Below are 72,089 nucleotides of genomic sequence, written 5' to 3' on the forward strand. Positions count from 1 at the left end.
ATTAAGAACACCTTCCTAATATTGAGTTGCACCCCTTTTTGCCCTCAGAACGGCTTCAATTCGTCGGGGCATGGATAAGGTGTTCCATGGGGATGCTGGGGCCATGTTGACCCTACTGCTTCCCCACAGATGTGTCCAGTTGGCTGGATGTCCTTTGGGTGTTGGACCAGTCTTGATACACACGGGGAAAATGTTGAGAGTGAAAAACCCAGCAGCGTTGCAGTTCTTGACACTCAAACCAATCTTTTGTGTTGCCCATTCACCCTCTGAATGGCACACACACACAATCCATTTTCTCAATTGTCTCAAGGCTTTGAAAAAAATTCTTCTTTAACCTCTATGGGCTAGGTGGGACGCTAGCGTGCCACCCGTGGTGCACTCCATCAACAGCAGGTGCATTTCAAGAGCGGCAAATTTGAATCCAAATAAATGTCAAAATTCAAATTTTTCAAAAATACAACTATTTTACACCATTTGAAAGATAAACATCTCCTTAATCTAACCACGTTTTACGATTTCAAAAAGGTTTTACGGCGAAAGCATAAATTTAGAGTATGTTAGGACAGTACATTTACAAGAGTTGTGTGTAATGTTTTGTCAAGTCAAAGACAGGGTCACCAAAACCATAAAACCAGCTAAAATGATGCACTAACCTTTTACAATCTCCATCAGATGACACTCCTAGGACATTATGTTAGACAATGCATGCATTTTTAGTTCTATCAAGTTCATATTTATATCCAAAAACAGCGTTTTACTATGGCATTGATGTTGAGGAAATCGTTTCCCTCCAATAACCGGCAGTCAAGTCAGCGTCACAAATTAAATAATTAAAATTAGAAAACATTGGTAAAATATTATATTGTCATTTAAAGAATTATAGATTTACATCTCTTGAACGCAATCAACTTGCCAGATTTAAAAATAACCTTACTGGGAAATCACACTTTGCAATAATCTGAGCACTGCGCCCAGAAAAATACGCGTTGCGATACAGACTAGACGTCATGTTGGGGAGATCTAAAATCGAAAATACTATGTAAATAATCCATTACCTTTGATTCTCTTCATCAGATGTCACTTCCAGGTATCACAGGTCCATAACGAATGTAGTTTTGTTCAAAAAAACTCATCATTTATGTCCAAAAATCTCCGTCTTGTTAGCACATGATCTAAGCCAGCCGGACTTCTCGTCATGAACGAGGGGAAAAAATATATTTCCGTTCGTTCAAACATGTCAAACGTTGTATAGCATAAATCATTAGGGCCTTTTTTAACCAGAACATGAATAATATTCAAGGTGGACGAATGCATACTCTTTTATAACGTATTGGAACGAGGGTACCCAACATGAACTCGCGCGCCAGGTGTCTAATGGGACATCATCGTTCCATGGCTCTTGTTCGGTCAGATCTCCCTCCAGAAGACTCAAAACACTTTGTAAAGGCTGGTGACATCTAGTGGAAGCAATAGGAAGTGCCAAAATATTCCTCAGCCCCTGTGTTTTTCAATGGGATAGGTTTAAAGTCAATACAACACATCAGGTATCCACTTCCTGTCAGAAAATGTCTCAGGGTTTTGCCTGCCAAATGAGTACTGTTATACTCACAGACACCATTCAAACAGTTTTAGAAACTTTAGAGTGTTTTCTATCCATATATAATAAGTATATGCATATTCTAGTTACTGGGTAGGATTAGTAACCAGATTAAATCGGGTAAAAAATTTTTATCCAGACGTGCAAATGCTGCCCCCTAGCCCTAACAGGTTAACCCATCTCTTCTCTTTCATCTACAATGATTGAAGTGGATGTAACAAGTGACATCAATAAAGGATCAAAGCTTTAACCTGGTAAGTCTGTCATGGAAAGATTTGTCCACTCGGTGTATGTCATGGAAAGTTTTGTCCACTCAGTGTATGACAGGATTGGATGTTTATATATATTTTTTAATGATTTTAGTCATTTAGCAGACGCTCTTATTCAGAGTGACTTACAGGAGAAATTACGGTTAAGTGCCTTGCTTAACCTCTCTAGGGTAGGGGGCAGTATTTTCACATCCGGATAAAAAACGTACCCGATTTAATCTGGTTATTCCTACTGCACAGAAACTAGAATATGTATATAATTGTTTGATTTGGATAGAAAACACCCTAAAGTTTCTAAAACTGTTTGAATGGTGTCTGTGAGTATTACAGAACTCATATGGCAGGCAAAAACCTGAGAAGATTCTGTACAGGAAGTGCCCTCTCTGACCATTTCTTGGCCTTCTACACTCTCTTTATTGAAAACAAAGGATCTCTGCTGTAACGTGACACTTCCTAAGGCTCCCATAGGCTCTCAGAAGGTTGAATGATGACTTTGCAGTCTCTGGCTGAAAAACGGTAGACTTAGGTTAAGTATATAGGATATATTCTAAGCCAACAGGACAGGAATATATGACATCTGTGGTGATCATGAAGAGTATGGAGATACATTTAAGTAGCTATGGAATCATCTCAGGGATTACTATTATAAGACATGTGGATTTTTCTAAAATACATGAGAGCCTTGTGTCAAAAGGGTGGGCCAGGAGGAGAGCAAGATAGAGAGCAGAAGGTAAGAATCCCATAATAAGTCAGGATTGAGAGAAGATAGAAGTGATACAGAATTGTTAGATAACAGTTACTGAGTGGAGAGCAGCATAGGTAAGTTATAGGCAGGTATAGATGAAAACTGAATTGTAGAAGTGAGAACTTAACCTGGGGTCCACTTAGACGTGAGGCCTGATTAACCTCTTACATCTAGACGTTCCGCTAGCGGAACACCTGCTCCAATATCCAATGATAGGCGTGGCGCGAATTACAAATTCCTCAAAAATACAAAAACTTCAATTTTTCAAACATATGACTATTTCACAGAATTTTAAAGACAAGACTCTCCTTTATCTAACCACACTATCCGATTTCAAAAAGGCTTTACAGCGAAAGCAAAAAATTAGATTATGTCAGCAGAGTACCAAGCCAGAAATAATCAGACACCCATTTTTCAAGCTAGCATATAATGTCACAAAAACCCAGAAGACAGCTAAATGCAGCACTAACCTTTGATGATCTTCATCAGATGACACACCTAGGACATTATGTTATACAATACATGCATGTTTTGTTCAATCAAGTTCATATTTATATAAAAAAAACTGCTTTTTACATTAGCATGTGACGTTCAGAACTAGCATACCCCCCGCAAACTTCCGGAGGAATTTGCTAACAATTTACTAAATTACTCACGATAAACGTTCACAAAAAGCATAACAATTATTTTAAGAATTATAGATACAGAACTCCTCTATGCACTCGCTATGTCCGATTTTAAAATAGCTTTTCGGTGAAAGCACATTTTGCAATATTCTGAGTAGATAGCTCGCCATCACGGGCTAGCTATTTAGACACCCACCAAGTTTGGCCCTCACCAAACTCAGATTTACTATAAGAAAAATTGGATTACCATTGCTGTTCTTCATCAGAATGCACTCCCAGGACTTCTACTTCAATAACAAATGTTGGTTTGGTTCCAAATAATCCATAGTTATATCCAAATAGCGGCATTTTGTTCGTGCGTTCAAGACACTATCCGAAGAGTTACGAAGGGTGACGTGCCCGGTGCTTTTCGTGACAAAAATTTTAAAAATATTCCATTACCGTACTTCGAAGCATGTCAAACGCTGTTTAAAATAAATTTTTATGCGATTTTTCTCGTAAAAAAGCGATAATATTCCAACTGGGAGTCGTTGTTTTCGTTCAAAGACTGAAAATAAAAACATGGGGTCTTCTCTGCACGCGCCCCCAGTCTCATTGTTCTCAGATCGACCACTATCCAAATGCGCTACTGTTTTTCAGCCATGGCCTGCAAAGTCATCATTCACCGTTCCGCCACCTTCTGAGAGCCTATGGGAGCTGTAGGAAGTGTCACGTTACAGCAGAGATCCTCCGTTTTCAATAAAGAGAGTGTAGAAGGCCAAGAAATGGTCAGAGAGGGCACTTCCTGTAAGGAATCTTCTCAGGTTTTGGCCTGCCAAATGAGTTCTGTTATACTCACAGACACCATTCAAACAGTTTTAGAAACTTTGGAGTGTTTTCTATCCAAAGCTAATAATTATATGCATATTCTAGTTTCTGGGCAGGAGTAATAATCAGATTAAATCGGGTACTTTTTTTTATCCGGCCGTGAAAATACTGCCCACCATCCATAACAAGTTAACAAGCGATGACCACTCCACTACCATTGTCAACTACCTCCTCACATGAACTGGAAGCCACGTCTCATGTGGCCCACTCATCCACTGGCACATTGAATGTTTCCTCTCCAAGCACTGTGAGGGAACCCCTGTCAATTTTCTCTCATTACTTTATGTAGAGTCAATCACAAAGACATTATTACACATCTATGATTTTACTCCTTGCTTGGACTAACTCATTCTTAGCTCTTTTGTCTCACTGTGTAGTGTGTTGTGTTATTGTCTTCCCAGTCAAATCCTGTCCTGCACTGGTCAAGCCTCTGAACACCTCAACTCATGCCTCATACCCTCATTCAATCACTGCTGTGATCCCTTCCCAAAACTGGTGTAAGTAGCCCTCTCATTCCTATTCCCCATAATATTGTACTATAAGTGTCTTTATTAAATGCTTTAGGTTAAAATAATTACTCTTTGACGATTTTAGAAACACATTTTGACGTCTCTGTGGGTCTCCCATCCTCCTCAACAACAGAAATGTCTAATAACGTCTAATACAATTCATCATTAATAATTCTGCAAGTTTTCTGTGTTCATTAGCCTGATTCTACTCACTGTGGTAGTGTGGAAGTGTTCAGCTGTATTATTTGGCCTGTGGTCCTGTTGTCCCCAGTCCCATCGGTGAAGATAATGTCTTAATTGAGCTTCTTGTCTGTGACTGAGATACGTAATCTGCACATTTACTAAAACGTCAGCTCTCATCTCTCCCAATGTTCTCAATGTCAAACCATGAAGGCCGGGTATTTTTTTTTCATGATTGCAACCCAGGTCATTTTAGTCGGCTGGCCCTCGCTACATATTCGTCGCCAGACCCACTGGCTCCAGGTCATCTATAAGTCTTTACTAGGTAAAGCTCCGCCTTATCTCAGCTCACTGGTCACGATAACAACACCCACCCGTAGCATGAGCTCCAGCAGGTACATCTCACTGGTCATCCCCAAAGCCAACACCTCCTTTGGCCGCCTTTCCTTCCAGTTCTCTGCTGCCAATGACTGGAACGAATTGCAAAAATCGCTGAAGCCGGAGACTTATATTTCCCTCACTAACTTTAAACATCAGCGATCTGAGCAGCTAACCAATCGCTGCAGCTGTACATAGGCCATGTGTAAATAGCCCACCCAATCTACCTACCTTATCCCCATATTGTTTTTATTTACTTTGCTGCTTTTTTGCACACCAGTATCACTACTTACACACCATCATCTGCTCATCATCATCTGCTCATCTTTCACTCCAGTGTTAATCTGCTAAATTGTGATTACTTTGCTACTACGGCCTATTTATTGCCATACCTCCTCACGCCATTTGCACACACTGTATATAGACTTTCTTTTTTCTTTTGTGTTGACTGTACGCTTGTTTATTCCATGTAACTCTGTGGTGTTGTTTCTGTCGCACTGCTTTGCTTTATTCTTGGCCAGGTCGCAGTTGTAAATGAGAACTTGTTCTCAACTGGCCTACCTGGTTAAATAAAGGTGAAATAATAAAAATAAAAAGATGCTATATCATAATGAATCAGATTACATGGAGAAGGGGGACCTGATCCTAGATGATAATGAATCAGATTACATGGAGAGGGGGGACCTGATCCTAGATTATAATGAATCAGATTACATGGAGAGGGGGACCTGATCCTAGATCATAATGAATCAGATTACATGGAGAGGGGGACCTGATCCTAGATTATAATGAATCAGATTACATGGAGAGGGGGGGACCTGATCCTAGATCATAATGAATCAGATTACATGGAGAGGGGGACCTGATCCTAGATTATAATGAATCAGATTACATGGAGAGGGGGACCTGATCCTAGATCATAATTAATGATCAGTTGGTGAGGGTAGACTTGGAGGCTGCTTACCTGACATGAAGTCTTTTATTTTTCATGTCCTATCCCCTACCTTCCCTATCCCCCCTCCTCTCCCCTACCTTCCCTATACCCCCTCCTCTCCCCTACCTTCCCTATACCCCCTCCTCTCCACTACCTTCCCTATACCCCCTCCTCTCCCCTACCTTCCCTATACCCCCCTCCTCTCCCCTACCTTCCCTATACCCCCCTCCCCTACCTTCCCTATACCCCCCCTCCTCTCCTTTACCTTCCCTATACCCCCCTCCTCTCCCCTACCTTCCCTATAACCCCCTCCTCTCCCCTACCTTCCCTATACCCCCCTCCTCTCCCCTACCTTCCCTATACCCCCCCCCCCATTATGTTGGACCATCATGTTTATTTGTTTGAATCTTGTCTTTGTTTGTGATCAGGTTAGAAGAGAATGACTCCTCAACCCAAGAGGCCCTGGAGCAGCTGTGATCAGGTTAGAAGAGAATGACTCCTCAACCCAAGAGGCCCTGGAGCAGCTGTGATCAGGTTAGAAGAGAATGACTCCTCAACCCAAGAGGCCCTGGAGCAGCTGTGATCAGGTTAGAAGAGAATGACTCCTCAACCCAAGAGGCCCTGGAGCAGCTGTGAGAGAGCAGCAGTGTGGAAGCATTTGGGGAAATTTAAAGAAGGTTTCCTGGAAAAGAGGATTGACTGTTACGTAAAGGGTCAGAGCCACTGATTGGACAAAATATTAAGGATACCTTCCTAATATTGAGGTACGCCTGGTCAGTTTGTCATGGAAAGAAAGGTGTCCTTAATGTTTTGTGTTAATTACATAATAATGATACATTTATGGATTGTTTTATGTAGCCTATTGTTTTCTATTTATTCAACCTGCCATCTACCCACCTGGGGATTGAGGGTTATGAGAGAACCCCCACATTACAAGCTTCTATTTATTCAACCTGCCATCTACCCACCTGGGGACTGAGGGTTATGAGAGAACCCCCACATCACTAGCTTCTCTTTATTCAACCTGCCATCTACCCACCTGGGGACTGAGGGTTATGAGAGAACCCCCACATCACTAGCTTGCATGTTTTGCAGTCTTGTAAAGATAAGGAGGGGACGACTGGAAGGCAGGTTGGCATTTATTGTTATGAATCTTGCCCTGGAGGCAGGTTGGCATTTATTGTCATGAATCTTGCCCTGGAGGCAGGTTAGCATTTATTGTCATGAATCTTGCCCTGGAGGCAGGTTGGCATTTATTGTCATGAATCTTGCCCTGGAGGCAGGTTAGCATTTATTGTCATGAATCTTGCCCTGGAGGCAGTTCAGCAAAGTATTCCCTAGCTGGCACAGGCACAAAGTAATACAATCAGATTTTAATCCTAACCTCAACCCTAACCACACTGCTAATCCTTCCCTTAAATTAAGACCATAAAACAACATTATTTTCAACAGCCATTTCTGACTTTGCAGCTGACATATCTAGAAGAAAAATCTCACAGTTCTGCCTCCAGGTCAAGATTCATGCCAAACGTCAACATGAGACAGGGAGAAGCAATGTAAAAATCAATAACGAAATTGTTTTCACAATTAACATGCTTTTTCTTGTTTCAAGTATGTTTTATTATGAAAAGTACAATATAACCATGTATACTTGTACAACTATGAAGCGTATGTCCACATATAATTGTACAATTGGTTTTTCCAACATAAAAGACAAGAAATGATCACATTGGTATTTTAACGGTGTTATTGTAAGAGTTTAAATGTTTAAACAGAGGATACATCTAAAACAGGATAAAACAAGTGCAGTATGTTGTGAGAATGTTACTTTAACGTCGACTCATAACGTCACACTATAACTTCATGGGAGTCTTGTGGAAAGACTGCATGTTGTTTTGGGTGGATTGAGTGACGTCTTCATCAACATTTTGCAGAATATTCCGGTAGTATTTTCACCTCTTGTTGGCTGCAGACATTCATAAGGAGTTCCAGTAGTTTATTTGCCATTTGCAGGTATTAAAAGTAATACATACACTGTAATTCCTTGTTGGATCTCTCTCACATACAGGACAGTACATACCAGAGGAGGCTGCTGAGGGCAGGACGGCTCATAATAATGTCTGGAACAGAGTGAATGAAATGGAACACATGGAAACCACGTGTTTGATACCATTCCACTTATTCCACTCCAGCCATTACAAGCCTGTCCTCCCTAAATAAGGTCCCACCAACCTCCAGTGGTACAAACACAAACAGTAAAATATATCATAAAAAATGCAAAGTGGTAAAAGATCAGAAAAGGAACCCAAAAGGTTCAGTCATGTTGTAATAGTCTGATGACAACAGTTTAGGTTGATGATTTAACAGGCAGATAGAACTGGGATAGAAGCTGTTCTAGAACCTGTGGTCCAGAAACTGATTTAACAGGCAGATAGAACTGGGATAGAAGCTGTTCTAGAACCTGTGGTCCAGAAACTGATTTAACAGGCAGATAGAACTGGGATAGAAGCTGTTCTAGAACCTGTGGTCCAGAAACTGATTTAACAGGCAGATAGAACTGGGATAGAAGCTGTTCTAGAACCTGTGGTCCAGAAACTGATTTAACAGGCAGATAGAACTGGGATAGAAGCTGTTCTAGAACCTGTGGTCCAGAAACTGATTTAACAGGCAGATAGAACTGGGATAGAAGCTGTTCTAGAACCTGTGGTCCAGAAACTGATTTAACAGGCAGATAGAACTGGGATAGAAGCTGTTCTAGAACCTGTGGTCCAGAAACTGATTTAACAGGCAGATAGAACTGGGATAGAAGCTGTTCTAGAACCTGTGGTCCAGAAACTGATTTAACAGGCAGATAGAACTGGGATAGAAGCTGTTCTAGAACCTGTGGTCCAGAAACTGATTTAACAGGCAGATAGAACTGGGATAGAAGCTGTTCTAGAACCTGTGGTCCAGAAACTGATTTAACAGGCAGATAGAACTGGGATAGAAGCTGTTCTAGAACCTGTGGTCCAGAAACTGATTTAACAGGCAGATAGAACTGGGATAGAAGCTGTTCTAGAACCTGTGGTCCAGAACCTGATTTAACAGGCAGATAGAACTGGGATAGAAGCTGTTCTAGAACCTGTGGTCCAGAAACTGATTTAAGACGTGTGAGTGTCCAGTGTGTGTTTGTCAATTGTGTGTGTTTCAGTGTTTATGTGTGTCAGTGTGTGTGTGTTCAGTGTGTTTGTGTGTGTGTATCCAGTGTGTTTGTGTGTGTGTGTGTGTGTGTGTGTGTGTATCCAGTGTGTTTGTGTGTGTGTATCCAGTGTGTGTGTGTGTGTGTGTGTTCAGTGTGTTTGTGTGTGTGTATCCAGTGTTTGTGTGTGTGTGTATCCAGTGTGTTTGTGTGTGTGTGTATCCAGTGTGTTTGTGTGTGTGTGTATCCAGTGTGTTTGTGTGTGTGTGTATCCAGTGTGTGTGTGTGTGTGTGTATCCAGTGTGTGTGTGTGTGTGTATCCAGTGTGTGTGTGTGTGTGTGTGTGTGTGTATCCAGTGTGTTTGTGTGTGTGTATCCAGTGTGTGTGTCAAGCGTGTGTGTCCAGTGTGTGTGTGTGTGTCCAGTGAGTGTGTGTGTGTCCAGTGAGTGTGTGTGTCCAGTGTGTGTGTGTTTATCCAGTGTGTGTGTGTTTATCCAGTGGGTCCAGTGTGTGTGTGTGTGTGTGTGTGTCCAGTGTGTTTGTGTGTGTCCAGTGTGTGTGTGTGTCCAGTGTGTTTCCAGTGCGTTTGTATGTCCGTTTGAGTGTGTGTATGTCATTCCAGTGTTTGTGTTTGTCCAGTTTAAGTGGGCAGTGTGTGTGTGTGTGTGTGTCCAGTGAGTGTGTGTGTGTATGTGTGTCCAGTGAGTGTGTGTGTGTATGTGTGTCCAGTGAGTGTGTGTGTGTGTGTGTGTGTGTGTGTGTGTGTGTGTGTCCAGTGTGTATGTGTGTGTGTGTGTCCAGTGTGTATGTGTGTCCAGTGTGTATGTGTGTGTGTGTGTCCAGTGTGTGTGTGTTGAGTGTGTGTGTCCAGTGTGTATTTATGTGAGTGTCCAGTGTGTGTGTGTTGAGTGTGTGTGTCCAGTGTGTATTTATGTGAGTGTCCAGTGTGTGTGTGTCCAGTGTGTGTCCAGTGTGTGTGTGTGTGTCCAGTGTGTGTGTGTGTGTGTGTGTGTGTGTGTGTGTGTGTGTGTGTGTGTGTGTGTGTGTGTGTGTGTGTGTGTGTCCAGTTATTATTTCAGGGACACTGAGTCGCCAACATAATGAACTCTAAATCCTGGATAGAGGGGCTCAGTGAATGTGGAGGTGAATGTGATCAGGTGGGTCAGTGTGTCAGAGGAGGCTCTATAGAAGGACAGAGTGCCGGCTGACCAGTCCAGATACACTCCTACTCTGTGGGGGCTGGAGGAGGGGACGTCTATGGTAGTGAGATGATTATTATGCCTGACAGAGTATCTGTTGTCAGAGCAGAACAGACTCCAGGACTTGTCATTGTATCCAAGACAACAGTCCTTACCCCTTCCTCTCCTGCTGATTCCTTTATATGTCACTCCTATACCAGCCCCCATTATCCCACTCCACTCTACCTCCCAGTAACAGCGCCCAGTCAGACCCTCTCTACACAACACCTGTTCACAGTCCTCAAATCTCTCTGGGTGATCAGGATACGGCTGCTCCTCTATCCTACATGTCACCTTTCTGTTCTCCTCAGACAGAGAGAGGAGTCTGTTTACTGTGTTTAGGTCCAGTGTGAGATCACAGACATCTGATGGATGAAACCAGACACAATATTAGAAATCATCATCATTCACATTAGAATGTTAACTCACTTTTCACTAATTCATTTAATGTAGATGTTTCTAGGTATCAAAAGGAGAAGTTAAGGTAACTTGAGACTTGTTGAATGATCATATGTTATACTGTATGGTAATATAATACACACTTATTCACAATAACACGAACATGCCACACACACACACACACACACACACACACCACACACACACACACACACACACACACACACACACACACACACACACACACACACACACACACACACACACACACACACACACACACACACATTGTCATATCAACTCTTTGTAAACGTTGGTGTCCCTGATTTCTGCTTCTGTAGAATTACAGCTGATATTTAATATGACCAAGTCAGTAATGATGGTGGTCTTTGACTTAACTTGAATTAAGACTTATTCTTAGTCATATTCTTCACAGCAGTCAACACTCACATTTTCTAAGTCCAGGTTTCATTCTGTTCTCTCCACCATGTTCCACACTGTAGCGGTAAGCAGAAGAACAGACAGTCATTGAGGGATACACGTGAACACACACACACACACACACACACACAGTCAGCATATAACTTTGTCCACGACACACACACTCACACAGAGTGGAGAGACACAAACACTGGACACACACACACACACACACACACACACAAAACACACACACACACACAACACACAGGACACTCACACAGAGTGGAGAGACACAAACACTGGACACACACACACACACACAGGACACACACACACACACAGGACACACACAGGACACACACACACACACAGGACACGCACACACACACAGGACACACACAGGACACACACACACACACAGGACACGCACACACACACAGGACACGCACACACACACAGGACACGCACACACACACACACAGGACACACACACAGGACACGCACACACACACACAGGAAACACACACACACACAGGACACACACACACACACACACACAGGACACACACACAGGACACACACACAGGACACACGACACACACACAGGACACACACACACACACACACAGGACACACACACACACACACACACACACAGGACACACAGGACACACACACACAGGACACACAGGACATGCACACACACACACAGGACACACAGGACATGCACACACACACACAGGACACACACACACACAGGACACACACACACACACACAGGACACACACACACACGACACACACACAGGACACGCACACAGGACACGCGCGCACACACACACACACACACACACACACACACACACACACACAGGACACACACACAGGACACACACACAGGACACACACACACACAGGACACACACACACACAGGACACACACACACACACACAGGACACACACACACACAGGACACACACACACACACAGGACACACACACACACACAGGACACACACACACACACGACACACACACACACAGGACACTCACACAGAGTGGAGAGACACAAACACAGGACATACACACACACACACACACAGGACATACACACACACACACACACAGGACATACACACACACACACACACACAGGACATACACACACACACAGGACATACACACACACACAGGACATACACACACACACAGGACATACACACACACACAGGACATACACACACACACAGGACATACACACACACACAGGACATACACACACACACAGGACATACACACACACACAGGACATACACACACACACAGGACATACACACACACAGGACAAACACACACACACACACACACACACACACACACAGGACAAACACACACACAGTCAGCATATAACTTTGTCCAAGTGGTGGTCAGAATGTTTGTCTTAACTAGCCTGAAAAGTCCAACATGTCTGATATGAACATTGACATAAACCCTGTACATACTTGAGTTTCCCCAGTCTGCAGTGTGGATCCTCCAGTCCAGCAGAGAGCAGTCTGACTCCTGAGTCTCCTGGGTGATTGTAGCTCAGGTCCAGCTCTCTCAGGTGTGAGGGGTTTGACCTCAGAGCTGAGACCAGAGAAGCACAGCCTTCCTCTGTGACTAGACAGCCTGACAGCCTGCAAAGAGTCAAATCATATTAAAACCACACTGCTATTCTCTGGTGGTGAAAATAGTGGCAGTATATTTCTTCAACATATTCAGATGCATCAGTGTCCTGAAACCTGCCATATCTATTCAGAAATTAATGTATCATATTTTAAATTACAAATTATCAACGTTTTGCCTGCAGATAGAAACATGTATAGTACAAATATTTGAGTAGACTGACCAGACCAGTTTAAAAGCAGTATCAGTCAAAAGACAGACAGTGAGGTATCAGATTTAGATTGTATTGAGTATACAGTCCACACCATATCTATTTTGACAGTGAAGATAACATTTTAAATGTGGCTCTGTACTCCAACATTTTGGATTTCAGATCAAATGTTTCATATGAGGTGACAGTATATAATCCTCCTGTGAATGATAGTTTTTGCCTGCCTCACTAATGATGCCTTTTGCCGTTTCCCTGCCTGTACTGTTGCCTTTTTGGACCCCCTGTGTATGACCTTCTGCCTGCCCCTGGACCCAGCTACCTGCCTCCTCCTGTGGTCCTTTACAATAAACACCTGCTGAGCCCTGCGCTTGAAACCAGCTCTCTGTCTCCCATCGTGTTCATTACAGATGGTGACTGGAGTCATTTTATTTACAAGTGAGTAGATAACATGTTTCTAAACACTACTAAAAGCATCCTGATGATGCCATGATTAAGAAAAATCATGAATGAATCATGAATAATAGTGAGAAAGTTACAGAGACTACAACAAAACATGCTAACCTCTCACCATTACCAATAACAGAGGCTACAACAAAACATGCTAACCTCTCACCATTACCAATAACAGAGGATACAACAAAACATGCTAACCTCTCTCCATTACCAATAACAGAGGATACAACAAAACATGCTAACCTCTCACCATTACCAATAACAGAGGATACAACAAAACATGCTAACCTCTCACCATTACCAATAACAGAGGCTACAACAAAACATGCTAACCTCTCACCATTACCAATAACAGAGGATACAACAAAACATGCTAACCTCTCACCATTACCAATAACAGAGGCTACAACAAAACATGCTAACCTCTCACCATTACCAATAACAGAGGATACAACAAAACATGCTAACCTCTCACCATTACCAATAACAGAGGATACAACAAAACATGCTAACCTCTCACCATTACCAATAACAGAGGCTACAACAAAACATGCTAACCTCTCACCATTACCAATAACAGAGGATACAACAAAACATGCTAACCTCTCACCATTACCAATAACAGAGGCTACAACAAAACATGCTAACCTCTCACCATTACCAATAACAGAGGCTACAACAAAACATGCTAACCCCTCACCATTACCAATAACAGAGGCTACAACAAAACATGCTAACCTCTCACCATTACCAATAACAGAGGCTACAACAAAACATGCTAACCTCTCACCATTACCAATAACAGAGACTACAACAAAACATGCTAACCTCTCACCATTACCAATAACAGAGGCTACAACAAAACATGCTAACCTCTCACCATTACCAATAACAGAGGCTACAACAAAACATGCTAACCTCTCACCATTACCAATAACAGAGGCTACAACAAAACATGCTAACCTCTCACCATTACCAATAACAGAGGCTACAACAAAACATGCTAACATCTCACCATTACCAATAACAGAGGCTACAACAAAACATGCTAACCTCTCACCATTACCAATAACAGAGACTACAACAAAACATGCTAACCTCTCACCATTACCAATAACAGAGGCTACAACAAAACATGCTAACCTCTCACCATTACCAATAACAGAGGCTACAACAAAACATGCTAACCTCTCACCATTACCAATAACAGAGGCTACAACAAAACATGCTAACCTCTCACCATTACCAATAACAGAGGATACAACAAAACATGCTAACCTCTCACCATTACCAATAACAGAGGATACAACAATACATGCTAACCTCTCACCATTACCAACAACAGAGGCTACAACAAAACATGCTAACCTCTCACCATTACCAATAACAGAGACTACAACAAAACATGCTAACCTCTCACCATTACCAATAACAGAGGCTACAACAAAACATGCTAACCTCTCACCATTACCACTAACAGAGGATACAACAAAACATGCTAACCTCTCACTATTACCAATGTATTTATTTATAATCACCTCACATTGTGCTTACTCACTACTTGGTAGATATTCCCTCAGCGAAGTATGGCAGTTCCATGCAGGTTTCCTCACCAAGTCCAAGGCAGCACAGCTACCCATGCAGACAGTACTCCTTAGTAACCGATATCCCCATGGCAACACGAACTCGTTAAGCTTCCCAAGCAATTATCTCCCGGTGTCACACGATGCTAGGCTAACCTCTAGGCTGGCTAATACCTACACGACGAGACGGTAGCTTCAGTCTTTACTAAGTTTTAACTAAATTATAACAACTCTTTTATTAAATAAAACATGTATTTCCCTTCATGTCTTAGTAGCTATGGGTTTTGTTGTAGTTCTGTCGTCTTCTTTTATAATTTTTCTTCACCAACCGTCCTGAGGTAAAACGTCCATCCTTTCATCAATGTCTTTTTCCCTCCCGTTAACCAGGTCAACTCCCATTGGCCACAACTTAACAAGCGACCTTATTGGTCAAAACGTAAACTTCAAAGTAAAACAAACTATTCACTTATACATTAAATAAATATTACTTCAAAAAGCATAATGCATTAACAACATTACAGTTTAGGAGCAATTCAGTCATCTTTTAAATATAATACCAATTAATTATAACAAATAAACTCAATACTTGGTTCAAACAAGGGTATTACACAAACATACAGTCAATAATACAATAGAAAAATAAGTCTATATACAATGTGAGCAAATGAGGTGAGATAAGGGAGGTAAAGGCAAAAAAAGGCCATGGTGGCAAAGTAAATACAATATAGCAAGTAAAACACTGGAATGGTAGATATGCAGTGGAAGAAAGTGCAAAGTAGAAATAATGGGGTGCAAAGGAGCTAAATAAATAAATAAATACAGTAGGGGAAGAAGTAGTTGGGCTAAGTTATAGATGGGCTATGTACAGGTGCAGTAATCTGTGAGCTGCTCTGACAGCTGGTGCTTAAAGCTAGTGAGGGAGATAAGTGTTTCCAGTTTTAGAGATTTTTGTAGTTCGTTCCAGTCATTGGCAGCAGAGAACTGGAAGAAGAGGCGGCCGAAGGAGGAATTGGCTTTGGGGGTGACCAGAGAGATATACCTGCTGGAGAGCGTGCTACAGGTGTGTGCTGCTATGGTGACCAGTGAGCGGAGATAAGGGGGGACTTTACCTAGCAGGGTCTTGTAGATGACCTGGAGCCAGTGGGTTTAGCGAGGAGTATGAAGCGAGGGCCAACCAACGAGAGCGTACAGGTCGCAGTGGTGGGAAGTATATGGGGCTTTGGTGACAAAACGGATGGCACTGTGATAGACTGCATCCAATTTATTGAGTAGGGTATTGGAGGCTATTTTGTAAATGACATCGCCGAAGTCGAGTATCGGTAGGATGGTCAGTTTTATAAGGGTATGTTTGGCAACATGAGTGAAGGATGCTATGTTGCGAAATAGGAAGCCAATTCTAGATTTAACTTTGGATTGGAGATGCTTATAGTGAGTCTGGAAGGAGAGTTTACAGTCTAACCAGACACCTAGGTATTTGTAGTTGTCCACATATTCTAAGTCAGAACCGTCCAGAGTAGTGATGCTGGACAGGCGGGCAGGTGCAGGCAGCGATCGGTTGAAGAGCATGCATTTAGTTTTACTTGTATTTAAGAGCAGTTGGAGGCCACGGAAGGAGAGTTGTATGGCATTGAAGCTCGTCTGGAGGTTAGTTAACACAGTGTCCAAAGAAGGGCCAGAAGTATACAGAATAATACCAATAACAGAGGGGGTCTGATCTTTGTGCCTCTGTAACTTTCTCATTCATCATCATTAACGATTCATTCATGATTATTCATAATCATGGTAGCATCCACATGAATGTAGAAGTGTTCAGAAACATCTTCTATTCTTACTGACAATACAAGTGAAGTGACTCCAAAATGACAGGACATTATTCACCATTCAGTTTCTATTAGGAAAAACATCATCCAAAACACAACCAAAACAAACTGCAAAATGAATTCAACAAGTTAGTAGAATCACAGGCTTGATGTAATCACTGCAGGCATGGAATATGGGACAAAATACTAAACTTCTGACTACTTTAATACAATATAAGTGAATTTGTCCAAATAATTAAGACTTCTTCAAATGGGAGAACTACGTACAGAAAGTGCTTTAATTTGTAAATGGTAAAACAGCTATGTATGAAAATACCCTCAAATAAAAGGTGACATTCTGTAAGGTCACCTAATATGAAACAACTCAAATCCAAAATGCTGGATCATAGCACCACATTTAAAACTGTAAGTTTCACTGTCCAAACACATATGGTGTGGACTATGTGTGTCTGGTAAACACATGTGGATCTGGTGAACAGTTATCACTTGTTGACCAACTACAGGAATACTGACCTCAGAGTCTCCAGTCTGCAGTGGGGATTCCCCAGTCCAGCAGAGACCAGCTTCACTCCTGAATCCTTCAGGTCATTGTTACTCAGGTCCAGCTCTCTCAGGTGTGAGGGGTTTGACCTCGGAGCGGAGGCCAGAGAAGCACAGCCTTCCTCTGTGACTAGACAGCCTGACAGCCTGCAAAGAGTCAAATCATATTAAAATCACACTGCTATTCTTTGGTGGTGAAAATAGTGGCAGTATATTTCTTCAACATATTCAGATACATCAGTGTCCTGAAACCTTCCATATCTATTCGTAAATTAATGTATCATCATTAAAAATGACAAATGATCAAAGTATTGCCTGCAGATAGAAACATGTATAGTACAAATATTTGAGTAGACTGACCAGACCAGTTTAAAAGCAGTATCAGTCAAAAGACAGACAGTGAGGTATCAGATTTAGATTGTATTGAGTATACAGTCCACACCATATCTATTTTGACAGTGAAGCTAACATTTTAAATGTGGCTCTATACTCCAACATTTTGGATTTCAGATCAAATGTTTCATATGAGGTTACAGTATATAATGTCACCTTTTATTTGAGGGTATTTTAATACATACAGTTGAAGTCAGAAGTTTACATATACCTTAGCCAAATGCATTTAAACTCAATTTTTACAATTCCTGACATTTAATCCTAGTAAAAATCCCCTGTCTTAGGTCAGTTAGGATCACCACTTTATTTTAAGAATGTGAAATGTCAGAATAATAGTAGAGAAAATGATTAATTTCAGCTTTTATTTCTTTCATCACATTCCCAGTGGGTCAGAAGTTTACATACACTCAATTAGTATTTGGTAGCATTGCCTTTAAATGGTTTAACTTGGGTTAAACGTTTCGGGTAGCCTTCCACAAGCTTCCCACAATAAGTTGGGTGAATTTTGGCCCATTCCTCCTGAAAGAGCTGGTGTAACTGAGTCAGGTTTGTAGGCCTCTTGCTCGCACACGCTTTTTCAGTTCTGCCCACAAATGTTCTATAGGATTGAGGTCAAGGTTTTGTGATGGCCACTCCAATACCTTGACTTTGTTGTCCTTAATCCATTTTGCCACAACTTTGGAAGTATGCTTGGGGTCATTTTCCATTTGGAAGACCCATTTGTGACCAAGCTTTAACTTCCTGACTGATGTCTTGAGATGTTGCTTCAATATATCCACGTAATTTTCCGCCCTCATGATGCCATCTATTTTGTGAAGTGCACCAGTCCCTCCTGCAGCAAAACACCCCCACAACATGATGCTGCCACCCCCGGGCTTCACGGTTGGGATGGTGTTCTTCGGCTTGCAAGCCTCCCCCTTTTTCCTCCAAACATAACGATGGTCATTATGGCCAAACAGTTCTTGTATTGTTTCATCTGACCAGAGGACATTTCTTCAAAAAGTATGATCTTTGTCCCCATGTGCAGTTGCAAACTGTAGTCTGGCTTTTTTTATGGTGGTTTTGGAGCAGTGGCTTCGTCCTTGCAGAGCGGCCTTTCAGATTATGTCGATATAGGACTCGTTTTACTGTGGATATAGATACTTTTGTACCTGTTTCCTCCAACATCTTCACAAGGTCCTTTGCTGTTGTTCTGGGATTGATTTGCACCAAAGTAAGTTCATCTCTAGGAGACAGAACGCGTCTCCTTCCTGAGCGGAATGGCGGCTGTGTGGTCCCATGGTGTTTAGACTTGCGTACTATTGATTGAACAGATGAACGCGTTACATTCAGGCGTTTGGAAATTGTTCCCAAGGATGAACCATACTTGTGGAGGTCTACAATTTTTTTTCTGAGATCTTGGCTGATTTCTTTTCATTTTCCCATGATGTCAAGCAAAGAGGCACTGAGTTTGAAGGTAGGCCTTGAAATACATCCAAATGATGTCAATTAGCCTACCAGATGCTTCTAAAGCCATAACATGATTTTCTGGAATTTTCCATGCTGTTTAAAGGCACAGTCAACTTAGTGTATGTAAACTTCTGACCCACTGGAATTGTGATACAGTGAATTATAAGTGAAATAATCTGTCTGTAAACAATTGTTTCAAAAATTACTTGTGTCATGCACAAAGTAGATGTCCTAACCGACTTGCCAAAACTATATAGTTTGTTAACAAGAAATTTGTGGAGAGGTTCAAAAACACGTTTTAATGACTCCAACCTAAGTGTATGTTAACTTCCGACTTCAACTGTATGTGATTGACGATTAAAAATTAAATTCTGATGATGCCATGATTAAGAAAAATCATGAATAAATCATGAATCAGAATGAGTGAGAAAGTTACAGAGGCTACAACAAAACATGCTAACCTCTCACCATTACCAATAACAGAGGCTACAACAAAACATGCTAACCTCTCACCATTACCAATAACAGAGGCTACAACAAAACATGCTAACCTCTCACCATTACCAATAACAGAGGCTTCAACAAAACATGCTAACCTCTCACCATTACCAATAACAGAGGCTACAACAAAACATGCTAACCTCTCACCATTACCAATAACAGAGGCTACAACAAAACATGCTAACCTCTCACCATTACCAATAACAGAGGATACAACAAAACATGCTAACCTCTCACCATTACCAATAACAGAGGATACAACAAAACATGCTAACCTCTCACCATTACCAATAACAGAGGCTACAACAAAACATGCTAACCTCTCACCATTACCAATAACAGAGGCTACAACAAAACATGCTAACCTCTCACCATTACCAATAACAGAGGCTACAACAAAACATGCTAACCTCTCACCATTACCAATTGCAGAGGCTACAACAAAACATGCTAACCTCTCACCATTACAAATAGCAGAGGCTACAACAAAACATGCTAACCTCTCACCATTACCAATAACAGAGACTACAACAAAACATGCTAACCTCTCACCATTACCAATAACAGAGGCTACAACAAAACATGCTAACCTCTCACCATTACCAATAACAGAGGCTACAACAAAACATGCTAACCTCTCACCATTACCAATAACAGAGGCTACAACAAAACATGCTAACCTCTCACCATTACCAATAACAGAGGCTACAACAAAACATGCTAACCTCTCACCATTACCAATAACAGAGGCTACAACAAAACATGCTAACCTCTCACCATTACCACTAACAGAGGATACAACAAAACATGCTAACCTCTCACTATTACCAATGTATTTATTTATAATCACCTCACATTGTGCTTACTCACTACTTGGTAGATATTCCCTCAGCGAAGTATGGCAGTTCCATGCAGGTTTCCTCACCAAGTCCAAGGCAGCACAGCTACCCATGCAGACAGTACTCCTTAGTAACCGATATCCCCATGGCAACACGAACTCGTTAAGCTTCCCAAGCAATTATCTCCCGGTGTCACACGATGCTAGGCTAACCTCTAGGCTGGCTAATACCTACACGACGAGACGGTAGCTTCAGTCTTTACTAAGTTTTAACTAAATTATAACAACTCTTTTATTAAATAAAACATGTATTTCCCTTCATGTCTTAGTAGCTATGGGTTTTGTTGTAGTTCTGTCGTCTTCTTTTATAATTTTTCTTCACCAACCGTCCTGAGGTAAAACGTCCATCCTTTCATCAATGTCTTTTTCCCTCCCGTTAACCAGGTCAACTCCCATTGGCCACAACTTAACAAGCGACCTTATTGGTCAAAACTTAAACTTCAAAGTAAAACAAACTATTCACTTATACATTAAATAAATATTACTTCAAAAAGCATAATGCATTAACAACATTACAGTTTAGGAGCAATTCAGTCATCTTTTAAATATAATACCAATTAATTATAACAAATAAACTCAATACTTGGTTCAAACAAGGGTATTACACAAACATACAGTCAATAATACAATAGAAAAATAAGTCTATATACAATGTGAGCAAATGAGGTGAGATAAGGGAGGTAAAGGCAAAAAAAGGCCATGGTGGCAAAGTAAATACAATATAGCAAGTAAAACACTGGAATGGTAGATATGCAGTGGAAGAAAGTGCAAAGTAGAAATAATGGGGTGCAAAGGAGCTAAATAAATAAATAAATACAGTAGGGGAAGAAGTAGTTGGGCTAAGTTATAGATGGGCTATGTACAGGTGCAGTAATCTGTGAGCTGCTCTGACAGCTGGTGCTTAAAGCTAGTGAGGGAGATAAGTGTTTCCAGTTTTAGAGATTTTTGTAGTTCGTTCCAGTCATTGGCAGCAGAGAACTGGAAGAAGAGGCGGCCGAAGGAGGAATTGGCTTTGGGGGTGACCAGAGAGATATACCTGCTGGAGAGCGTGCTACAGGTGTGTGCTGCTATGGTGACCAGTGAGCGGAGATAAGGGGGGACTTTACCTAGCAGGGTCTTGTAGATGACCTGGAGCCAGTGGGTTTAGCGAGGAGTATGAAGCGAGGGCCAACCAACGAGAGCGTACAGGTCGCAGTGGTGGGAAGTATATGGGGCTTTGGTGACAAAACGGATGGCACTGTGATAGACTGCATCCAATTTATTGAGTAGGGTATTGGAGGCTATTTTGTAAATGACATCGCCGAAGTCGAGTATCGGTAGGATGGTCAGTTTTATAAGGGTATGTTTGGCAGCATGAGTGAAGGATGCTTTGTTGCGAAATAGGAAGCCAATTCTAGATTTAACTTTGGATTGGAGATGCTTATAGTGAGTCTGGAAGGAGAGTTTACAGTCTAACCAGACACCTAGGTATTTGTAGTTGTCCACATATTCTAAGTCAGAACCGTCCAGAGTAGTGATGCTGGACAGGCGGGCAGGTGCAGGCAGCGATCGGTTGAAGAGCATGCATTTAGTTTTACTTGTATTTAAGAGCAGTTGGAGGCCACGGAAGGAGAGTTGTATGGCATTGAAGCTCGTCTGGAGGTTAGTTAACACAGTGTCCAAAGAAGGGCCAGAAGTATACAGAATAATACCAATAACAGAGGGGGTCTGATCTTTGTGCCTCTGTAAATTTCTCATTCATCATCATTAATGATTCATTCATGATTATTCATAATCATGGTAGCATCCACATGAATGTAGAAGTGTTCAGAAACATATTCTATTCTTACTGACAATACAAGTGAAGTGACTCCAAAATGACAGGACATTATTCACCATTCAGTTTCTATTAGGAAAAACATCATCCAAAACACAACCAAAACAAACTGCAAATGAATTCAACAAGTTAGTAGAATCACAAGCTTGATGTAATCACTGCAGGCATGGAATATGGGACCAAATACTAAACTCATGACTACTTTAATACAATATAAGTGAATTTGTCCGAATATGTACAACTTTTTCAAATGGGAGAACTAAATACATAAAGTGCTTTCCTTTCTTAACAGTAACACAGCTATGTATGAAAATACCCTCAAATAAAAGGTGACATTCTGTACTGTCACCTAATATGAAACATTATATCTCAAATCCAATATGCTGGAGCATAGCACCACATTTAAAACTGTAAGCTTCACTGTCCAAACACATATGGTGTGGACTATGTGTGTCTGGTAAACACATGTGGATCTGGTGAACAGTTATCACTTGTTGACCAACTACAGGAATACTGACCTCAGAGTCTCCAGTTTACAGTGGGGATTCCCCAGTCCAGCAGAGAGCAGCTCCACTCCTGAATCCTTCAGGTCATTGTTACTCAGGTCCAGCTCTCTCAGGTGTGAGGGGTTTGACCTCAGAGCTGAGACCAGAGAAGCACAGCCTTCCTCTGTGACTAGACAGCCTGACAGCCTGCAAAGTGTCAAATCATATTAAAATCACACTGATATTCTTTGGTGGTGAAAATATATATTTGTTCAACATGTTCAGATAAATCAGTGTCCTGAAACCTGCCATATATATTTATAAATGAATGAATGTATCATTATAAGAAATGACAAATTATGGAAGTATTGCTTGTAGAGAGAAACATGTATTGTACAAATATTTGGGTTGACTGACCAGACCTGTTTAAAAGCAGTATCAGTCAAAAGACAGACAGTGAGGTATCAGATTTAGATTGTATTGAGTATACAGTCCACACTATATATAATACTGACCTCAGAGTCTCCAGTCTGCAGTGTGGATCCTCCAGTCCAGCAGAGAGCAGCTTCACTCCTGAATCCTTCAGGTCATTGTTACTCAGGTCCAGCTCTCTCAGGTGTGAGGGGTTTGAACTGAGAACTGAGGCCAACACTTCACAGGATGGGTCTGTGAGTTTACAGCCAGCTAGTCTGCAAACACAGAAGAAATACAATGACAGACAGGTTGTATTAAAAAGTTATTCTCAGCTTTCCTAGCTTACACCGTTATGGTGCACGAATAATGTACAGGCTGTGCATTCATGGCTCAATGCTACAACTTTACTGATCAGTTTGTTTTGTAGTTTAAGAGTTTTCAGCTGATAGAAAGTTTAGTCAGCCAATGAAAATACTGTTGTTCCTACATTCAGTAAAGTTTGGTCTGAGGGATAGTCACATGAGTACTTACAGAGACAGTCAGCCAATGAAAATACTGTTATAACTACAATTTATTTTGGTGTGCGATATTTACAGTAATACTTACAGAGCTTTCCTGCAGCCTCTCACAGCTGGGAGCAGTCTCCTACGACCCTCCTCTGATGTCTTGTATTCCTTCAGGTTAAACACATCCAGAACCTCCTCTGATATCTGCAGCATGTAGGCCAGTGCTGAACACTGAGCATGTGTGAGGTTTTTGGATCTCTTTTCTGACCTCAAGTACACTTCGATGACCTTCTGTACTGAATGGTCTTTCATCTCTATCAGACAGTGGAAGAGATTGATGCACCTCTCAGGGGACATGTTCTTCCTCTGCATCACCTTAAGGGATCGGATTGTTTTCTGGACGCTCTCTGGACTGCTTTCTGTCTGTGTCACCAGACCTCGTAGGAGTTTCTGATTGGACACTAGTGACATGCCATGAAGGAAGCGGACAAAAAGGTCCAGGTGTCCATTCTTACTCTCCAAGGCTTTATCCACGGTACTCTTCAGCAGCTCATGCAAGGTTAGCTCTTCAGACACACCTCTAGACTTTCGCTTGAGGAAAGGCTTCAGTGCATCCATGTTCCTGGCTGTGTAACAATGGTACATGTAGACAGCTGAGAGAAACTCCTGAATGCTGAGATGAACAAAGCAGTACACCACTCTCTGAAATATCACAGACTCTTCTTTAAAGATTTGTGTGCACACTCCTGAGTACACTGAGGCTTCTTTGACATCAAGGCCACACTCTTTCAGGTCTTCTTCATAGAACATGAGATTACCCTTCTCCAGATTTTCAAACGCCAGCTTCCCCAGCTTCAGAAGAATTTCCTTATCTGACTCCATGAGCTCCTCTTGATCCATCTCATCTCTTCCATGATATTTCTGGTTCTTCAGGCTGGTCTGAATGAGCAGGAAGTGTATGGACATCTCAGTCAGAGTCGTGGGCATCTCTCTCCTCTTGTCTGTACTCAACATGTGTTCAAGGACTATTGCAGAAATCCAACAGAACACCGGCATGTGGCACATGATGTGGAGGCTCCTTGATGTCTTTATGTGTGAGATGATTCTGCTGGCCAGGTCATCATCACTGAATCTCTTCCTGAAGTACTCCTCCTTCTGTGGGTCATTGAACCCTCGTACCTCTGTCACCTGGTCAATACACTCAGGGGGGATCTGATTGGCTGCTGCAGGTCGGGAGGTTATCCATAGGAGAGCAGAGGGAAGCAGATTCCCCTTGATGAGGTTTGTCAGCAGAACATCAACAGATGATGTCTGGGTGACATCAGACACCTTTTCATTGTGCTGGAAATCCAATGGAAGTCTGCTTTCATCCAAACCATCAAAGATGAATATAGCTTTACAGGCAGTGAGTTTCTTTGCATTGCCTATGTCTAGTTCTGTGTGGAAGTCATTTAAAAGTCTGAGAAGACTGTACTGGAGATCTTTGATCAAGTTCAGCTCCCGGAAAGGAAGCACAAATATGATCTCCACATCTTGGTTTGCCTTCCCTTCAGCCCAGTCTAGGATGAACTTCTGCACAGAGACTGTTTTTCCGATGCCAGCGATACCCTTCGTCAGCACAGTTCTGATGCTTCTCTCTTGGCCAGGTAAGGGTTTAAAGATGTCATTGCAGTGGATTGCTGTGTCATGTGAGGTTGGTGTCCTGGATGCTGTCTCTAGCTGCCACACCTCATGTTCATTGTTAACACCTTCACTCTCTCCTTCTGTGATGTAGAGCTCTGTGTAAATCCTGTTGAGGGGAGTTTGGTTCCCTGCTGTTTCCATGCCTTCTATCACACATTCATACCTCCTTTTCAGACTGTCTTTATGGTTTACTATAGCTCTCTGCAGACTGTCTTTATGGTTTACTATAGCTCTCTGCAGGCTGTCATCCACTACAAGGGAGGAGTAAAATGGATGTGTATCAGACACAGTCATTGACAGGATGAAATGTGGGCCTCCACAACTACAGTAACTTATATTATCTCATATTATTGTAGTTAACTACATTTAAATCATATTGAGGTATTGACTTAGCACAGGTCTGCAAGTGGTCTTACTGTTTTCAGAGCCTCTTGCATCATTGGGTTCCCCCAGGTGCTGTAGTACAGGACGTGTTCTGGATCTCTTTCTACACTGAGGACAGTCATAGTCTCCTGAAGGAGCAGGTTTCTCCCAGTATCTGGTGATGCACTGTCTGCAGAACCTGTGTCCACAGGTGATAGAGACTGGATCCCTCAGAACCTGCTGGCACACTGCACACCTGGACTGATCCTCTGGCAGAGTAGACCATCCACTACAGAGATAAAGGAGAGAGAGATACTGATCCTTTAACAGAGTAGACCATCCACTACAGAGATAAAGGAGAGAGAGAGATACTGATCCTCTAACAGAGTAGACCATCCACTACAGAGATAAAGGAGAGATACTGATCCTCTAACAGAGTAGACCATCCACTACAGAGATAAAGGAGAGATACTGATCCTCTAACAGAGTAGACCATCCACTACAGAGATATAAGAGGGTGCAGTAATTACTCTAATAAACTCAGTTACAACAAATTACAAATTACAACAACATATCTATATGACATCTTGAAGATTCTCAAAATGTGGTGACGTACCTTCGGTCAAAGGTGATTGATCTTCCACCACTGGAATTAACAGGACGATCCATGGAGAAGTCACTGTTCATAGACAGACAGCTGGGATCAGTATACTGTGTTCATAGACAGACAGCTGGGAACAGTATACTGTGTTCATAGACAGACAGCTGGGAACAGAATACTGTGTTCATAGACAGACAGCTGGGAACAGTATACTGTGTTCATAGACAGACAGCTGGGATCAGTATACTGTGTTCATAGACAGACAGCTGGGATCAGTATACTGTGTTCATAGACAGACAGCTGGGAACAGTATACTGTGTTCATAGACAGACAGCTGGGATCAGTATACTGTGTTCATAGACAGACAGCTGGGAACAGTATACTGTGTTCATAGACAGACAGCTGGGAACAGTATACTGTGTTCATAGACAGACAGCTGGGAACAGTATACTGTGTTCATAGACAGACAGACAGCTGGGAACAGTATACTGTGTTCATAGACAGACAGCTGGGAACAGTATACTGTGTTCATAGACAGACAGCTGGGAACAGTATACTGTGTTCATAGACAGACAGACAGCTGGGATCAGTATACTGTGTTCATAGACAGACAGCTGGGAACAGTATACTGTGTTCATAGACAGACAGCTGGGAACAGTATACTGTGTTCATAGACAGACAGCTGGGATCAGTATACTGTGTTCATAGACAGACAGCTGGGATCAGTATACTGTGTTCATAGACAGACAGACAGCTGGGATCAGTATACTGTGTTCATAGACAGACAGCTGGGAACAGTATACTGTGTTCATAGACAGACAGCTGGGAACAGTATACTGTGTTCATAGACAGACAGCTGGGAACAGTATACTGTGTTCATAGACAGACAGCTGGGAACAGTATACTGTGTTCATAGACAGACAGCTGGGAACAGTATACTGTGCTGTCTGAGTGTGGTAGTAGCCTCTGGAATGAATAACATGTCCACAACGCCATTACTAGAATTTTGTGCCTGAGACCTACCACAAAACCCCATTCAAAGGCACTTAAATATATTGACTTGCCCATTCACCCTCTGAATGGCACACATACACAATCCATGTCTCAATTGTCTCAAGGCTTAAAAATACTTCTTTAACCTCCCCTTCATCGACACAGATTGAAGTGGATTTAACAAGTGGCATCAATAAGGGATCATTGCTTTCACCTGGATTCACCTTGTCAATCTATGTCATGGAAAAAGCAGGTGTTCATAATGTTTTGTACACTCACTGTATAAAAAATATATGACATAAACAACAAATGATAAGCAGATGCTTTACAGTAAATACTCAGATACACTAAATACATCTGGTTTCAGATCTTGAAGGTTCTCCTCTTCAATAGAAATATCATCAATTCTGACCAGTAACTTACCTGGGGTCAAAGGTCCCTGGTCCATCACTAAAATGTATTGGACGATCCATAGAGGAGTCACTCTTCATGGACAGATGACTGGGTACTGGAGAGACTGATCTCTGGAGACACTGAGTTTGGTTGGAGATTCTGAAAAACAAAATGAATCACCATGTAACTGCATTTCAAAATGAATCAAAATTATATATCAATAGATTACATACATTACATAAAGCATTAAAATATATGGCATTACATAAAGCAAAATACATACACTGAGTGTACAAAACATTAAGAACACCCTCCTAATACTAAGTGCCCCCCCCATCTTTTTGCCCTACAATTAGCCTCAACTTGTCAAGGCATTGACTCGTCAAGGTGTAGAAAACGTTCCACAGAGATGCTGGCCCATGTTGACTCCTATGACTCCCACAGTTGTGTCAAGTGGGCTGGATGTCCTTTGGGTGGTGGACCATTCTTGAGACACATGGGAAACTGTTAAGCGTAAAAAACCCAGCAGCGTTGCAGTTCTTAACACAAATCTGTGCTCCTGGCACTGATTGGTGTGGATTCAACAAGTGACATCAACAAGGGATCATAGCTTTTTATGTTTCAAGGAGCGGGAGTCTATTCTGGAAGCCTATAAGAAATCCCGCTATGCCCTCCGACGAACCATCAAACAGGCAAAGCATCAATACAGGACTGAGATGGAATCAAACTACACCAGCTCTTCCGGACGACTATGTGATCACGCTCTCAGCAGTCAATGTAAGACCTTTAAACAGGTCAACATTCACAAGGCCGCAGGGCCAGACGGATTACCAGGACGTGTGCTGCGAGCATGCGCTGACCAACCGGCAAGTGTCTTCACTGACATCTTCAACCTCTCCCTGTCTGAGTCTGTAATACCAACATGTTTTAAGCAGACCACCATAGTCCCTGTACCCAAGGACACTAAGGTAACCTGCCTAAATGACTACCGACCCGTAACACTCACATCTGTAGCCATGAAGTGCTTTGAAAGGCTGGTCATGGCTCACATCAACACCATCATCCCAGAAACCCTAGACCCACTCTAATTTGCATACCACCCAAACAGATCCACAGATGATGCAGTCTCTCTATTGCCACTCCACACAGCCCTTTCACACCTGGACAAAAGGAACACCTATGTGAGAATGCTGTTCATTCACTACAGCTCAGCGTTCAACACCATAGTACCCTCAAAGCTCATCACTAAGCTAAGGACCCTGGGACTAAACACCTCCCTCTGTAACTGGATCCTGGACTTCCTGACGGGCCGCCCCCAGGAGGTAAGGGTAGGTAACAACACATCCTCCATGCTGACCCTCAACACAGGGGCCCCTCAGGGGTGCGTGCTCAGTCCCCTCCTGTACTCCCTGTTCACTCATGACTGCACGGCCAGGCACGACTCCAACACCATCATTAAGTTTGCTGACGACACAACAGTGGTAGGCCTGATCACCGACAACGACGAGACAGCCTATAGGGAGGAGGTCAGAGACCTGGCCGGGTGGTGCCAGGACAACAAACTCTCCCTCAACGTAACCAAGACAAAGGAGATGATTGTGGACTACAGGAAAAGGAGGACCGAGCATGTCCCCATTCTCATCAATGGGGCTGTAGTGGAGCAGGTTGAGAGCTTCAGGTTCCTTGGCGTCTGCATCACCAACAAACTAACATGGTCCAAGCACACCAAGACAGTCGTGAAGAGGGCACGACAAAACCACGACAAAACAAATGGCAGGTCAAAACCTGAGAGATTCCTTTACAGGAAGTGGCCTGTCTGACCATTTCTGGAACTTCTTTGCCATCTCTATCTTTTACAAAGGATCTCTGCTCTAACGTGACACTTCCTACGTCGTCCATGGGCGCTCAGAGCCCGGGAAAAAACAGAATGTCGTCATCCCAGCCCCAGGCTGAAGCACTTGATCGCCTTTTTCAAGTGACCGATCAAGGTACTCTGGGCTTAGGCGCGTGACCCGGCCGCCCCCGTCTTTGTGATTTTTTCCTCTGTTTGCCGAAAAGGAGATTCCCGGTCGGAATATTTTCGCTTTTCTACGAGAAAAATGGCATAAAAATTGATTTTAAACAGCGGTTGACATGCTTCGAAGTACGGTAAAGGAATATTTAGAAATTTTTTGTCACGAAATGCGCCATGCGTGCGACCGTTATTTACCATTTCGGATAGTTTCTGGAACGCACGGACAAAACGACGCTATTCGGATATAACGATGGATTATTTTGGACCAAACCAACATTTGTTATTGAAGTAGCAGTCCTGGGAGTGCATTCTGACGAAGACAACAAAAGGTAATCAAACTTTTATAATAGTAAATCTGATATTGGTGAGTGCTAAACTTGCCGGGTGTCTAAATAGGTAGCCCTGTGATGCCGGGCTATGTACTTAGAATATTGCAAAATGTGCTTCATCCGAAAAGCTATTTTAAAATCGGACATATCGAGTGCATAGAGGAGTTCTGTATCTATAATTCTTAAAATAATTGTTGTGCTTTTTGTGAACGTTTATCGTGAGTAATTTAGTAAAATTGTTAGTAAATTCCCCGGAAGTTTGCGGGGGGTATGCTAGTTCTGAACGTCACATGCTAATGTAAAAAGCTGTTTTTTGATATAAATATGAACTTGATTGAACAGAACATGCATGCATTGTATAACATAATGTCCTAGGGTTGTCATCTGATGAAGATCATCAAAGGTTTGTGCTGCATTTAGCTGTCTTCTGGGTTTTTGTGACATTATATGCTAGCTTGAAAAATGGGTGTCTGATTATTTCTGGCTGGGTAGTCTGCTGACATAATCTAATGTTTTGCTTTCGTTGTAAAGCCTTTTTGAAATCGGACAGTGTGGTTAGATTAACGAGAGTCTTGTCTTTAAATAGCTGTAAAATAGTCATATGTTTCAGAAATTGAAGTAATAGCATTTCAAACGTTTTGAAAATCGCGCCACTGGATTAGACTGGCTGTTGCGTAGGTGGGACGAATTCGTCCCGCCTAGCCCATAGAGGTTAATTTCTCATCGAATCACAGCCTACTTTGCCAAACGGGTGATGATTTAGCACTGTCATTGCAACAATGTGTACTTAACCATAAACATCAATGCCTTTCTTTAAAATCAATACACAAGTATATATTTTTAAACCTGCATATTTAGTTAATATTGCCTGCTAACATGAATTTCTTATAACTAGGGAAATTGTGTCACTTCTCTTGCGTTCCGTGCAAGCAGTCAGGGTATATGCAGCAGTTTGGGCCGCCTGGCTCGTTGCGAACTGTGTGAAGACCGTAATTAATTTGCCAGAATTGTACATAATTATGACATAACATTGAAGGTTGTACAGTGTAACAGCAATATTTAGACTTATGGATGCCACCCGTTAGATAAAATACGTAACGGTTCCGTATTTCACTGAAAATAATAAACGTTTTGTTTTCGAAATGATAGTTTCCGGATTCTACCATATTAATGACCAAAGGCTTGTATTTGTGTGTGTTATTATGTCATAATAAGTCTATGATTTGATATTTGATAGAGCAGTCTGACTGAGCGATGGTAGGGAGCAGCACGCTCGTAAGCATTTATTCAAACAGCACTTTTGTGCGTTTGCCAGCAGCTCTTCACTGTGCTTCAAGCATTGAGCTGTTTATGACTTCAAGCCTATCAACTCACGAGATTAGGCTGGTGTAACTGATGTGAAATGGCTAGCTAGTTAGCCGGGTGCACGCTAATAGCGTTTCAATCGGTGATGTCACTCGCTCTGAGACCTTGAAGTAGTTGTTCCCCTTTGCTCTGCAAGGGCTGCGGCTTTTGTGGAGCGATGGGTAACGATGCTTCGAGGGTGGCTGTTGTTGATGTGTTCCTGGTTTGAGCCCAGGTAGGGGTGAGGAGAGGGACGGAAGCTATATTGTTACACTGGCAATACTAAAGTGCCTATAAGAATATCCAATAGTCAAAGGTATATGAAATACAAATCGTATAGAGAGAAATAGTCCTATAATTCCTATAATAACTACAACCTAAAACTTCTTAACTGGGAATATTGAAGACTCATGTTAAAAGGAACCACCAGCTTCCATATGTTCTCATGTTCTGAGCGAGGAACTTAAACGTTAGCTTTTTTACATGGCAAATATTACACTTTTACTTTCTTCTCCAACACTTTGTTTTTGCATTATTTAACCCAAATTGAACATGTTTCATTATTTATTTGAGGCTAAATTGATTTTGTTGATGTATTATAATAAGTTAAAATAAGTGTTCATTCAGTATTGTTGTAATTGTCATTAGTACAAATAAAAAAATCCTCCGATTAATCGGTATCGGCTTTTTTCGGCCCTTCAATAATCGGTATCGGCGTCGAAAAATCATAATCGGTCGACCTCTAGTATATACTCAGATACACTAAATACATCTGGTTTCAGATCTTGAAGGTTCTCCTCTTCAATAGAAATATCATCAATTCTGACCAGTAACTTACCTGGGGTCAAAGGTCCCTGGTCCATCACTAAAATGTATTGGACGATCCATAGAGGAGTCACTCTTCATGGACAGATGACTGGGTACTGGAGAGACTGATCTCTGGAGAGACTGAGTTTGCTTGGAGATTCTGAAAAACAAAATTAATCACCATGTAAGTACATTTCAAAATATATCAAAATTATATATCAATAGATTACATACATTACATAAAGCATTAAAATATATGTCATTACATAAAGAAAAAGACATACACTGAGTGTACAAAACATTAAGAACGCCCTCCTAATACTGAGTGCCCCCCCCACCTTTTTACCCTAAAATTAGCCTCAACTTGTCAAGGCATTGACTCTTCAAGGTGTAGAAAGCGTTCCACAGAGATGCTGGCCCATGTTGACTCCTATGACTCCCACAGTTGTGTCAAGTGGGCTGGATGTCCTTTGGGTGGTGGACCATTCTTGAGACACATGGGAAACTGTTAAGCGTAAAAAACCCAGCAGCGTTGCAGTTCTTAACACAAATCTGTGCTCCTGGCACTGATTGGTGTGGATTCAACAAGTGACATCAACAAGGGATCATAGCTTTTCATGTTTCAAGGAGCGGGAGTAAACAAAACTGTCAAGGAGGTGTGTAAACAAAACTCCTTAAAAATTTCGCAAGATAGGAAGTTGGGGTATGGGGGAGACAAAATACTGATACCTACATATAAAAACATTTTGGTTTACATAACTTAAAATGCATTTAATAAATAAAGATCTTTAGGGTTACTGTATATTTTGGAGTTTTGGACAATGTTTTCATATGACCTCAATATTCTAAAAGTGTTACTGAGTTAACCTGGAAGCCTATAAGAAATCCTGCTATGCCCTCCGACGAACCATCAAACAGGCAAAGCATCAATACAGGACTGATATCGAATCAAACTACACCAGCTCTTCCGGACGACTATGTGATCACGCTCTCAGCAGTCAATGTAAGACCTTTAAACAGGTCAACATTCACAAGGCCGCAGGGCCAGACGGATTACCAGGACGTGTACTCTGAGCATGCGCTGACCAACTGGCAAGTGTCTTCACTGACATCTTCAACCTCTCCCTGTCCGAGTCTTTAATACCAACATATTTTAAGCAGACCACCATAGTGCCTGTGCCCAAGAACACTAAGGTAACGTGCCTAAATGACTACCGACCCGTAACACTCACGTCTGTAGCCATGAAGTGCTTTGAAAGGCTGGTCATGGCTCACATCAACACCATCATCCCAGAAACCCTAGACCCACTCTAATTTGCATACCACCCAAACAGATCCACAGATGATGCAGTCTCTCTATTGCCACTCCACACAGCCCTTTCACACCTGGACAAAAGGAACACCTATGTGAGAATGCTGTTCATTCACTACAGCTCAGCGTTCAACACCATAGTACCCTCAAAGCTCATCACTAAGCTAAGGACCCTGGGACTAAACACCTCCCTCTGTAACTGGATCCTGGACTTCCTGACGGGCTGCCCCCAGGAGGTAAGGGTAGGTAACAACACATCCTCCATGCTGACCCTCAACACAGGGGCCCCTCAGGGGTGCGTGCTCAGTCCCCTCCTGTACTCCCTGTTCACTCATGACTGCACGGCCAGGCACGACTCCAACACCATCATTAAGTTTGCTGACGACACAACAGTGGTAGGCCTGATCACCGACAAGACAGCCTATAGGGAGGAGGTCAGAGACCTGGCCGGGTGGTGCCAGGACAACAACCTCTCCCTCAACGTAACCAAGACAAAGGAGATGATTGTGGACTACAGGAAAAGGAGGACCGAGCATGTCCCCATTCTCATCAATGGGGCTGTAGTGGAGCAGGTTGAGAGCTTCAAGTTCCTTGGCGTCTGCATCACCAACAAACTAACATGGTCCAAGCACACCAAGACAGTCGTGAAGAGGGCACGACAAAACCTATTCCCCCTCAGAATACTGAAAAGATTTGGCATGGGTCCTCAGATCCTCAAAAGGTTCTACAGCTGCACCATCGAGAGCATCCTGACTGGTGGCATCACTGCATGGTATGGTAACTGCTCAGCCTCCGACCACAAGGCACTACAGAGGGTAGTGCGTACGGCCCAGTACATCACTGGGGCCAAGCTTCCTGCCATCCAGGACCTCTTTACCAGGTGGTGTCAGAGGAAGGCCCTAAAAATTGTCAAAGACTCCAGCCACCCAAGTCATAGACTGTTCTCTCTGCTACCGCACAGCAAGCGGTACCGGAGCGCCAAGTCTAGGTCCAAGAGGCTTCTAAACAGCTTCTACCCCCAAGCCATAAGACTCCTGAACATCTAATCAAATGGCTACCCAGACAATTTGCATTGCCGACCCCCCCATACGCTGCTGCTACTCTCTGTTATTATCTATGCATAGTCACTTTAATAACTCTACCTACATGTACATATTACCTCGACTAACCGGTGCCCCCGCACATTGACTCTGTACCGGTACCCCCCTGTATATAGTCTAGCAATTGTTATTTTTACTGCTGCTCTTTACTTTTATCTCTTATTCTTATTCATACTTTTTTAAACTGTATTGTTGGTTAGGGGCTTGTAGGAAAGCATTTCACTGTAAGGTCTACACCTGTTGCATTCGGCGCATGTGACTGATAAAATTTGATTTGATTCACCTTGTCAATCTACGAAATGGAAAAAGCAGGTGTTCATAATGTTTTGTACACTCAGTGTCTTAAAATATATGACAAAAACAACAAATGATAAGCAGATGCTTTACAGTATATACTCAGATACACAAAATACATCAGGTTTCAGATCTTGAAGGTTCTCCTCTTCAATAGAAATATCATCAATTCTGACCAGTAACTTACCTGGGGTCAAAGGTCCCTGATCCATCACTAAAATGTATTGGACGATCCATAGAGAAGTCGCTCTTCATGGACAGATGACTGGGTACTGGAGAGACTGATCTCTGGAGAGACTGAGTTTGCTTGGAGATTCTGAAAAACATAATGAATCACCATGTAACTGCATTTCAAAATGTATCAAAATTATATATCAATAGATTACATACATTACATAAAGCATTAAAATATATGCCATTACATAAAGCAAAAGACATACACTGAGTGTACAAAACATTAAGAACACCCTCCTAATACTGAGTGCCCCCCCCCCCCCCCCACCTTTTTACCCTAAAATTAGCCTCAACTTGTCAAGGCATTGACTCGTCAAGGTGTAGAAAGCGTTCCACAGAGATGCTGGCCCATGTTGACTCCTATGACTCCCACAGTTGTGTCAAGTGGGCTGGATGTCCTTTGGGTGGTGGACCATTCTTGAGACACATGGGAAACTGTTAAGCGTAAAAAACCCAGCAGCGTTGCAGTTCTTAACACAAATCTGTGCTCCTGGCACTGATTGGTGTGGATTCAACAAGTGACATCAACAAGGGATCATAGCTTTTTATGTTTCAAGGAGCGGGAGTCTATTCTGGAAGCCTATAAGAAATCCCGCTATGCCCTCCGACGAACCATCAAACAGGCAAAGCATCAATACAGGACTGAGATGGAATCAAACTACACCAGCTCTTCCGGACGACTATGTGATCACGCTCTCAGCAGTCAATGTAAGACCTTTAAACAGGTCAACATTCACAAGGCCGCAGGGCCAGACGGATTACCAGGACGTGTGCTGCGAGCATGCGCTGACCAACCGGCAAGTGTCTTCACTGACATCTTCAACCTCTCCCTGTCTGAGTCTGTAATACCAACATGTTTTAAGCAGACCACCATAGTCCCTGTACCCAAGGACACTAAGGTAACCTGCCTAAATGACTACCGACCCGTAACACTCACATCTGTAGCCATGAAGTGCTTTGAAAGGCTGGTCATGGCTCACATCAACACCATCATCCCAGAAACCCTAGACCCACTCTAATTTGCATACCACCCAAACAGATCCACAGATGATGCAGTCTCTCTATTGCCACTCCACACAGCCCTTTCACACCTGGACAAAAGGAACACCTATGTGAGAATGCTGTTCATTCACTACAGCTCAGCGTTCAACACCATAGTACCCTCAAAGCTCATCACTAAGCTAAGGACCCTGGGACTAAACACCTCCCTCTGTAACTGGATCCTGGACTTCCTGACGGGCCGCCCCCAGGAGGTAAGGGTAGGTAACAACACATCCTCCATGCTGACCCTCAACACAGGGGCCCCTCAGGGGTGCGTGCTCAGTCCCCTCCTGTACTCCCTGTTCACTCATGACTGCACGGCCAGGCACGACTCCAACACCATCATTAAGTTTGCTGACGACACAACAGTGGTAGGCCTGATCACCGACAACGACGAGACAGCCTATAGGGAGGAGGTCAGAGACCTGGCCGGGTGGTGCCAGGACAACAACCTCTCCCTCAACGTAACCAAGACAAAGGAGATGATTGTGGACTACAGGAAAAGGAGGACCGAGCATGTCCCCATTCTCATCAATGGGACTGTAGTGGAGCAGGTTGAGAGCTTCAAGTTCCTTGGCGTCTGCATCACCAACAAACTAACATGGTCCAAGCACACCAAGACAGTCGTGAAGAGGGCACGACAAAACCTATTCCCCCTCAGGAGACTGAAAAGATTTGGCATGGGTCCTCAGATCCTCAAAAGGTTCTACAGCTGCACCATCGAGAGCATCCTGACTGGTGGCATCACTGCCTGATATGGCAACTGCTCAGCCTCCGACCGCAAGGCACTACAGAGGGTAGTGCGAACGGCCCAGTACATCACTGGGGCCAAGCTTCCTGCCATCCAGGTCCACTTACCAGGTGGTGTCAGAGGAAGGCCCTAAAAATTGTCAAAGACTCCAGCCACCCAAGTCATAGACTGTTCTCTCTGCTACCGCACAGCAAGCGGTACCGGAGCGCCAAGTCTAGGTCCAAGAGGCTTCTAAACAGCTTCTACCCCCAAGCCATAAGACTCCTGAACATCTAATCAAATGGCTACCCAGACAATTTGCATTGCCGACCCCCCCATACGCTGCTGCTACTCTCTGTTATTATCTATGCATAGTCACTTTAATAACTCTACCTACATGTACATATTACCTCGACTAACCGGTGCCCCCGCACATTGACTCTGTACCGGTACCCCCCTGTATATAGTCTAGCAATTGTTATTTTTACTGCTGCTCTTTACTTTTATCTCTTATTCTTATTCATACTTTTTTAAACTGTATTGTTGGTTAGGGGCTTGTAGGAAAGCATTTCACTGTAAGGTCTACACCTGTTGTATTCGGCACATGTGACTGATAAAATTTGATTTGATTCACCTTGTCAATCTACGTCATGGAAAAAGCAGGTGTTCATAATGTTTTGTACACTCAGTGTCTTAAAATATATGACAAAAACAACAAATGATAAGCAGATGCTTTACAGTATATACTCAGATACACAAAATACATCAGGTTTCAGATCTTGAAGGTTCTCCTCTTCAATAGAAATATCATCAATTCTGACCAGTAACTTACCTGGGGTCAAAGGTCCCTGATCCATCACTAAAATGTATTGGACGATCCATAGAGAAGTCGCTCTTCATGGACAGATGACTGGGTACTGGAGAGACTGATCTCTGGAGAGACTGAGTTTGCTTGGAGATTCTGAAAAACATAATGAATCACCATGTAACTACATTTCAAAATGTATCAAAATTATATATCAATAGATTACATACATTACATAAAGCATTAAAATATATGCCATTACATAAAGCAAAAGACATACACTGAGTGTACAAAACATTAAGAACGCCCTCCTAATACTGAGTGCCCCCCCCCCCCCCACCTTTTTACCCTAAAATTAGCCTCAACTTGTCAAGGCATTGACTCGTCAAGGTGTAGAAAGCGTTCCACAGAGATGCTGGCCCATGTTGACTCCTATGACTCCCACAGTTGTGTCAAGTGGGCTGGATGTCCTTTGGGTGGTGGACCATTCTTGAGACACATGGGAAACTGTTAAGCGTAAAAAACCCAGCAGCGTTGCAGTTCTTAACACAAATCTGTGCTCCTGGCACTGATTGGTGTGGATTCAACAAGTGACATCAACAAGGGATCATAGCTTTTTATGTTTCAAGGAGCGGGAGTCTATTCTGGAAGCCTATAAGAAATCCCGCTATGCCCTCCGACGAACCATCAAACAGGCAAAGCATCAATACAGGACTGAGATGGAATCAAACTACACCAGCTCTTCCGGACGACTATGTGATCACGCTCTCAGCAGTCAATGTAAGACCTTTAAACAGGTCAACATTCACAAGGCCGCAGGGCCAGACGGATTACCAGGACGTGTGCTGCGAGCATGCGCTGACCAACCGGCAAGTGTCTTCACTGACATCTTCAACCTCTCCCTGTCTGAGTCTGTAATACCAACATGTTTTAAGCAGACCACCATAGTCCCTGTACCCAAGGACACTAAGGTAACCTGCCTAAATGACTACCGACCCGTAACACTCACATCTGTAGCCATGAAGTGCTTTGAAAGGCTGGTCATGGCTCACATCAACACCATCATCCCAGAAACCCTAGACCCACTCTAATTTGCATACCACCCAAACAGATCCACAGATGATGCAGTCTCTCTATTGCCACTCCACACAGCCCTTTCACACCTGGACAAAAGGAACACCTATGTGAGAATGCTGTTCATTCACTACAGCTCAGCGTTCAACACCATAGTACCCTCAAAGCTCATCACTAAGCTAAGGACCCTGGGACTAAACACCTCCCTCTGTAACTGGATCCTGGACTTCCTGACGGTCCGCCCCCAGGAGGTAAGGGTAGGTAACAACACATCCTCCATGCTGACCCTCAACACAGGGGCCCCTCAGGGGTGCGTGCTCAGTCCCCTCCTGTACTCCCTGTTCACTCATGACTGCACGGCCAGGCACGACTCCAACACCATCATTAAGTTTGCTGACGACACAACAGTGGTAGGCCTGATCACCGACAACGACGAGACAGCCTATAGGGAGGAGGTCAGAGACCTGGCCGGGTGGTGCCAGGACAACAACCTCTCCCTCAACGTAACCAAGACAAAGGAGATGATTGTGGACTACAGGAAAAGGAGGACCGAGCATGTCCCCATTCTCATCAATGGGGCTGTAGTGGAGCAGGTTGAGAGCTTCAAGTTCCTTGGCGTCTGCATCACCAACAAACTAACATGGTCCAAGCACACCAAGACAGTCGTGAAGAGGGCACGACAAAACCTATTCCCCCTCAGGAGACTGAAAAGATTTGGCATGGGTCCTCAGATCCTCAAAAGGTTCTACAGCTGCACCATCGAGAGCATCCTGACTGGTGGCATCACTGCATGGTATGGTAACTGCTCAGCCTCCGACCACAAGGCACTACAGAGGGTAGTGCGTACGGCCCAGTACATCACTGGGGCCAAGCTTCCTGCCATCCAGGACCTCTTTACCAGGTGGTGTCAGAGGAAGGCCCTAAAAATTGTCAAAGACTCCAGCCACCCAAGTCATAGACTGTTCTCTCTGCTACCGCACAGCAAGCGGTACCGGAGCGCCAAGTCTAGGTCCAAGAGGCTTCTAAACAGCTTCTACCCCCAAGCCATAAGACTCCTGAACATCTAATCAAATGGCTACCCAGACAATTTGCATTGCCGACCCCCCCATACGCTGCTGCTACTCTCTGTTATTATCTATGCATAGTCACTTTAATAACTCTACCTACATGTACATATTACCTCGACTAACCGGTGCCCCCGCACATTGACTCTGTACCGGTACCCCCCTGTATATAGTCTAGCAATTGTTATTTTTACTGCTGCTCTTTACTTTTATCTCTTATTCTTATTCATACTTTTTTAAACTGTATTGTTGGTTAGGGGCTTGTAGGAAAGCATTTCACTGTAAGGTCTACACCTGTTGCATTCGGCGCATGTGACTGATAAAATTTGATTTGATTCACCTTGTCAATCTACGTCATGGAAAAAGCAGGTGTTCATAATGTTTTGTACACTCAGTGTCTTAAAATATGACATTAACAACAAATTATAAGCAGATGCTTAACAGTATATACTTGAGGTTGACCGATTAATCGGAATGGCCGATTAATTGGGGCCGAATAGAAATATCATCAATTCTGACCAGTAACTTACCTGGGGTCAAAGGTCCCTGATCCATCACAAAAATATATTGGACGATCCATAGAGAAGTAGCTCTTCATGGACAGATGACTGGGTACTGGAGAGACTGATCTCTGAGGTGGTTGGAGATTCTGGAAAAAATTATAAATCACCATGAAACCACATTTTAAAATATATCAAAACTATATTTCAATAGATAAAATACATTACATAAAGCATTCAAATCTGTGCCATTACATAAAGTAACATTAGGAACACCCTCCTAATATTGAGTGTCCCCCATCTTTTTTGTCCTGAACAGCCTCAACTCATTAAGAAATGGACACTACAAGGTGTGGAAAGCGTCCCACAGGGATTTAACAAGTGTAACTTAATTGTAACATAATCACATAGGCCTACAGATTCACTTCCTCATCTCAGTTCCACTTGAATCCTTAAGAGTCTATTGATGCACATACTTTATAGTATGTCCATATGTACAGTACTAGACAAAAGTTTAGACACACCTACTCATTCCAGGGATTTTCTTTATTTTTTACTATTTTCTACATTGTAGAATAACAGTGAAGACATCAAAACTATGAAATAACACATGTGGAATCATGTAGTAACCAAAAGGTGTTAAACAAATCAAAATATATTTTATATTTGAGTTTCTTCAAAGTAGCCACCTTGATGACAGCTTTGCACACTCTTGGCATTCTCTCAACCAGCTTTTTGAGGTAGTCACCAGGGGCAGAATGACAGATTTGTACCTTGTCAGCTCAGGGATTTGAACTTGCAACCTTACAGTTACAACGCTCTAACCACTAGGCTACCTGCCACAATAAGTGTTTTATATTACCATACAGTATCAAATATGATCATTCAAGTCTCCCTATTTAATAATGGTTTTGGGGCTGTTTTTCATTGTAGGGACTAGGCCCATTCCAGGTGAAGCTGGTTAGGAAGTACATTCTTCCTCAGTAAAGTAGCTATTAGCAGTCAGATCTAGAAAGGGTGGGGGGGGGGGGGGGGGGTACTATATAAACCTTATGGTCATTTTAATGGTAACTCTTTACACAATACCATCAGATTGTGTAAAGGATTCTATGAGTTCAGAAAAATAGTGACTTGGAAGCATCTCTCTGACCTCATCCTGCTGAAACACACTCAAGTAAAGACCACATAGCTACAGTTAAAGGCGCACTGTTCAGAAATCATTCCGTCATTTCCTGGTTGTAACATTTGAATAGTTTGCCTAATTTCAGTTTATGTGACAAAACAAGTACATTGTAGAGAATCATTGTACCATTTAAACCGCTGTTGTAACTAGCAGCACAGAGTGTTTAACTGTATTGTAACTGTATACTGATCCGTGTCGTGACACTCTGTCAGTTAATAAGAACTGATATTTCCTGGGGACAGAAAAGACACCACATGGTAGGAATGACTCAGCAGAACTCCGACACTAGTTTAGTGGATTCCAAATGTTCCCTCTACTTTATTCTACATTATTAACCTGAAATACTCACTTTACTTGGAAACTGGGTTGCAGTTTAGAGATGAAACTATGAGCTGCTCTGTCATCTCAAAATGGTTCTGTACAGATCATTTTTTATTTTCAGTTTCAACAGCTGTCACGTTACCCGTTAATATAACAACAGTAAGCAGCGGGTGGCGCTAACAGTCAGATGCATTCAACAGCTGTCACGTTACCCGTTTATATAACAACAGTAAGCAGCGGGTGGCGCTAACAGTCAGATGCATTCAACAGCTGTCACGTTACCCGTTTATATAACAACAGTAAGCAGCGGGTGGCGCTAACAGTCAGATGCATTCAACAGCTGTCACGTTACCCGTTTATATAACAACAGTAAGCAGCGGGTGGCGCTAACAGTCAGATGCATTCAACAGCTGTCACGTTACCCGTTTATATAACAACAGTAAGCAGCGGGTGGCGCTAACAGTCAGATGCATTCAACAGCTGTCACGTTACCCGTTTATATAACAACAGTAACCAGAGCTTACTAACAGTCAGATGCATTCAACAGCAGTAACTCATGACGTTGTACTGAATCTTGCTTCAGTTTTTGGCTGCTCCTCACTGAGGGAAACAGAACCACATGACGTCAGTCCTCTTTTATTAAGTCCTTCTTCAAGACATCTCGCTTACGATATTTTAGATAAACATATAATTTACTGGAAACCCGGTTTAGTTGTGTTTTTACCCTCAACTGTGAATTCATGTAGGCCTATAATCATTTTAAACAGGCCTACAAACCCCAAAGGTTTTAATTTGAGAATCTTCATTTGTTGGCCTCAAATATTAAACTGTCTTAAAATATTTGATGATTAGTTGAATCAGGTGTGTAAGTGCTGGTAAGAACAAAAGGATTGAGAAACCCTGAGATAAACATAAAACCATATAATGTAAAAGCTCCTCCACCATCTTTACCAGACGTTTTACTGATAACATGTAGACCTACTGATTAGTTTCCACTTTGAAAACTGCTGTCTGTCAGCAACTCAGCTCAAGTAGCAGTTCTACTAACTAGTAACATCTCATTACAGATATTCATTATCTTACTCTGTCCTTTAGAATGAATTATTGTTCAGAAATACTTACTTATTTGTCAGTAATCTCCATATAGCGTCTTCTGCTCTGTCGTCTCAAAATGGATCCTGAACAAAAGAACAACTTTACTTTCTGTTTCACTCAGCCGTCTCCCCACCCTGAAAATAAAGTGTTTTATTGGTATCTTCCACTAGATGGCAGTAAACACCTGCTGTAACTACACTTTACAACAGCATTCCTTAATCATAAAGGCAGTGTCTCAAAGGAGGAGTGCTGAATCAGGATCAGGTCCCCCCTCTCCATGTAATCTGATTCATTGCTGATCTAGGATCAGGTCCCCCCCTCTCCATGTAATCTGATTCATTATGATTTAGCATCAGTTCCCTCCTCTCCATGTAATCTGATTCATTATGATCTAGGATCAGGTCCCCCCCTCTCCATGTAATCTGATTCATTATGATCTAGGATCAGGTCCTCCCTCTCCATGTAATCTGATTCATTATGATCTAGGATCAGGTCCCTCCTCTCCATGTAATCTGATTCATTATGATCTAGGATCAGGTCCCTCCTCTCCATGTAATCTGATTCATTATGATCTAGGATCAGGTCCCCCTCTCCATGTAACCTGATTCATTATGATCTAGGATCAGGTCCTCCTCTCCATGTAATCTGATTCATTATGATCTAGGATCAGGTCCCTCCTCTCCATGTAATCTGATTCATTATGATCTAGGATCAGGTCCTCCTCTCCATGTAATCTGATTCATTATGATCTAGGATCAGGTCAGCGGGCCTGCTAGTGATAGTGGTGGAGTCAGCACCTCCACACGTGGAGATGTATCCACTCAGTCCAGTAGACCTGCTAGTGATAGTGGTGGAGTCAGCACCTCCACACGTGGAGATGTATCCACTCAGTCCAGTAGACCTGCTAGTGATAGTGGTGGAGCCAGCACCTCCACACGTGGAGATGTATCCACTCAGTCCAGTAGACCTGCTAGTGATAGTGGTGGAGATGTATCCACTCAGTCCAGTAGGCCTGCTAGTGATAGTGGTGGAGATGTATCCACTCAGTCCAGTAGACCTGCTAGTGATAGTGGTGGAGATGTATCCACTCAGTCCAGTAGGCCTGCTAGTGATAGTGGTGGAGATGTATCCACTCAGTCCAGTAGACCTGCTAGTGATAGTGGTGGAGATGTATCCACTCAGTCCAGTAGACCTGCTAGTGATAGTGGTGGAGCCAGCACCTCCACACGTGGAGATGTATCCACTCAGTCCAGTAGACCTGCTAGTGATAGTGGTGGAGATGTATCCACTCAGTCCAGTAGACCTGCTAGTGATAGTGGTGGAGCCAGTACCCACTCAGTCCAGTAGGCCTGCTAGTGATAGTGGTGGAGCCAGCACCTCCACACGTGGAGATGTATCCACTCAGTCAAGTAGACATGCTAGTGATAGTGGTGGAGCCAGCACCTCCACACGTGGAGATGTATCCACTCAGTCCAGTAGGCCTGCTAGTGATAGTGGTGGAGTCAGCACCTCCACACGTGGAGATGTATCCACTCAGTCCAGTAGACCTGCTAGTGATAGTGGTGGAGTCAGCACCTCCACACGTGGAGATGTATCCACTCAGTCCAGTAGACCTGCTAGTGATAGTGGTGGAGCCAGCACCTCCACACGTGGAGATGTATCCACTCAGTCCAGTAGACCTGCTAGTGATAGTGGTGGAGATGTATCCACTCAGTCCAGTAGGCCTGCTAGTGATAGTGGTGGAGATGTATCCACTCAGTCCAGTAGACCTGCTAGTGATAGTGGTGGAGATGTATCCACTCAGTCCAGTAGGCCTGCTAGTGATAGTGGTGGAGATGTATCCACTCAGTCCAGTAGACCTGCTAGTGATAGTGGTGGAGATGTATCCACTCAGTCCAGTAGACCTGCTAGTGATAGTGGTGGATATGTATCCACTCAGTCCAGTAGACATGCTAGTGATAGTGGTGGAGCCAGCACCTCCACACGTGGAGATGTATCCACTCAGTCCAGTAGACCTGCTAGTGATAGTGGTGGAGATGTATCCACTCAGTCCAGTAGACCTGCTAGTGATAGTGGTGGAGCCAGTACCCACTCAGTCCAGTAGGCCTGCTAGTGATAGTGGTGGAGCCAGCACCTCCACACGTGGAGATGTATCCACTCAGTCAAGTAGACATGCTAGTGATAGTGGTGGAGCCAGCACCTCCACACGTGGAGATGTATCCACTCAGTCCAGTAGGCCTGCTAGTGATAGTGGTGGAGTCAGCACCTCCACACGTGGAGATGTATCCACTCAGTCCAGTAGACCTGCTAGTGATAGTGGTGGAGTCAGCACCTCCACACGTGGAGATGTATCCACTCAGTCCAGTAGACCTGCTAGTGATAGTGGTGGAGCCAGCACCTCCACACGTGGAGATGTATCCACTCAGTCCAGTAGACCTGCTAGTGATAGTGGTGGAGATGTATCCACTCAGTCCAGTAGGCCTGCTAGTGATAGTGGTGGAGATGTATCCACTCAGTCCAGTAGACCTGCTAGTGATAGTGGTGGAGATGTATCCACTCAGTCCAGTAGGCCTGCTAGTGATAGTGGTGGAGATGTATCCACTCAGTCCAGTAGACCTGCTAGTGATAGTGGTGGAGATGTATCCACTCAGTCCAGTAGACCTGCTAGTGATAGTGGTGGATATGTATCCACTCAGTCCAGTAGACATGCTAGTGATAGTGGTGGAGCCAGCACCTCCACACGTGGAGATGTATCCACTCAGTCCAGTAGACCTGCTAGTGATAGTGGTGGAGATGTATCCACTCAGTCCAGTAGACCTGCTAGTGATAGTGGTGGAGCCAGCACCTCCACACGTGGAGATGTATCCACTCAGTCCAGTAGACCTGCTAGTGATAGTGGTGGAGATGTATCCACTCAGTCCAGTAGACCTGCTAGTGATAGTGGTGGAGCCAGTACCCACTCAGTCCAGTAGGCCTGCTAGTGATAGTGGTGGAGCCAGCACCTCCACACGTGGAGATGTATCCACTCAGTCAAGTAGACATGCTAGTGATAGTGGTGGAGCCAGCACCTCCACACGTGGAGATGTATCCACTCAGTCCAGTAGGCCTGCTAGTGATAGTGGTGGAGTCAGCACCTCCACACGTGGAGATGTATCCACTCAGTCCAGTAGACCTGCTAGTGATAGTGGTGGAGTCAGCACCTCCACACGTGGAGATGTATCCACTCAGTCCAGTAGACCTGCTAGTGATAGTGGTGGAGCCAGCACCTCCACACGTGGAGATGTATCCACTCAGTCCAGTAGACCTGCTAGTGATAGTGGTGGAGATGTATCCACTCAGTCCAGTAGGCCTGCTAGTGATAGTGGTGGAGATGTATCCACTCAGTCCAGTAGACCTGCTAGTGATAGTGGTGGAGATGTATCCACTCAGTCCAGTAGGCCTGCTAGTGATAGTGGTGGAGATGTATCCACTCAGTCCAGTAGACCTGCTAGTGATAGTGGTGGAGATGTATCCACTCAGTCCAGTAGACCTGCTAGTGATAGTGGTGGATATGTATCCACTCAGTCCAGTAGACATGCTAGTGATAGTGGTGGAGCCAGCACCTCCACACGTGGAGATGTATCCACTCAGTCCAGTAGACCTGCTAGTGATAGTGGTGGAGATGTATCCACTCAGTCCAGTAGACCTGCTAGTGATAGTGGTGGAGCCAGCACCTCCACACGTGGAGATGTATCCACTCAGTCCAGTAGACCTGCTAGTGATAGTGGTGGAGATGTATCCACTCAGTCCAGTAGACCTGCTAGTGATAGTGGTGGAGCCAGTACCCACTCAGTCCAGTAGGCCTGCTAGTGATAGTGGTGGAGCCAGCACCTCCACACGTGGAGATGTATCCACTCAGTCAAGTAGACATGCTAGTGATAGTGGTGGAGCCAGCACCTCCACACGTGGAGATGTATCCACTCAGTCCAGTAGGCCTGCTAGTGATAGTGGTGGAGATGTATCCACTCAGTCCAGTAGACCTGCTAGTGATAGTGGTGGAGATGTATCCACTCAGTCCAGTAGACCTGCTAGTGATAGTGGTGGAGATGTATCCACTCAGTCCAGTAGACCTGCTAGTGATAGTGGTGGGGATGTAACCACTCAGTCCAGTAGACCTGCTAGTGATAGTGGTGGGGATGTATCCACTCAGTCCAGTAGACCTGCTAGTGATAGTGGTGGAGCCAGTACCTCCACACATGGAGATGTATCCACTCAGTCCAGTAGACCTGTTAATGATAGTGGTGGAGATGTGTCCAGTCAGTCCAGTAGACCTGCTAGTGATAGTGGTGGAGCCAGTACCTCCACACATGGAGATGTATCCACTCAGTCCAGTAGACCTGCTAGTGATAGTGGTGGAGATGTGTCCAGTCAGTCCAGTAGACCTGCTAGTGATAGTGGTGGAGCCAGTACCTCCACACATGGACATGTATCCACTCAGTCCAGTAGGCCTGCTAGTGATAGTGGTGGAGATGTATCCACTCAGTCCAGTAGACCTGCTAGTGATAGTGGTGGAGCCAGTACCTCCACACGTGGAGATGTATCCACTCAGTCCAGTAGGCCTGCTAGTGATAGTGGTGGAGATGTATCCACTCAGTCCAGTAGACCTGCTAGTGATAGTGGTGGAGCCAGTTCCTCCACACATGGAGATGTATCCACTCAGTCCAGTAGGCCTGCTAGTGATAGTGGTGGAGATGTATCCACTCAGTCCAGTAGACCTGCTAGTGATAGTGGTGGAGATGTATCCACTCAGTCCAGTAGACCTGCTAGTGATAGTGGTGGAGATGTATCCACTCAGTCCAGTAGACCTGCTAGTGATAGTGGTGGAGATGTATCCACTCAGTCCAGTAGACCTGCTAGTGATAGTGGTGGGGATGTATCCACTCAGTCCAGTAGACCTGCTAGTGATAGTGGTGGGGATGTATCCACTCAGTCCAGTAGACCTGCTAGTGATAGTGGTGGAGATGTGTCCAGTCAGTCCAGTAGACCTGCTCGTGATAGTGGTGGAGATGTGTCCAGTCAGTCCAGTAGACCTGCTCGTGATAGTGGTGGAGATGTGTCCAGTCAGTCCAGTAGACCTGCTAGTGATAGTGGTGGAGATGTATCCACTCAGTCCAGTTGGCCTGCTAGTGATAGTGGTGGAGATGTATCCACTCAGTCCAGTAGGCCTGCTAGTGATAGTGGTGGAGATGTATCCACTCAGTCCAGTAGGCCTGCTAGTGATAGTGGTGGAGATGTATCCACTCAGTCCAGTAGACCTGCTAGTGATAGTGGTGGAGATGTATCCACTCAGTCCAGTAGACCTGCTAGTGATAGTGGTGGAGATGTATCCACTCAGTCCAGTAGACCTGCTAGTGATAGTGGTGGAGATGTATCCACTCAGTCCAGTAGACCTGCTAGTGATAGTGGTGGAGATGTATCCACTCAGTCCAGTAGACCTGCTAGTGATAGTGGTGGAGATGTATCCACTCAGTCCAGTAGACCTGCTAGTGATAGTGGTGGAGATGTATCCACTCAGTCCAGTAGACCTACTCCATGACCCACAGCAACGCAGTCTTCTATGGACCAGTTTATTCCAAAGTCTATGTCTTTAGCAAAACAAGGCCACATTGATATTGCATTAGCTAAAATGATTGCCACCGATTTCCAGCCATTTTAGATTGTGGAGGTTTTAGAAATTATAGCAATAATGTAAATCCAATGTACACAATTCCAAGCAGGAAAACCCTTTCAAAATCACTTTTCCACAAATGTACGAGAGCACACAGGCTTCAGTGTGGAAAAGAGTCTAAAAAGCTACTGCAGTTTGCCTTACCACTGACTGCTGGACATCAAGGGTAACCACTTCTTACATGTCGGGTACATGTCACTTCATTGAAGATTTTTTCGATGTCTAGCTGTCTTCTGGACTGCTTTGAGTTCAGCGACAGACACACCCAGAGAACTTGGCAGAGGAACTTTTGAGAGTGGCCAGAGAAGGACAAGTAGATGGAAAAGTGGTCTGTTGTGTTAGCGACAATGCAGCTAACATAACCAAAGCCATGAAAATGTTTAATAAATTGACCCATCATCCATGTCTTGCCCATACAATCAACCTGATTGTAAGAGATGCTCTGAAGGTGATGAAGCCTACTGTGGACAAAGTGAAAGCAGCTGTGGAATACTTCCACAGGAGCACAGTAGGTGCTGAAAAACTAAAGTCTACACAACGCCAGATGGGGATGCATGAGCTGAGGCCTAAACAAGACTGCACTACAAGGTGGAATTCAACATTTTATATGTTGAAGCGGTTTCTTGAGTCAAAGGATGCCATCATCTCTACCCTGGGCATTGTCAATGCACCTGTTGATGCTCTGACCCAAGAGGAATGGGAGGTGGTGGAGGAGGTGTGCAGTCCTGGAGCAGGTCACTGTGGAGATCAGTGGAGTGAGGTACAGTAAGCAGTTATTACTGCATCATTATTTAATCCAGTATTATATATGTATATGAGCAGTAGATGAGAATGTAGTATCAGTAGACTAAACATGAAGCTGAACTAATAAGTTACTGTTCTCTCTTTTCAGCTATGTGACCACCTCAACAATGATACTCCTGTGTAAGGGTCTGCAGCGAATCACAGCCAGACGCCAGAGAGAAGCAAATTTAATGTGACCGAGTTGATGGACACCCTATGTTCATCAATGGACAGAAAGTTCCACAGAATGGAATATAATCACGTGCTATCAGAAACCGCTGCACTTGACGCCAGGTTTAAGAAGTTAGCCTTCAGTGATGCCAGAGAGATTGATGAGGCTCTTCAAAGAATAACCTCATTAGCAGGGAGGGACAGCCCCAGCAGTCAGCTGGCTCAGGCACCAGGGCAACAGGAAGAAGAGGGAGGGAGGGAGGGACAGCCCCAGCAGTCAGCTGGCTCAGGCACCAGGGCATCAGGAAGAAGAGGGATCAGATGGAGCAGAAGCACCAGCAGTAGTGTCACAAACGTCTGCTGTTTGGATGCTGTTTGACGAGAGAGCAACTGGGGATGCAGCACGAAGGAATCCCTCAGCAGATGCCATAATGGAGGTCCGATCCTATTTGGAGGAGCCCCTCTTCCAAAGATCTGCAGATCCTCTGAGCTGGTGGAAGAACAAGGCCTCTGTCTGCCCACGGCTTACTAAAGTCATGACAGGGAGACTCTGCATAGTGGCCTCATCCGTTCCCTCTGAGAGGGTCTTCTCGAAAACAGGACAAATAATTACTGAGAGAAGAAACCGCATCAGCCCCTCGAAAGTGAGGCAGCTTGCATTTCTGAATGCAAATCTCTCATAAAAGCAAAATCTGGTCAGCATTGCTGTGTGCTGCTGGTTATAACATGGCAATAAAGAAGAGAGAGAAGAGAGGGACCAGTTTAATGTTTTGGGATGCTGCCGTTTTTCACGTTTTTATTTATTTTTCTTTGATATGGTTAAATATTCTATTATTATGTTGTTCAGGTTGTATTTATTTTGAATGGTTAGATTTATATGCACTTTGTTTATATACATTAAAAGTTATACTTTAAATGCAAATGTTTAAGAGCATTCTTTTTCATAACAAACAAAATGCATTTTTAAATACATTGTGGTTAAGGTAGAGTATGATTTCATTTAATAATTTAATTAGAATTGTTTTAACACCAATCATAGTCAAACACGTCACCACCCATTTATATAACAATAGTTATATAACAACAGTATCCAGCGGGTGGGGCTAACAGTCAGTTGCATGTGACAGCAGTAACTCATGACATTGTACTGAATCATGCTTCAGTTTTTATATTATAGTCCTTCTTCAAGACATCTCTTTTACATTATTTTAGATAAACATATAATTTACTAGAAACCAGGTTTAGCTGTGTTTTTTTCATCAAATATGAATTCTAGTAGGCCTTTAATAATTGTAAACAGGCCTTCAAACCCAAAAGGTTTTCATTTGAGAATGTTCATTTGTATGCCTCAAATATTAAACTGTTTTAAAATATTTTATGATTAGTTGAATCAGGTGTGTAAGTGCTGGTAAGAACAAAAGGATGAGAAACCCTGAGATAAACATAAAACCATATAATGTAAAAGCTCCTCCGCCATCTTTACCAGACGTTTTACTGATAACATGTAGACCTACTGATTAGTTTCCACTTTGAAAACTGCTGTCTGTCAGCAACTAAGCTCATATAACAGTTCTACTAACTACTACTAGTACTATATCTTACTCTGTCCTTTAGAATGTATTACTGTTCAGAAATACTGAGAAATACTCACTTTATTTGTCAGTAATCTCCATATAGCGTCTTCTGCTCTGTCGTCTCAAAATGGATTCTGTACAAAAGAACAACTTAACTTTCTGTTTCAATCAGCCGCCTCCCCACCCTGAAAATAAAGTGTTTTATTGGTATCTTCCACTAGATGGCAGTAAACACCTGCTGTAACTAGATTTAACAACTATGTGTTTGGTTTCATAAAGGCAGTGTCCCAGAGGAGGAGTGCTGATATGGTATCAGGTCCCCCCCTCTCCATGTAATCTGATTCATTATGATCTAGGATCAGGTCCCCCCCTCTCCATGTAATCTGATTCATTATGATCTAGGATCAGGTCCCCCCCTCTCCATGTAATCTGATTCATTATGATCTAGGATCAGGTCCTCCTCTCCATGTACTCTGATTCATTATGATCTAAGATCAGGTCCCTCCTCTCCATGTAATCTGATTCAATGTGATCTAGGATCAGGTCCCCCCTCTCCATGTAATCTGATTCATTATGATCTAGGATCAGGTCCCCCCTCTCCATGTAATCTGATTCATTATGATCTAGGATCAGGTCCCACCTCTCCATGTAATATGATCCATTATGATCTAGGATCAGGTCCCCCCTCCCCATGTAATCTGATTCATTATGATCTAGGATCAGGTCCCCCCTCTCCATGTAATCTGATTCACTATGATCTATGATCAGGTCCTCCTCTCCATGTAATCTGATTCATTATAATCTAGGATCAGGTCCCCCCTCTCCATGTAATCTGATTCATTATGATCTAGGATCAGGTACCCCTCTCCATGTAATCTGATTCATTGTGATCTAGGATCAGGTCCCCCCTCTCCATGTAATCTGATTCATTATGATCTAGGATCAGGTCCCCCTCTCCTTGTAATCTGATTCATTATGATCTAGGATCAGGTCCCCCCTCTCCATGTAATCTGATTCATTATGATCTAGGATCAGGTCCCCCCTCTCCATGTAATCTGATTCATTATGATCTAGGATCAGGTCCCCCCTCTCCATGTAATCTGATTCATTATGATCTAGGATCAGGTTCCCCCTCTCCATGTAATCTGATTCATTATGATCTAGGATCAGGTCCCCCCTCTCCATGTAATCTGATTCATTATGATCTAGGATCAGGTCCCCCTCTCCATGTAATCTGATTCAATGTGATCTAGGATCAGGTCCGTCCTCTCCATGTAATCTGATTCATTATGATCTAGGATCAGGTCCCCCCTCTCCATGTAATCTGATTCATTATGATCTAGGATCAGGTCCGTCCTCTCCATGTAATCTGATTCATTATGATCTAGGATCAGGTCCCCCCTCTCCATGTAATCTAATTCATGATGATCTAGGATAAGGTCCCTCCTCTCCATGTAATCTGATTCATTATGATCTAGGATCAGGTTCCCCCTCTCCATGTAATCTGATTCATTATGATCTAGGATCAGGTCCCCCACTCCATGTAATCTAATACATTATGATCTAAAATACTTAACTGATCCTAGATCAGCTGTCCTACTCTTTATGAATACTGTCACAGAATCAATTAGTATCATTCATTGAACTGCTTTGCCATGAACAGATCTTTGAGGTCTTAACTTAAAGGTTCTATATTGACCTTATGGTCATTTTAATGGGGTTGAACATCCATCCCATCAGATTGTGTAAAGGATTTTATGAGTTCAGAAAAACAGTGACTTGGAAGCATCTCTCTGACCTCACCCTGCTGAAACACACTCAAGTAAAGACCACATAGCTACAGTTATATGCTTTTCTGTTTTTATACACTTTTACAGCCAATGTATGGACAGGTATCCATATGAATCAGTACAATATACAAACTAGTAAGCCACCTCCCAATAAGGGGTCAGCAATATCAAGCATGCAGCACTAAACAGACAGACATCTCAGGCAACAAAATCTCACACTCAATACCTGCAAATATTTACAAAAAGTATTGTAGCAGATTTTATTTTGACTTCATGAGAAAAGACCCACATTTTTGGGTGAAATTAACAGAAGCCTTTGCAACAACAATCTAAAATAAGTTTTGCTAGCGTTATGAATATACAGTGTCTTTATTAATATATATGTTTTAATTGTAGTTGTATGCCTATATGTACAGTTTTTTTTAACACTTGTTAACAACCACACACTTTTAATGGGGGTGGCAGGTAGCCTAGTTGTTAGAGTATTGGGCTAGTAACTGAAATGTTGCTGCATCGAATCTCCAAGCTGACAAGGTAAAATTCGGTTGTTCTGCCCCTGAACAAGGCAGGTTACCCACTGTTCCCCGGTAGGCCATCACAGGGGCGGAAATGCCGGGGGGGACGGGGGGGACACAACCCCCCCATCCTGGGAAAAATATGATTTGTCCCCCCCAATATATCACTGAAACATAACTATGTAATTTATATAATATTAATAATATGCAATGAAAGCAATTGTGCTGATTATAGACACTTAATAGCTTGTTCTTAAGTTTCAAAAGATTGCGACCCCCCCCACCCTTTGCCTCACAATGGTTTGATCCACTGCCAGTTCCTTAGCTTGCGAGGTAACGTAGAGGTCGTATCTACTGTCTGAAAGGCACTCAATACACGTAACTGACGTGAGGTTAATCCAGTCAATCGCGCACACACACTAGCTGAATATGCAGAGCTAGCGCGCAAATATTAACTATTAAGCTAGCTAGTACCTATTCCATGTATGTGGCGTCGTCAAAGATGGAATCTTTGCTATCGTCAATTTATTCCAAGATCAGCATGCATGTAAGTTAGTGCTTCAAAGTCCCTGTGATAAGGTTAGCGATAAACTGAACAGAACTTCACTCTCTTCTACCATTGTTTTAAATATATTTAATGGTCTCGTTGCAAAAGCTAAATTGTCGCAAGGGAACTTTTATTAATACATTTTATTTCACCTTTATTTAACCTGGGTAGCAAAGATTATAGCAAACACCACTGAATTGGTGCTCGCTAGCTTTGCAAATTCAGCTATTGTTAGAAGCCAGCCAATATGAAACAAACGATTAAAATTACAAAAGGTTGCAGCATATGTTGTGTAAATGGTGAACTCATACAGCTGTCAACTCTTGTCACTGCAATCCGTTTCACATTTGCTAGCTACCTTTTAGATCGAAGCCCATATAGAATGATAGAAGATAAGATGATAGAAGCCCATCTCCTACTGTAAATAACCTACATACTGTGTGTGTGTAGCCAACCAGGTAGAAAAATGGCAGAAAAATGGCAGAAAAAAGGCGGACATCAGAGTATTTTTCAGTACACCAAAACGCAAAGTAAGAACCCTCGTAGCCTAATATCTCAAAGACTAGTTGATAAAATGTTCATAAGAAAGAAATGAAATTCTAATGGAAATGTTTCACAATGATGTCATTAGGCAGAGCAGGCAACAGATGGCACACAGACAGCAGAGTTGGGGACAGATATGCAGGGACAGACTGGCAGAGACAGGGAGTCTCAGGTAAGTTTGTTGAGTCTTTGTTTGGCAACATTATGAAAGGTTCTCAATTTTTTTAACTTGTAAAATAGGAACATAATTGGAAAATGCCATGGATACCCCCACTCTCAACTTAAACTGGTGACTGAACTAAGATTTGTTAAAGGCAATGGTATTGCTGTTGTGATTAGTTGTGTAGTTTTGGGTACCGGTAGTTAGGAGTACGGCAAACACCTTATTTCTTTGGTTCCTCAATATACATTTACCATATTAAACGTAGGCTATGTGTTACAGCACTACTTTTGGTGTCCCCCTCAGGAATTGCTCTTGAGAAAATGTAATGTAATTGTCCCCTCCAAAGTTGATATCAGATTTTCGCCCCTGGGCCATCATTGTAAATAAGAATTTGTTCTTAACTGACTTGCCTAGTTAAATAAAGGTTAAATAAAATAAAATAAAAATGTATTCTCATATAGTTCTATGCTCACTCTACCTAGCTGTGTATAATGTTATAACTCTTCTGTCTGTATTCTGCCTCTAAATGTTGTCTATCAAATATATTCACATTTTATTTATTTACATTTTATTTGCCACATGCACCGAATACCACAGTTGTAGACCTTACAGTGAAATGCTTACTTACAAGCTCTTAACCAACAAGTTTTAAGAAAAATAGGTGTTAAATAAAAAACACATAAGAAAAAAATAGACATAAAAAGTAACAAAAATTAAACAGCAGCAGTAAAATAACAATAGTTGAGGCTATATACACATACATACAAATATACATAAACCGCCACCCCTTGTCTTACCAGAGATCGGTGTACTATCGAAAAAGCGTAAAACCTGCCAGCTGTATGTTATTCACCATGTAAAATTATGTGTACAGATGTAGGATCTTATTTTGATCACTCCCTACTGCAGAAGAACGTTCCTGCAATGCAGGAAATGTAAAACTTGTAGTGTATTTGAGGATTAAAAAGGCTTCTGAAGTTTGTAATTTCCACTTAGAGATATCAGACTTAAGTATCAACCCCTACAAAAATGTCCATTAATTATAATCCCCATGATAATTCACATTTCTTGTTGCTGCAGGAATATTTTCCTGCTGTAGTAAACTGGCTCAAATGAAGATCCTACGTGCAAATGTACTTGGTGAATAAAGGTGATTGTGATTCTACAAAGGTTGAGTCTCCAGATTCCCTTGCTGCTCTGGAGAAATAATGAAATGGTTGTCATGGTGATTTAAACAGGGACCTGGTTACCTCCCAACTCTGATGTCATTTGTTACATTTCACCCTGTTGATAAAGGCGGCTACAAGGATGAACCCAGAAGACACCTCTAAATCAACATTCACTGATATTATCCTAAAATCCTTTCACTCATATTGTGGTGTCTCTTCGTTTAACAGATAGTCTATGATATTAATATTGTAGCAAACAGTGGTGCAGGGCAGTGAACCCAGGTCACTGGTGAACAAGGAAAACACCCTATGCATCGCACAAATAGGGTTAACCCAGTATCAATAGGGTTAACCCAGTATCAGTATCAATAGTGTTAACCCAGTATCAGTATTAATAGTGTTAACCCAGTATCAGTATTAATAGTGTTAACCCAGTATCAGTATCAATAGTGTTAACCCAGTGTCAGTATCAATAGGGTTAACCCAGTATCAGTATTAATAAGGTTAACCCAGTATCAGTATCAATAGTGTTAACCTAGTATCAGTATCAATAGGGTTAACCCAGTATCAGTATTAATAGTGTTAACCCAGTATCAGTATTAATAGTGTTAACCCAGTATCAGTATTAATAAGGTTAACCCAGTATCAGTATTAACAGGGTTAACCCAGTATCAGTATCAATAGTGTTAACCTAGTATCAGTATCAATAGGGTTAACCCAGTATCAGTATCAATAGTGTTAACCTAGTATCAATATCAATAGGGTTAACCCAGTATTTATTTATTTATTTATTTTACTAGACAAGTCAGTATCAGTATCAATAGGGTTAACCCAGTATCAGTATTAATAGTGTTAACCCAGTATCAGTATCAATAGGGTTAACCCAGTATCAGTATTAACAGGGTTAACCCAGTATCAGTATCAATAGTGTTAACCTAGTATCAGTATCAATAGGGTTAACCCAGTATCAGTATCAATAGGGTTAACCCAGTATCAGTATTAATAGGGTTAACCCAGTATCAGTATCAATAGTGTTAACCCAGTATCAGTATTAATAGGGTTAACCCAGTATCAGTATCAATAGGGTTAACCCAGTATCAGTATCAATAGGGTTAACCCAGTATCAGTATTAATAGTGTTAACCCAGTATCAGTATCAATAGTGTTAACCCAGTATCAGTATTAATAGGGTTAACCCAGTATCAATAGGGTTAACCCAGTATCAGTATAAATAGGGTTAACCCAGTATCAGTATCAATAGGGTTAACCCAGTATCAGTATCAATAGGGTTAACCCAGTATCAGTATCAATAGGGTTAACCCAGTATCAGTGTTAATTAGTCCCGTGCTTCGACTACTCAGACCCCTCACACATCCGGGCCATGCATTCTGATGGCCTCACAGACACCATACCACTTCTGACACCAATGTAGCAAACAGCGGGGCAGGGAAGTTAACCCAGGTCGCACATGTAAAAGGCCAACAACCTACGCATCGCGCCATTGGCACCAATTTGGTCACTTGGTTGGAATTGTGAAGTGGCTCATATAGCGAGGATCACTGCACTATAGTGGAACTATGATACAACTACATTATCATATGAAATGTAGAGGATCACTACACTATAGTGGAACTATGATACAATTACATTATCATATGAAATGTAGAGGATCACTACACTATAGAGGAACTATGATACAATTACATTATCATATGAAATGTAGAGAATCACTACACTATAGAGGAACTATGATACAATTACATTATCATATGAAATGTTAAATGTAGAACTATAATATATGAATATTGATATATTGAATTTGACTTGACCACGTCCAGTCAGCTCCATTTTGTATGATTAAACTGACACCAACCTGTCTCAGTAGTAGTAGACTGTTAGGAGTGTTTTACTGTCATTCACTATACTAACATTACACCAACCTGTCTCAGTAGTAGTAGACTGTTAGGAGTGTTTTACTGTCATTCACTATACTAACATTACACCAACCTGTCTCAGTAGTAGTAGACTGTCAGGAGTGTTTTACTGTCATTCACTATACTAACATTACATTTAATTTATCTACACACTTTACAATAATCCCTGGCAGGATTCTCACCTTGAAACTTCATTGCGATTTTTTTCTGTTCTGTTCTGTATATTCTGATGGGTGAGGCCTGAGCTGGAATGTGAAGCTAACTGAAGCTGTCTAGCTTTAGAAAACCAGTATATCAAGCCTGTATCATAGTATACCCCTCAGGCTACGTTCAGGTTTCAGCAAGAGGCAGGTATCAACATGCCGAGTCGTAGGCGACAACCTGGGTTGTATTCATTAGTTTACTCCACAGCCAACAGTTTTAAGATGTTAAATAAAACATAAACCGTTTACTCTAAACGCTGTACAATGTGACCTAAACGGTTTCTGTTGCCGAAACGTTTTGCTACGGTGGGCACTAATGAATACACACAAACTGTTTTGAGGAAGTGTAAGTTGTTGTTAGTCTCTCGAACAATATTTATTTGTCTCTCTTTCACACAACATACCTTCCTGAGTGAAAGGAGTTAACTGTAGATTATAAAGAGAACATGTTTGTTTGCTGCTTGTTGTGTTTTAAGCCTGTTTTGAGAAGACAAGTCTATAGACCTATGATACAGTACACTCTTAGAATAAAGGGTTCCAAACGGGTCCTCCGGCCGTCCCCATAGGAGAACGCTTTTGGGTTCCAGGTAGAACCCGTCTGGCTTCCATGTAGAACCCTCTGTGGAAAGGGTTCTTCACGGAACCCAAAAGTGTTCTACCTAGTACCAAAATATGTTCTACAAAGGGTTCTCCTATGGGGACAGCCAAAGAACCCTTTTAGATTGTAGATAGTGTAGGAGCGATCACCCTGGGGCACACAGATGGGCACAGAACGAATTCACCCCACGCATCTAATTTATATCAAATACATTTTAAGGAGAGAAGGACTATTATAACACTGTCTACCAAAAACATAATTAACTATATGAATACACATAACAATATCATCAACTATATTAATACACACAACAATACCATCAACTATATGAATACACATAACAATATCATCAACTATATTAATACACACAACAATATCATCAACTATATTAATACACATAACAATATCATCAACTATATGAATACACATAACAATATCATCAACTATATTAATACACATAACAATATCATCAACTATATTAATACACACAACAATATCATCAACTATATTAATACACATAACAATATCATCAACTATATTAATACACACAACAATATCATCAACTATATTAATACACATAACAATATCATCAACTATATTAATACACATAACAATATCAACTATATTAATACACACAACAATATCATCAACTATATTAATATACATAACAATATCAACTATATTAATACACACAACAATACCATCAACTATATTAATACACACAACAATATCATCAACTATATTAATACACACAACAATATCATCAACTATATTAATACACATAACAATCGTCGTCTTACCGTCTTACCGATCATTCGGTCGTTGAAAGTTACTTTCGTTTGCTCTGCTCATTTACATATCAGGTTCTACCTGTTCTCTCTCCGAGTCCCTCTCTCTTTACAGCTCTTACAATGAGCCTTGGCAAACATTCTACAACTGTCTGGAAGTCTATTGGAGGGATGTGAAACCATTCTTCCACAAGAAATTACATCATTTGGTGTTTAATTGATGGTAAGTTTTCAATTGTGTTGAGACTCTGACCTGTCCAATGAGCCACATTGATTAAAGAATCCTACAGTACCAAAACACCCTCTCACTCTCTCACACACACACACACACACACACACACACACACACACACACACACACACACACACACACACACACACACACACACACACACACACACACACACACACACACACACACACACACACACACACACACACACACACACACACATACAGACTCACAAACAGTGCAGTAATTAGAACCCCTATAGCAGCTATAAGTACTACAGTCTTCTCAACACTCCCCTTCTCTGCCTCTCTCCATCACTTTCTCTGTGTCATCTGTTGCAGTCTCTGTGTCTTGTCTGGTGTCTCTCTCCATCATATCCTATTCTTCTGTTGCTGTCTCTGTGTCTGGTCTGGTGTCTCTCTCCATCATATCCTATTCTTCTGTTGCTGTCTCTGTGTCTTGTCTGGTGTCTCTCTCCATCACCAGAATAATTGGTGAGGGTTAGGCCTACTACAATACAACATTCAAAACATGAAAACACAACTACATAACTAGCCTGTCCAACCTCTCTTTCGTATCGTCTGAGATCGCTAAAGACTGGAAAGCGGTCATCCCCCTCTTCAAAGGGGGTGACACTCTAGACCCAAACTGTTACAGACCTATATCTATCCTACCCTACCTTTCTAAAGTCTTCGAAAGCCAAGTTAATAAACAGATCACCGACCATCTAGAATTCCACCGTACCTTCTCCGCTATGCAATCTGGTTTCAGAGCTGATCATGGGTGCACCTCAGCAACGCTCAAGGTCCTCAACGATATCATAATCGCCATTGATAAAAGACAATACTGTGCAGCCGTCTTCATCGACCTGGCCAAGGCTTTCGACTCTGTCAATCACCGTATTCTTATCAGCAGACTCAACAGCCTTGGTTTCTCAAATGACTGCCTCGCCTGGTTCACCAACTACTTCTCAGATAGAGTTCAGTGTGTCAAATCGGAGGGCCTGTTGTCCGGGCCTCTGGCAGTCTCTATGGGGGTGCCACAGGGTTCAATTCTCGGGCCGACTCTTTTCTCTGTATACATCAATGATGTTGCTCTTGCTGCTGGTGATTCTCTGATCCACCTCTACGCAGACGACACCATTCTGTATACTTCTGGCCCTTCTTTGGACACTGTGTTAACAACCCTCCAGACGAGCTTCAATGCCATACAACTCTCCTTCCGTGGCCTCCAACTGCTCTTAAATGTAAGTAAAACTAAACCCATGCTCTTCAACCGATCGCTGCCTGCACCTGCCCGCCCGTCCAGCATCACTACTCTGGACGCTTCTGACTTAGAATATGTGGACAACTACATATACCTAGGTGTCTGGTTAGACTGTAAACTCTCCTTCCAGACTCACATCAAACATCTCCAATCCAAAGTTAAATCTAGAATCGGCGTCCTATTTCGCAACAAAGCATCCTTCACTCATGCTGTGAAACATACCCTCGTAAAACTGACTATCCTACCGATCCTTGACTTCGGCGATGTCATTTACAATATAGCCTCCAACACTCTACTCAGCAAATTGGATGTAGTCTACCACAGTGCCATCCGTTTTGTCACCAAAGCCCGATATACTACCCATCACTGCGACCTGTATGCTCTCGTTGGCTGGCCCTCACTTCATATTCATCGCCAAACCCACTGGCTCCAGGTCATCTATAAGCCTTTGCTAGGTAAAGCCCTGCCTTATCTCAGCTCACTGGTCACAATAGCAGCACCCACCAGTAGCACGTGCTCCAGCAGGTATATCTCACTGGTCACCCCCAAAGCCAACTCCTCATTTGTCCACCTTTCCTTCCAGTTCCCTGCTGCCAATGACTGGAACGAACTGCAAAAATCACTGAAGCAGGTGACTTATATCTCCCTCATTAACTTCAAGCATCAGCTGTCAGAGCAGCTTACCGATCATTGCACCTGTACATAGCCCATCTGTACATTGCCCAACCAACTACCTCATCCCCATTTTGTAATTTCCTTTATCCTTTGCACCCCAGTATCTCTACTTGCACATTCATCTTCTGCACATCTATCATTCCAGTGTTTAATTGCTAAATTGTAATTATTTTTCCCCTCTGGCCTATTTATTGCCTTACTTCCCTAATCTTACTACATTTGCACACACTGTATATAGACCTTTCTATTGTGTTATTGACTGTACGTTGGTTTATTGTCATAAACTTCATCGTCTGAAGAGGAAAAATCATCGGACCAATATGCAGTGGGTATATTGCTCATCTTAGTATTTATTGAAGGTAAACTCAAACAAACTCAAACAAAATAACGACGATAACAGCCCAGTAAGGTGCACAGACTAAACCGGAAACAACCACCCACAAACACAAGTGAAAACGAACACACTAAATATGGCCTCCAATTAGAGACAACAACCACCAGCTGCCTCTAATTGGAGGTCATTGAAAAAACACAACATAGAAAGAGAAACTTAGAATAAACATAGAAATAGAAAATATAGAACATACATCAAAACCCCGAAACACACAAAACAAACACCCCCCTGCCACGCCCTGACCAAACTACAATAACAAATAACCCCTTTTACTGGTCAGGACGTGACATTTATCCCATGTGTAACTCTGTGTTGTTTGTGTCACACTGCTTTGCTTTATCTTGGCCAGGTCGCAGTTGTAAATGAGAACTTGTTCTCAACTGGCCACCTGGTTAAATAAAGGTGAAATAAAGGTACATAAAATAAGATAATAACACAGAACTCTCAACTAGTTCCATCAAACAGAAAAACAACAAGAAAGCTGGATAAACACATTCAGATTTCTAGATACTGCACTTTTCTTTTGCATTTTAGGGGTCATAGGTCAGATCAGTGGTCATGGTTGATATGCATGGACTAAAAAACAAACTTGAAACCATTTTTCTCAGATTCACTGTGTGTGTAGACTGCTCCTTGTCTTTTCTAGGGCAGTAGTTCAGGTGGCTGTTTGTGTAGACTGCTCCTTGTCTTTGTAGGACAGTAGTTCAGGTGGCTGTTTGTGTAGACTGCTCCTTGTCTTTTCTAGGGCAGTAGTTCAGGTGGCTGTGTGTGTAGACTGCTCCTTGTCTTTGTAGGACAGTAGTTCAGGTGGCTGTTTGTGTAGATGCTCCTTGTCTTTGTAGGGCAGTAGTTCAGGTGGCTGTTTGTGTAGACTGCTCCTTGTCTTTGTAGGGCAGTAGTTCAGGTGGCCTGTTTGTGTAGACTGCTCCTTGTCTTTTCTAGGGCAGTAGTTCAGGTGGCTGTGTGTGTAGACTGCTCCTTGTCTTTTCTAGGGCAGTAGTTCAGGTGGCTGTGTGTGTAGACTGCTCCTTGTCTTTTCTAGGGCAGTAGTTCAGGTGGCTGTTTGTGTAGACTGCTCCTTGTCTTTTCTAGGGCAGTAGTTCAGGTGGCTGTTTGTGTAGACTGCTCCTTGTCTTTTCTAGGGCAGTAGTTCAGGTGGCTGTGTGTGTAGATGCTGTTTGTCTTTGTAGGACAGTAGTTCAGGTGGCTGTTTGTGTAGATGCTGTTTGTCTTTGTAGGACAGTAGTTCAGGTGGCTGTTTGTGTAGATGCTGTTTGTCTTTGTAGGACAGTAGTTCAGGTGGCTGTTTGTGTAGATGCTGTTTGTCTTTGTAGGACAGTAGTTCAGGTGGCTAACTTTGCTCTTAGTCTGCCTCCTGTCTCTCCTATCACCATGGGTACACCTTCCTGAAAACAATGACTCCATACTTTGCTGAAACCTGTTCTGCCAGTTTATGTCCTTAAAGACTAGAATGTTCCAATGTGGTTACCCAAAAAGATGACAAGATAGTTCACACATTCATCATCCAGGGTTACTATCAAACAGATATGTTACATTTCTGGTTCGTCCATAACTTGTTTCCTGCTTGTAGCAGGCCGTGTTAACAGGAATCCTTTTCTCTAACTAGAAGTCATGTGATTTAATGAGAATATTTTTCTGCAGTGAGAATGTAATGCAAGTCAAGCTGTCCTTGGATGAATGTCTACAAGATTTATAACCAGCATTGTTAAATTAACTGTTGTAATTAAAAAAAATCAATGCTGTCATTTTCTTTATGTTGGCTAGCTTTTTATAATGTTTTATTGTCACAGACACCAGATAGATGCAGAGAAATGTGTTGTTTTACAGGGTCAGCCATACGGCGCCCCTGGAGCAAATTAGGTGTAAGTGCCTTGCTTAAGGGCACCAACAGATTTTTACCTTCACGGCTCAGGTATTCAAACCAGCAACATATCAGTTACTGACCCACCACTCTAACCACTAGTCTATCTGACCATACCAGTTACTGACCCACCACTCTAACCACTAGTCTATCTGACCATACCAGTTACTGACCCACCACTCTAACCACTAGTCTATCTGACCATACCAGTTACTGACCCACCACTCTAACCACTAGTCTATCTGACCATACCAGTTACTGACCCACCACTCTAACCACTAGTCTATCTGACCATACCAGTTACTGACCCACCACTCTAACCACTAGTCTATCTGACCATACCAGTTACTGACCCACCACTCTAACCACTAGTCTATCTGACTATACCAGTTACTGACCCACCACTCTAACCACTAGTCTATCTGACCATACCAGTTACTGACCCACCACTCTAACCACTAGTCTATCTGACCATACCAGTTACTGACCCACCACTCTAACCACTAGTCTATCTGACCATACCAGTTACTGACCCACCACTCTAACCACTAGTCTATCTGACCATACCAGTTACTGACCCACCACTCTAACCACTAGTCTATCTGACCATACCAGTTACTGACCCACCACTCTAACCACTAGTCTATCTGACCATACCAGTTACTGACCCACCACTCTAACCACTAGTCTATCTGACCATACCAGTTACTGACCCACCACTCTAACCACTAGTCTATCTGACCATACCAGTTACTGACCCACCACTCTAACCACTAGTCTATCTGACCATACCAGTTACTGACCCACCACTCTAACCACTAGTCTATCTGACCATACCAGTTACTGACCCACCACTCTAACCACTAGTCTATCTGACTATACCAGGTACTGACCCACCACTCTAACCACTAGTCTATCAGACCATACCAGTTACTGACCCACCACTCTAATCACTAGTCTACTTTGAGCACTTGCACTGGGCCTCCACTGAGTCTCCATGTGTCAAGCAGTACAGAGAAACCCCCTCTAGATGACAGCCGAGGCTCTTGGATCTACCCTGTCTATCCACCAGTTTAGTGACCTTGTTCCATCAATATGTCCATACTACTTCACAACCCATTTGAGGTCTTGACCAGCAATGTCCCATTGGGCTCAACCAAGCCGAGAGTGAGGTTCTAGAAAGAGGACTGACTTTCATACCAACTCCTAAACAGGTGGACTGACTTTCATACCAACTCCTAAACAGATGGACTGACTTTCATACCAACTCCTAAACAGGTGGACTGACTTTCATACCAACTCCTAAACAGGTGGACTGACTTTCATACCAACTCCTAAACAGGTGGACTGACTTTCATACCAACTCCTAAACAGGTGGACTGACTTTCATACCAACTCCTAAACAGGTGGACTGACTTTCATACCAACTCCTAAACAGGTGGACTGACTTTCATACCAACTCCTAAACAGGTGGACTGACATTCATACCAACTCCTAAACAGGTGGACTGACTTCCATACCGACTCCTAAACAGGTGGACTGACTTTCATACCAACTCCTAAACAGGTGGACTGACTTCCATACCGACTCCTAAACAGGTGGACTGACTTTCATACCGACTCCTAAACAGGTGGACTGACTTTCATACCAACTCCTAAACAGGTGGACTGACTTTCATACCAACTCCTAAACAGGTGGACTGACTTTCATACCAACTCCTAAACAGGTGGACTGACTTTCATACCAACTCCTAAACAGGTGGACTGACTTTCATACCAACTCCTAAACAGGTGGACTGACTTTCATACCAACTCCTAAACAGGTGGACTGACTTTCATACCAACTCCTAAACAGGTGGACTGACTTTCATACCAACTCCTAAACAGGTGGACTGACTTTCATACCAACTCCTAAACAGGTGAACAGACTTTCATACCAACTCCTAAACAGGTGGACTGGGAGGAGCTCCGGAGGGGATCTACACGTCTATCATAGAAGATTGAAGTTATCAGATCATTGTGAATATGAAACAGATTTTCCTCAGATACTATTTCCAAACCCCTCACATTGGGAACCTCAGTTGGAGTCAGAAACTATACAGACTCTGATACGTAGGGATGTGGCTTCCTTTTCACTATTCAGAACCTCACCTTTTTTATCAGCTTAACCTTACAAATGGTTAAAAATCAAGCTCTAGAAATATAGTGATTAAACCAGCAGATAAGGGGGCTCAGATTGTTGTAATGGATAAAGTGAATATCTTCTTGAAGCCAATACACAATAGGATCATGTTAAACACTATGTTCCATTGTCCCACTCAACACAACCAGAAAACACAAAGATTAATCCAGGAGATAAACTGTATGAGGATAAGTACATTACAGATAAACAGATGGTCTGTCTTTTTGGGACAGATTCTCCAAGGCCTAGGCAGTTTTACTTACTGCCTAAAATACATATCTCCTGAGACGTGGGCGGTTCCCTGCGGCTGACCAATAGTAAATGATTGTGTCTCAGAGACGTCGGCGGTTCCCTGCGGCTGACCAATAGGAAGTGATTGTGTCTCAGAGACGTGGGCGGTTCCCTGCGGCTGACCAATAGGAAGTGATTGTGTCTCAGAGACGTGGGCAGTTCCCTGCAGCTGACCAATAGGAAGTGATTGTGTCTCAGAATCTTACTGTATTGCTGAATATATAGACTTTTATTGCTGAATATATAGACTTTTATATCAACCCTCTACCCCAGAAACACCCAGCTATGTTCAGGATACTGATGAATGAAGGGTTTATTACTATTGTAGTACTGACTTTAATATCAACCCTCTATCCCAGAAACACCCAGCTATGTTCAGGATAGTGATGAATGAAGGGTTTATTACTATTGTAGTACTGACTTTAATATCAACCCTCTATCCCAGAAACACCCAGCTATGTTCAGGGTACTGATGAATGAAGGGTTTATTACTATTGTAGTACTGACTTTAATATCAACCCTCTATCCCAGAAACACCGAGCTATGTTCAGGATACTGATGAATGAAGGGTTTATTACTATTGTAGTACTGACTTTAATATCAACCCTCTATCCCAGAAACACCCAGCTGTGTTCAGGATACTGATGAATGAAGGGTTTATTACTATTGTAGTACTGACTTTAATATCAACCCTCTATCCCAGAAACACCCAGCTATGTTCAGGATACTGATGAATGAAGGGTTTATTACTATTGTAGTACTGACTTTAATATCAACCCTCTATCCCAGAAACACCCAGCTATGTTCAGGATACTGATGAATGAAGGGTTTATTACTATTGCAGTACTGACTTTAATATCAACCCTCTATCCCAGAAACACCCAGCTATGTTCAGGATACTGATGAATGAAGGGTTTATTACTATTGTAGTACTCTTTTTATTAACTTAGCTACTGACTTGTTCTATTGTTGTTGCATTGTCAAGAGGTTAACCTGCAAGGAAGCATTTCAGTACATAATACTTGTATTGTACTTTATATTATTATAGATATTTTAGGGTTGCCATGGATTTCAAGCAGGCAATGCCATCAGGTCCAAACCCAAAACAAGGAAATTGTAGGAGACAGGCGTGTTGGGGTTTCCTGCCAGCATGACCACCCGCTTCACTTCCTGAACATGAAAAAGGGTGAAAGGTGGGATGCAGTAATAAGGAGTTTTTTTCAGTTTCTTTTTCAGTATTTTACTTCAGTGTTGATTAATTTAGTTAATTTAGTAAATTGAATTTAGTTATTTAGTGCAGATAATGATGTACTTCTTCTGTGGTTTGTCATATGCAGTGAACCTGCTGAGAGATGAAGGAAGGGATGAGAGGCCAGAACATCAACCTCATCTTCATGGAGGACATTGATGCCAGATGCAGTGAACCTGCTGAGAGATGAAGGAGGGGATGAGAGGCCAGAACATCAACCTCATCTTCATGGAGGACATTGATGCCAGATGCAGTGAACCTGCTGAGAGATGAAGGAGGGGATGAGAGGCCAGAACATCAACCTCATCTTCATGGAACACATTGATGCCAGATGCAGTGAACCTGCTGAGAGATGAAGGAAGGGATGAGAGGCCAGAACATCAACCTCATCTTCATGGAGGACATTGATTCCAGATGCAGCTACATGTGCAAGTAATTCATCTTTTTTATTCAAGATCTCATTGACTTTAACATTTGAAAAGCAGTTTCTCCAACAATAGTTTTAACATGAACATTTTGTCCATAACTTTTTAGAGAAACTTTCCTGAATTGAATCATGGGACCAGATTGGTTGTTCCAGTTTTCCATGCTGATGGACATGACTTGCCATGTCAGGTACTTGAACAGGATCATTAATATTATCAGTAGGTATTTATTCATATTTTATAAGGTTTAACCAAATAACCCTTTTACCATGGTATGACATGATTTTATATTTCTAGATGAAATTCAACACCCGATATGTGGAAGGTGCTGGACTGGCAGATGGGGAGCAGATGGAGAGGCTGTGGTCGTATCTGAGGCGCTTTGGGAAGGTCACCAAAGAAATGAGGCCGTCCCATCTTATTGACCTCCTGACTGATGCACTTCTCCACCATGGGAAAACGCCAGAGGCTACGTTAGTACACTTGGAATTGTTATTCATTTACTTGATGCTGGTTGACTCTAGTGATGTTCCTAACATTTCCTGTTGTTTTGATGTAGTGGACTCTCTGCCATAGAGGGTTTCGCCAGCAACAGAAGTTGCAACAGAGGCAAAAAGGGAAATGGAAGAAATTGCACAGTCTCTTCCAGGTAAACCATTGTATCAATAATCTAAGCATAGAATTTCAGTATTGATTAGAAATGTTGTCACATCTGTCACTGTTGTTATGTTTTAGGAACAACACTGGACACCATTAGGGATTGGGGCAGGAATGTCAGTGTTGTTATGTTTTAGGAACAACACTGGACACCATTAGGGATTGGGGCAGGAATGTCAGTGTTGTTATGTTGTAGGAACAACACTGGACACCATTAGGGATTGGGGCAGGAATGTCAGTGTTGTTATGTTGTAGGAACAACACTGGACACCATTAGGGATTGGGGCAGGAATGTCAGTGTTGTTATGTTGTAGGAACAACACTGGACACCATTAGGGATTGGGGCAGGAATGTCAGTGTTGTTATGTTGTAGGAACAACACTGGACACCATTAGGGATTGGGGCAGGAATGTCAGTGTTGTTATGTTGTAGGAACAACACTGGACACCATTAGGGATTGGGGCAGGAATGTCAGTGTCACCTTTGAGAGGCAAAAACCTGCTCTGTGCTGGGAGGAGCAATATGTTGCAATGCTCCAGCAACATACAATTGCTATGTATGCAATTAATTTCAAATGACTAAACAAAGTTGTTATTTTTCGACATGCATTATTGTATGCCCTCTGTAATCCATGTTTTATTTTCAGGGCACAGCAGGAAAGTGGAGATGGAACAGCTGTTTTTCAGCTTGTGCAGTTCGATAGGTACTTCCTCAGTTTTTAACAGTGTAATTGTTAGATCAATGAATATAATTGATCTCCCTGGTCAAAGTATTTAGAACCTTTCTGATGACAGAAAACTGAAGACGATGGAGAGGAAGAACAGCATCCTCCATCGATGGTCCCCCACCAGCAGTCTCTTCCAGACTGCACTCCACAGACTGCAGAGTAACAGATTGATGGTCCCCCACCAGCAGTCTCTTCCAGACTGCACTCCACAGACTGCAGAGTAACAGATTGATGGTCCCCCACCAGCAGTCTCTTCCAGACTGCACTCCACAGACTGCAGAGTAACAGATTGATGGTCCCCCACCAGCAGTCTCTTCCAGACTGCACTCCACAGACTGCAGAGTAACAGATTGATGGTCCCCCACCAGCAGTCTCTTCCAGACTGCACTCCACAGACTGCAGAGTAACAGATTGATGGTCCCCCACCAGCAGTCTCTTCCAGACTGCACTCCACAGACTGCAGAGGAACAGATTGATGGTCCCCCACCAGCAGTCTCTTCCAGACTGCACTCCACAGACTGCAGAGGAACAGATTGATGGTCCCCCACCAGCAGTCACTTCCAGACTGCACTCCACAGACTGCAGAGTAACAGATTGATGGTCCCCCACCAGCAGTCTCTTCCAGACTGCACTCCACAGACTGCAGAGGAACAGATTGATGGTCCCCCACCAGCAGTCACTTCCAGACTGCACTCCACAGACTGAAGAGGAACAGATTGATGGTCCCCCACCAGCAGTCTCTTCCAGACTGCACTCCACAGACTGCAGAGTAACATATTGATGGTCCCCCACCAGCAGTCTCTTCCAGACTGCACTCCACAGACTGCAGAGTAACAGATTGATGGTCCCCCACCAGCAGTCTCTTCCAGACTGCACTCCACAGACTGCAGAGTAACAGATTGATGGTCCCCCACCAGCAGTCTCTTCCAGACTGCACTCCACAGACTGCAGAGGAACAGATTGAGGACCAATCTGGAGGGAACCTTCAGTCTGCTGCTAGAACAGAGGTTCCTCTGTGGCCTGAAAATATGCAGGTTATAGATATATATTCAACAATAGGAACAAGTCAACTCATATCAGTTCTATGATAATTCTGGGTGGTCAAACACAATAATAATGTTTATTTGTATCTGTTTCTGAACTTGGTTTCTGTTGCTAATGATCTATTGTTGGATGGTAATCAGAGTAATTTTATAGCAGCTTTAGGTAATTTTTGATTTATTTATTTTTTGTTTAGATTGGATTACCTTTAACATATTTTCTGTCTGTATTATCTGTTATCAATAGATGGTCAAGGTATTGATTATGTCACACTCTGACCTAGGAGAGCTGTGTTTTCTCTGTTTAGCTAGGCCAGGGTGTGATAGGTGGGTGGGCAATCTATGTTTTATTTTCTATGTTTTGGCCGGGTATGGTTTCCAATCAGAGGCAGGTGTCTTTCGTTGTCTCTGATTGGAAGCCATACGTAGGCAGCCTGTTTTTCCTTTGTCCTTGTGGGAAGTTATTTTCTGTTTAGTTGGTGAAACCTGACAGAACTGTTTTGCTGTCGTTTTGTTTGATTGTCAGAGTGTTCTGAGTAAAATAAATACAAGATGAACATCTTCCACGCTGCACCTTGGTCTACTCCTTTCCACAGCTGTGACAGATTATCTGTTATCAATCGATGGTCAAGGTATTGATTATCTGTTATTAATTGATGGTCAAGGTATTGATATTCTGTTATTAATTGATGGTCAAGGTATTGATTATCTGTTATTAATTGATGGTCAAGGTATTGATTATCTGTTATCAATAGATGGTCAAGGTATTGATTATCTGTTATTAATAGATGGTCAAGGTATTGATTATATGTTATCAATAGATGGTCAAGGTATTGATTATCTGTTATCAATAGATGGTCAAGGTATTGATTATCTGTTATCAATAGATGGTCAAGGTATTGATTATCTGTTATCAATAGATGGTCAAGGTATTGATTATCTGTTATCAATAGATGGTCAAGGTATTGATTATCTGTTATCAATAGATGGTCAAGGTATTGATTATCTGTTATCAATAGATGGTCAAGGTATTGCCAACTGCCTGTCCAAAAGGCCACGGTCGGTAGTAGCATAAAAACACATGAGAAGGACTACAACCTGAGGAGACGAGGTTTGTCCTCACAGCTCCTACAGGCCCTGGTGTATGAGGATGCAATGCAGGTGGACAGCACTGATTGGTCCTGGAGGGCAGGAGGAGCAGAGGATGATGGGGAGGTGCACCTCAAGC

The 72,089-nt window shown here is 42.6% G+C and overlaps 2 protein-coding genes across 2 annotated transcripts; both read right to left on the bottom strand.

Annotated features, from left to right (window-relative positions):
- Window positions 1–7,698: 7,698 nt before the first annotated feature.
- On the bottom strand, window positions 7,699–13,016 carry LOC145876217 (stonustoxin subunit beta-like). Its single transcript, XM_082972011.1, has 3 exons — window positions 12,847–13,016; window positions 11,372–11,418; window positions 7,699–10,887 (listed from the first exon to the last, which is right to left on the bottom strand). The coding sequence occupies exons 2-3, from the start codon at window positions 11,391–11,393 to the stop codon at window positions 10,355–10,357; spliced, it is 555 nt and encodes a 184-aa protein (XP_082828137.1). The 5' UTR covers window positions 11,394–11,418; window positions 12,847–13,016; the 3' UTR covers window positions 7,699–10,354.
- Window positions 13,017–24,174: 11,158 nt separating this feature from the next.
- On the bottom strand, window positions 24,175–51,774 carry LOC123732898 (NLR family CARD domain-containing protein 3). The gene is made up of 11 exons (XM_082971994.1): window positions 51,671–51,774; window positions 49,210–49,351; window positions 43,386–43,441; window positions 40,790–40,908; window positions 38,149–38,277; window positions 35,499–35,627; window positions 32,637–32,765; window positions 28,142–28,270; window positions 26,741–26,803; window positions 26,178–26,413; window positions 24,175–26,012 (listed from the first exon to the last, which is right to left on the bottom strand). Exons 4-11 carry the CDS (start codon window positions 40,855–40,857, stop codon window positions 24,175–24,177), a joined length of 2,721 nt encoding a protein of 906 aa, XP_082828120.1. The 5' UTR covers window positions 40,858–40,908; window positions 43,386–43,441; window positions 49,210–49,351; window positions 51,671–51,774.
- Window positions 51,775–72,089: the final 20,315 nt, after the last annotated feature.

Source organism: Salmo salar, unplaced genomic scaffold, assembly GCF_965601325.2.
Source record: "Salmo salar unplaced genomic scaffold, fSalSal1 ptg000519l, whole genome shotgun sequence".
Lineage (NCBI taxonomy): Eukaryota > Metazoa > Chordata > Actinopteri > Salmoniformes > Salmonidae > Salmo > Salmo salar.

Coding starts and splice junctions, on each gene's coding strand:
- LOC145876217 (XM_082972011.1), bottom strand. CDS start 11,393: ATGAAACCTGGACTTAGAAAAT. Junction 10,888..11,371: donor GAAACCTGGACTTAGAAAAT/GTGAGTGTTGAC, acceptor TTCATCCATCAG/ATGTCTGTGATCTCACACTG.
- LOC123732898 (XM_082971994.1), bottom strand. CDS start 40,857: ATGAAGAGCTACTTCTCTATGGATCGTCCAATATATTTTTGTGATGGA. Junction 32,766..35,498: donor TCAGGGACCTTTGACCCCAG/GTAAGTTACTGG, acceptor TTTGTTTTTCAG/AATCTCCAAGCAAACTCAGT. Junction 26,414..26,740: donor TCAATCACCTTTGACCGAAG/GTACGTCACCAC, acceptor TTATCTCTGTAG/TGGATGGTCTACTCTGCCAG.